The sequence below is a fragment of the Filicampus tigris genome, chromosome 9 (assembly GCF_054856515.1).
Source record: "Filicampus tigris isolate MCC_2025a chromosome 9, RoL_Ftig_1.0, whole genome shotgun sequence".
NCBI classification, from domain to species: domain Eukaryota; kingdom Metazoa; phylum Chordata; class Actinopteri; order Syngnathiformes; family Syngnathidae; genus Filicampus; species Filicampus tigris.
The window spans coordinates 25524420-25590372 of NC_141225.1; the positions used below are offsets into that span (position 1 = coordinate 25524420).

Sequence of the window (65953 nt, forward strand, 5' to 3'; positions counted from 1 at the left end):
GTCGGCTCGCCCCCCAAAATGCAGAATTTATATTCATGATTCTCACAAGGATGCACTTTACAAAACCGCGGACAGAGTCAGAAAGTTGTATGGCAGCGCTATGCCAATGCATTTGTCAACTGCTAATCACAGAATTTTTTTGCAAAAACACAAAGGTCAAGCGTTCAACTTCAAAAGACGAATTCGACGATGGCCTGCCTCGACGCTTGCCATCTGAACGTCGCCATTACAAGGACTGCCGAGGCGTGTATAACAAAGTCACGTTTAATCGAACAAGCTGAAGGGAAGAACATGTACACGTATTTACAGGTTGCTAGCTTTTCCTTTATACATCCTTTTTCTCCCCATCGCCTCAGAACTGCTGCACGATGAGCTTCTTCTTGCCGTCGTAAGTGAACCTGTTGGCGCGGAACGGCTCGCTGTTGTAGAACGACGACAGGCTGTGGATGTTGATCTGACGAGCCTAAAACACACGTTGGCCAGCGTTAGCTTAGCTGGGGGCAACTAGCACTTGCCACCCAAAAACATTTACTTTTGAGGGAGCTCTTCCCCCCCCCCCTCTCTTTGAAAGTAACAGGGAAAAGGAAAAGAAAAATGTCAAAGTCCCCCCCCCAGTGCTACAAGAACAAACAGAGGAAAAGTTGACTTTCTCCGCTTTTATTCTCCATTTTCTTCAGTGCTACCTGAGGAAAAATAAGGAAAAAACAAAATTGGGAAAAAAAAAACCCTTCTTTCTCTCTGTCAGTGCAACCAGAGAAGAAGGAGAAAATTGGGGGGAAGGGAATAAGATTTTAAAAACTTCTTAAGGTTCCTTATACTTTCAGTTAGCCTCTTAGCAATTAGTATGGGGCTTCTTCTGTTGCCGTAGCATCCGTGCTGAACATGTTAATGGTCACATGATCATGTTTCAGCACTTAGCAGCTGTTGATGTTAGCTTTTAGCACACATTCGACCACATTTAGAGCTAACATTTCACGACTGACTCAAGTATTTAGGTTTACCATTCCAAAGGTGAAACCAGCAATTGTCTGCGGACACTAGCATTTGGCGACTGTTAGCTTTTAGCCCGCAAGCGCGGTTACCTTATCGTGCAGATCCTTCTCGGGTATCTCAATGGTGTCGTCACGCACTCCGTACCGGCTCCTCTGGTAGGAGACGCGCTCGGCTGCTAGCTGCTTGAGGATGAACAGCAGCAGCTCGTTGTTGTCCTTGCGGTACGCCAGGTAGCGAGAGAATGTCTGCGAGGAAGGATGAGCGCAACGCGTCAACGCTGGTCTATTGAGTTGTTTTTTTCACTTTTTTCCAGCCGGCGCCGCCGCCGCGATGTACCTTGCGCATGCTGCGCATGACGCTGAACTTTTGCGTGTCGATGAAGCTCTCGAGCATGATGCGCACGGCCATGTTGACGTCGTCCTCCATCACGTAGTCGCGCAGGTGCATCTTGGCGTGCGCCTCCGCCATGCGGATCATCGACTCGATGTGGCGCACCGTGATCGGGATGCTGCCCGTCGCCTGCGGGACCGCGCGCACGTTAACTCGTTTGCACTTGTGAGAGTGTGTATGGTCTACCTGTGCGATTGTGTCATCTGTGAGAGTGTGCGCGTGTGTCAGCTTTGAGTGCGTAGCTACCGCGGTTATAATAGTTTGGGATTCTTTATTTTAGTTACTTTATAATTCGTTTTGACATTTTTTTTTTTTAATTCAGTTTTTAGTTGTTAATTTTTGAGGAAAATGCTTTAGTTTTTCTAATATGGAGTGTTTGTCGAGTGCAAGATAAAAAAAAAAAATTAAAACTTATTCGCAAATGACTGTTCAGAACTTCCTTCTGTACAGCCAACAGTAATGTCGTTGTTGATATACTTAAAATGAACTCCAAAAGCTTATGTATGATATTGACAAAAACAAAGGACATTTGCACTCTGATTATAGGTAGTTTTATACATGTAAAATTTAGCTTGTTAGTTTCCGTACTTTTTAAGCACTCTCTTTTATTTCATTACCTTAACAAAAATGGTGTTTTTCCCCCCAATTGTATTTTTTTTTTCCTCGCCAACTACAATAACTAGACATTCATTATGAAGTTATTTTATGTATTTTAATTAATATTTTTAAATGGGGAATTAGTCATTTCTTTCTGCCAAAAATCAGCATAAAAAAAAATCCATATCAGTGGAGCCCCAATAATAACGTTGGTAGCGTAACACCTCTGCCATTTGTAAACTGCCACTGTAAGAGCTTGTGTCTGAGCTAGTGTCTGAGCGTGCGTGTGTAATTCCCATGCGTCTCACCATGGACTCTTTTCGCAGGTCACTGTAGATACGCGCCACCTTGTCCTGGTCCATCTGGTTGAGTTTGGGATGAACCTGCAAACAAACGCGGGCGCGGCCGTCAATCGGCCGGCTTTCGGAGCGACACGTGACCGACGGGCCGAGGCTCCGCCTACCCTGTCCTTGGCGTAGATGATGTACTTCCTGAGGAGCTCCTGAGGGATGGGCGCCACGTTGGACGAGTTGGGCAGGAGCACCTCCTCCAAGGCCACGCCCCCTTCCTTGTTGCCGGGGTGGTGCTTGACGTGGGAGCCCACCACGAAGCGAGCCAGCATCTCGTCCTGCGCATGCGCCAGGATTATAGTCAACCACAAATAACCGCACAAGAAAAACTGAAAAAGCACTTGTTTGTTTGTTTTGTCAACTAATACACAAGCTCTCAGGTTAATTCTAACTGATTGATTTTTATTTTGGTGTTGCTGTCGAAATGGAATAAAAATGAACTATAATTGCAAATAAATAAATGAAAACCCCAAACTACTGGAACCCCGGCACGCCGATGCAAGGGCACGCGTCACACACTGAATGAGGTGTGCCTCCACAAACTTCAGCCCATGCCAATAATTGAGCCTATTGCTTTTTGTCTGCAAGCGTGCGCGCACGTAAAGAGCAGCCGCTCGCGCACGCGTACCTGCACGGGGTCCACGGTGTCTCGGACCACACACAGGACATCGAAACGTGATACTATGGGCTCGGTCAGGTCCACATTCTCAGCGAAGGTCAGCGAGGGGTCGTACCTGCCGCCTGGAAGGACACGCCCGCCGCTCGTTAGCGCCGCTCGTTAGCGCCGCTCGTTAGCGGCATGTGCGCGTGTGTGCGTGCATGAGCGAGCCGCTACCGATGGGGTTGGAAGCGGCGATGACGGTGCATCGGGCCTGCAGCGAGGTGACGATGCCCGCCTTGGAGATAGAGATGCTTTGCTGCTCCATAGCCTCGTGGATGCTCGTGCGGTCGGCGTCGTTCATCTGCACCAAGGCGCCACATGTGCGTTAGCTTTGCATCGGCAACGCGCCGGTCACTTGCGTTTGTCGGTCGGCGGCGCGTACCTTGTCAAACTCGTCAATGAGGCAGACGCCGCGGTCGGCCAGCACGAGCGCCCCGGCCTCCAGCGTCCACTCGCGGCTGACGGGGTGCCTCTGCACGTAGGCGGTCAGGCCCACGGCGGACGCGCCCTGGCCCGTGGTGAACACGGCCCTGCTCGCCACCTTCTCCACGTACCTGCGCGCAGGAAATCACATCATGGCAGCCGACAGCTGCCGCGCGCGCGCGCACACTCCGGCGGGTCCTACTTGAGGAACTGCGACTTGGCCGTCCCCGGGTCTCCGCACAGGAGCACGTTGATGTCGCCTCGCACCTTGTGTTTCCCACCTAAGGAAGGCGGCGAACGAGAGCGAGCGTGAGACGGCCGAGCGCTCCCGAGACGGGCGGCCGGGGGGCGCGAAGGTTACCGGGATTCTTGGGCTCGCCGCCGAACATGGCCACGGCGAGCGCTCTTTTGATGTCCTCGTGGCCGTAGATGGACGGCGCGATGCTGGCGAAGATCTGGACGTGCGAGAAGGATTTGCAAAGCAAAGTATTCAAGGACGTACACGGGAGGTGTCAACATGAATCCATGATCAAATCAATCAACGACTACTTGGGCCAGTACCGATAGCGGCTAAGGCCAACGGCGACGATACCCGGCCCTCGGCCGCCCTCTAGCGGCCGTTTGCCAAATCGGGAAGGCCTACAGATGGCCACGAAGAATTGATTCACTTGAATTTTATCGGGTGTTCAATACAAAATGAAAAGCCATTAGCAATGAGCCAATCATTCCGAGAAATCGGAAGAAAAGTGCTGATATGCGGGTCGTTCTTTCAACGGATCAGCCATGTTTTTGGTTTGTTTCACTTTATCCTCCGTCTCAAAAGTAGTCGCAGTATTTGAACTTGATAACGCCGAGCACTCGTACTGGTGTCGGTCCGGGGGGAAAAAAAATGGTCTTGAACATAAATAATTGGGAATGGAGTCATCCATCGTTTAGAGGCAGTAACTTCAAATTGTCCGCATCCTCATATTGCCGAAGCCCTTCATGAAAGCAGACTGATGATCTTTGACGTTCGACACTGGCAAACAGCAGCTTTTACTTTGGGAAGCGGCAGTTGTTGAATCCCATTTAAAAAGGTTGGCGAGCCCTCTCGTGTGGCGTCGTGCAATTGTTGTCGTCTTTTTTTTTGTTTTTTTAAGTACAAAAGCATAGCAAATGACAACAATTGGTCAATAAACAGTATCTGGGGACATTTGCGCTTTTTCATGCCCAATCCAAAGGCATCCGACGGATGGATGCCAAAGGCCCGCCCCGCCCCGCCCCGCCGTGCGTCGGCCATGTTCTCTCCCTCACCCTTTCTCCGATGCACTCGTCCTTGGACAGAGCCACGATGGCCTTGACGTCCTCGTCCGTCAGCTCGGCCACGGCCACGCCCTCGTCGCGCCGCGCCACGTGGTTGGCCAGGATGACGGTGGCGAAGACCGGGAAGCCGTTGGCCATGTTCAGGGAGCCGTCGTAGTTGTTGTGGTAGATGCCCGTCAGCTCCTGCGAGCGCAAAAGCCGCCTTGAGCGTCGGCGCGGCCGAGCGACCCGGCCGGCGCACTCACGATCTCGTCTCCCGGCTTGCAGCTGTCCACCAGGTCGGCCAGCAGGATGGCGTCTTTGGAGCGCGGCAGACGTCCGGCGGCCACCTTGCCGGGACTTTCCTGGATGGTGATCCTCTGGTAGTTCTGGTACACGGTCTGAAGGGAGTCCAAGAAGGGTGATTCCAAGAAGGGTGAGTCCAGGAAGGGTGAGAGACCAGGCGGCGGCGAAGGAGCTGGCGGCGGCGCTCACCTCCTCCATGTTGATCTCAAAGGGTCCCTGCGACTGACACTCGGGACACGAGCCCGGTTTGACCTCCTGGTTCTGGGACTGGAAGAAGGGCCCCAGTACAAAGTTGCACTTGTTGCAGTTGTACTTGACCATGCCCAGCTGCGGCAGCACGCCGGTGCAGCCGCTCACCACGCCGCTGGTCCGGATCAGCTGGTTCAGGTGGAGCTGCCTGCCGAGCAGAGCGCACCACAAGTGACCAAAAGCGGCCGCTCCCGTGCGATTACGCTGGCCGTCGCCGCCGGCTGCTGCTGCTGCTGAAAAGCTTGACAGCGAGCTTCGCCATTTCAGCTACTGGTTCCGTTTTGATTGCAAATGGGCTTGCCATAAAATCTCGTGAATAACACGCAGCCCCGGATAAGCAAGTCAAAACATGTTTTGTTTCCTACGAAGCCCCCGCCCCCACCCCCCGAAGTTACTCACGGGATTTTACAATCAGTACTGTTGTAACAGACAGCACATGTGGGCTGTGGATTCACTCGCCTAAATCAAGAAAACTTGATTCGGCTGCAAAAAAGGCCCACGTCCGCCAGCCAATCAGATGGCAGCCACGCCACGGCCCCCGCTCGGCCCGCCTTTTACAGGCACCTCGGAGGAGCCGCTCCCTCGTACCCGCACGGCCCCCGAAAAAGGGCGGACCACCAACCGGGACGCTTCGGGTGCAACTGGTAGGACGGAAAGGCGGCTTTACAGACTGACAGCCCCGCCCCGCCCCGCCCCGCCGCCCCCTCACCTGAGCGAGCGAATCTCCTCCACCAGCGGCAGGTTGCAGATGCGCACGTGGATCTCGTGGGCGATGCGCTCGTATTTGGGGTACATGGCCAGCACCACCTCTTTGGCTGCCTCGTCAAACACCTGACAGCAAGCAGGGAAGGAAGCGAGGAAGCGAGGCAGGGAGGAAGGGAGGAAGCGAGGAACGGAGGAAGCGAGGAAGGATATGCGCGTTAGCTTTGAGTGGTGAGCGGAAGGCGCCTCTTTTTTCTTTTCTTTTGGTTGACCTTCAACATCTCCATGGGGGCTTCGGGCAGGAAGTAAGCCAACACGTGCTCCCTGGCCGCGAGGTCTTCATAGTTGACCCCCAAACTCTCTTTGTTCTCTGCGCACACACAAACATTCCTGACATTAAACTGAAACACACACACACACACACACACGCGCATGAACAGACGATTCTACTCAACAGAATCTCTGGAAAGAACTCGACTTTTTTAATGCAAAACGGCTGACCGGTTATAAAACCATAACTGGCTGATCCATCATTGACGTCAGTGATTGGGTTGGGTGGGGGGTATGGTGGGTTTGTTAGTTAAACTCCACAGTAAATAAATTTTAAAAATCTTCTGATGAGATCAGTAATAAGTTAGTTTTGGGTTGTTGTTGGGTTTTTTTAAACTCAGCTCCAAAACCCTCAAGGCCTATAAAGAACTACAGTAGAAACAAACAAAACAAAATGTTCCTTGACAAAATGAAATAAAAATGCTTTGAGGAAAAAAGAAAATTGACTGCAACTACATCTTGCATTGATAAAACTAACAACAATTCCAGCAAAAAAAAAAAAAAAACGTTTTAAATGAAAAAATAAAACAAAAACAAAGCATCTATGAAAAAATATATAAAGTAACAAATCAGCTCCAAAAAAAGCCCAAAGCCCAAAATGTCACGAATGAAAAAATCAAAAGCGTAAATGCGCCCTGCCACGCCCGCCGACCTTTGCACATGTCGCTGATCTTCTCCTTGAAGACATTGTGGCCGCTCTCATCCACGTGCGTGCGCAGAAAGTTCTTGAAGCGGTTGTAGATCTCCAGGCGGGGGGCGGCCATGGACACCCACTCTCTGACCGTGTGACCCTGGCGAGGAGGAGGAGGGTGAGCGGGCCGAAGGTGAGCAGGCCGAAGGTGAGCGGCGAAGGGCGGCAGCAACCCACCTTCATGTCCTCCAGGTTCTCGATGCTCTCGATCATCTCCTCCTCGTCGCCTTCGGCCGCTCCCTCGGCCGCCCGCTCGGCCAGCCGCCGCCGCCGCGCCGCCGGACGCTCGTCGTCCTCGTCGTCGCTGTCTGAGGAGCCACATGAATGTGACAACAAAAGGAAGGAAAAGGAGAATGAAAAGTCGGCGTGACAGAGTCAGAAGGAGCGAAGAGGCAAGCGAAAAGGCAAGCGGCGTCTGACCGTAGAGCAGGCCTCTGCGCAGGCGCCCGCTCAGGCCCCGCTGGCGATCGCGCCTCCTCATGGCCTCCTCGGCGGCCGCCCGGGCTCCCGGCGACAGCTCGGCCAGCTCCTCCTCGTCCAGGTCCAGGCCCTCGGCCTCGTAGCGGTCCAGCGCCGGGATGGCCCGGTAGTCCCTGCGGCGGCACAAAGGCACGAGTGACCGCCGCCATCAACGCACGCTTCCAAAGCAACGGGAGTAAAGCATTGTCAAGTCGGGGGTGGGGGGTGTGGGGGGGGGGACGGCAAGCTGGCCCCTAAAGCGTTGACCGGCAGCCATTTTCAAAACAGACTTTGTGCCGCTAATATTTTTTGCTTTTTTGTGACACCTCCAACATGACTGCAAAAGGGATTTTGGAGGCTACGTTTAGACAAGAGTAGTGCTTTGCCACCATCTTGGTGCCCAAACAAATGTGATGAGCAGCGTTCTTTAGACAAAAGTAGTGCTTTGCCGCCATTTTTGGGACGCTCCAGGCAAGTGCTAGCCTTTGAGCAGGGTGTCAATGAGAAGCCGATTTTGGCATTTTGCAGCAGCAGCAGCAGGCAGGCGGGCGGCCATCAAGTCCCGCTGGACTTGGCGAGCGGCGGCGCTCCTCACCGCTCCATGCCATCCCCGATCAGCTCCTCGCCATCGCCATCCTCCTCCTCCTCCTCTCCGGGCAGGGTGACGTCCCCCAGCAGGCCCTCGGACTCGTCCTCAAAGGGGGGCAGGTCTCTGCCTGGGCTGGAGGTCAGGTCCCCCCTCCTGGAAAGCGGCTCGGGGCTGCCGGCGGCCACGTGCTGCGACTCGGATGAATCCTGCCCACGTACGGCACACGCACACGCACACGCACACGCACAGGCATCAGCCTTTTTTGGGCGGTGTTATTTGCCTCAGTCTTGGACACAGATTGAGTGGAACAACCATGCACCCACCCCCCACACACACAATTTCACAGCAAGAAGACATTGGACACGCCGCATTGAAGTTTGACTCTATTCTCGTTAAAGACAAATATGTTGCATGTAATTTATTTTTGTTTACAGCATTGACATTCGGGACAATTTTGGATTTCAGCCGTTTTATTCCATCTGGAGTCATATAAACCTCGAGATGTAGATTTTTTCCCCCTCTCTTCTCATGTAACATGATGCAAGTCCCCTCATCGTGCGACCAATTCAAAAGTGTAACTTTGCGTTTTTACTGTTAATATTACAACTTGAGGAATACATCCTCGCTCTCATTTGCTCCGTAGGCTGGTGGTCGTTGGAAAGGTTTTTTGTTGTTGTTGTTTTGCCAAACTGAAGTGAAGCAACGGAGTGCCTTTGTTGAAGACAATTCGGGCATCAGACCGAGCTTGTTTCCGTCGCCACGCCGGACGGAAGAACAAAGGGCCTTACAGGGAAACGTCACTGAACGACTCTCCGAAAATAATCGGAGACATTTCCTGCTCTACGAATCGGCGCATTTGAACGAAGCCGCATCTCGTCGGACCAACTTTACGCCCCTCGGCGACACATCGAACGTCGCCGTCGTCCACTCGTGCGCGTTGACAACAAACAACCGAGACACTGACAAGCGCGTTTGTGCGAGCAAAACAAGACACGTGACAAGAGAAGAGAAGACGGAAAGCGCCTCACCGCCATTGTGCGTGTGCTCCTCGCGTCCTGCTCAGCTTCTATTCGCGAGCTCTTCACTTTCCCGCCAAACCTCGTCACGCGGTACAGAAAGCCCGCGAAATCTCATGAATATTCAGTTAGAGTGTGACGTCGCGGCCTCCGATTGGTTGTCGCGTGGGATAAGGAGTCGCCCGGAATTCCGTTGAATCAGACACTGCGCATGCGCAAGATGTCGACCGCCCAACGCCGGCAACTTCGCAGGAGAAAACAATGTCAACTTGGCGATTGTGAAACAAATATTTTTAACAATTTATTTTTTAGCAAACACAAGAGGAAAACTATCGTATATTTGTGTTGTAAAAAACTGCCAACAACAAATTCATTTGCGATGGAAGAAATTGAATATGGGTGCTGAATTAACTGTAACCGCCTTAACTTATTCCCGTTAATACAGATTCCATTTGATGCCTAAGTGACAATAAACTCACCACCGGAGGAGGGTATTGCAACTGCACAAACAGAAACCCTACTATAGACACAAAATCATTTGCTTATTTACAATATCCACTGAGTCCTTACACAGGACGTTTACATGGTCACTTGTAAACGCGCTCAAGTCAAATGTTTCCCCAAAACGTCTTCAGTTATGCAAAGTGTGTTCCTCGCACTTCATTTGCAGACCGTCAGGGACATTTTCTAACAACACCGCAAGACTGCCGTCGCGTGACCTCAACGGCGTGAAGAGCGGATGAGATAAGATGAAGGCAACAAATGTGACGCCGTCTTCGGGGGTCCCCGTGTTCACACGCAAAAGGAGCTGGCTTTGCTCATCAAAAAATACATTCAAATCTTGTGAAAAACAAACGAGTGTTTGTGTGTGTCTGGAAGACGCTGAAGTGGCGCTGTAGCGCAACCACAGCAAGTCATCGTAAGCACACCGATTCAGCGCTTTGGTTTAACGTATGCCAACGCACGGGGCCTCTCGACCTTTGCTGGATGACGTCAATTTGGGGGAGGGGACAAAAAAAACCCAACATTTTTCTTCCAACTTTTATTTCAAAACAAGACGAGCGTGAACACAAAAGACAGCAGAGACAAGCGAACACCATTTGGGAACCGGCTCACTTCCTCTTGAACCTGGTTGACACACAAGAACGGCCACAAACATCAAACACGTGAAACAAAAAAAGCCAAAGAAAAAGCAGAAAATGAAGCAGAGCAAGAAAAGAAGCAGACAAAGCTAGAAAAGAGACGACGAAAAGCACCTGGAGCCTCCCGAGCGCTTCCTCTCCATACCCAGACGTTTCCTGTCCGTGAAAGACGGCCTGAAAAAAACAAAAACATGAGTTGTTTCATTCAAGCATTATGATTTTCAGCTGAATTCCCCCCCCCCCCCCCCCCCCCCCACTTACAGCAAGTGTCTCGAGCTGTCAAATGAATCGATTACCAAATCATTCAACAACTATTTTCATAATGGAATCGTTTCTAGCCATTTTGTCGTAGCTGGAATTGTCCAAATGCTCTCAACAGTAATTATTTTTGAAGGCATTGATGTAAACAGACCGCTTATCGTGTGTGTTGAATCAAAACAGCAAAAACGTCGGCTTTTACTTTGGGAAAACAATAACCGCGCCGCTAACTGAACAAGGTTGGCGAGTACAACGTGAATCCCTCTCGTGTGATAAGGTTTAATTGTTGTTGTTTTTTTCATCACGTAACAATACCAAATGAACATCAAGAACTGGTTAGGAAACAGTAAATCGCAAAAAAAAAAGAAAAATGAATTCAAAAAGTATTTGCTAGCGACACCCCAACAAGCGACTTCATCCTTCACCTCCCCGGAACTTTCATTTTCTACTCGAGGGCATCAACGGAAACGCTCACCCGGCTCTGTAGTGCTTGAGGGCTTTGTTGCTGACGTTGGTCAACTCCTTGTCGAAGGCAGACTTGCGTCCTGCTTTGCCTCCTTTTCCCGCCTTCTGATTGGCTGTACACGCACACACAGACGCACACACCCCCACACCAGGTGAGTCGGGCGCACACGGCGCGTTGGGGAGCGTTCGTTGGCTTGCTGACCTTTCGGGGGCGCCTGGTCCTCGTCCTCGGCCATGGCTCGTGCTCTCTTGGGCCGGCGCTCGCGCTTGGCGGCTCGCTCGGCGAACATTTGAGCCTTCAGGATCTCAAACTGAGCGCGCTCTTCCGCCTGCCGGGAGCAAACACCTGTCAGCGCGCACCTTCAATGTGCAATGGATCGAAATTCAATGACAATTACGATTATTACACTCCACGATTACAAAATTGCCGGTAATTGTAAAAAAACGATTCTCAATATGCATTTATATCCAACGCACTTTTTTGACGTGAATTTATACATTTGCGTCCTTTTTTTTCTCCATAACTAATTTGATCAATTTTGTTTGGTCCAAAAGGAACTTGCAGAACTCTAGTGTTTCAAGGAAATGTCTTTTATGTTGAAACATTTTCTTGTTTGTTACCCAAAAAGAAATGATTGTTTGAATAATTATGATTTCAATGATTACCAAAATGCCCCCCATAATCGAGCAGCCCAAGCAAGCACATGGCGTGCTGCAAAAAATCCAAAGGCACCGACCGTCATGTTTTTCTTCTTCTTGCCGTCCTTCACAAACTTGTCGCGCTTCTTCTTCCCTCGCAGAGCCAAGTCGAAGTCCTGCAGCGCCTTGTTGACTGCATGCGCGCGCACACACAAACACACGCACAGCAGTTACATATGCACGAGGCCTGTTGCATGCACGCCACGTGCGCGGTCCAGCCGGGCGACGTGTCCTCCATGTACCGCGGGCCCGCACAGTCACTGTAGTCGGCACTAACCCGTTTGCTGCCGCTTTTTTTTTGGGGGGGGGGGGGGGGAGCTTCTGACGGACTAAATGACGGTTCCAATTGAGTTTGTCCCGAAAAACGACGGCGAGACGAATGACGGGCAGGTACCCTGGCTGCTGACATCCCGATGACGGGCCAGCAAAATGGAGTCAAATGGTTCATAGAAATTGTTTTCCAAAAACTGAAAAGTGCCTTTGGGGATTGGCATGTCGCCTGCGTGCGTGTGTGCGTGCGTGTGCGTGTGTTTCTGCAGCATTCCTGTGTGCATGTTCCTTATTTGAAGGCGCATCATTCCAAAGTGCATGCTAGTTAGCCGTTAGCATGTCAATGACACTTCACATTGACTTTCGCATTAGCACGCTCGTTGTATTTCAACGTACAAGGTGTGTTGTGTCTTCAGCTTGACAGTCAAGTGGAAGTGAAGCGACACAGGCGATCGCATTGGCATTTGGATGGATGGGCGTGTCCACTTGTACTCACTGCGGCTCTGCTTCCTTTCTTGTTGCGTCTGGAACCAAACTCGCTGAGTGTCGTTGGAGGCGGAGCTGTCCAAACGCTTCTGGGCCACACTCAACTACACACAGACGCACACACAATAGAGAAAAGTCTCTGGCGGGAGTCCACCTGGACTCGGAGCGCACGCGGGCACGCAACAAGCTGCTGCGGCTGCGGCTGCGGCTGGGCAACATTCCGGACAAGACTTGACATTTTTGACAGCAGGCGGGGGAAAAAGAAAAATCCATCGCCTGCGGGCCGTCGCACGAATACAAAAGGCCGACGGCGACGTGGCCAACGTTGCCTTTGTGGCAGATGAGTTCAGCTGAGCCGCGATCGGTCGTGTGCGCGCGTGCGAGCGCGTACCTTGGCCTCCGTGGCAGCCATCTCTCGCTCTTCCCTCTCCAGCCTCAGGACGGCCTCCACGTCTTTCTCCAGTTTGGAAATGAGGTCTCGGAATTTGAGGATGACGTCTGCAACGGCCGCAGCGCACTTGAGAACGTGCGAGCCAGCACGTGCGTGCGTGCGCGCGCACGCGCGCGCTTACCTGGAGGGAGCACGCGGGCCTTGACGGTGCTCTTGGCCGCCTTGACGACTTCTTTCAGCGTTTTCCTCTCCGACTCGCCGACCAGCGAGACGGAGCGGCCCGAGCGGCCCGCTCTGGCCGTGCGGCCCACGCGGTGGACGTAGTGCTTGACGGTGGACGGCATGGTGAAGTTGATGACCTGGTGAGGACGGCCAGAGGCGCGGTGAGCGAGCGAGCGAGCGAGCGAGCGTGCGCGGCCCGCTGCGTCGGTCCGCCCCCGGAGGCCCGCGGGCAGCTTCTGACCGTTTTGACGCCGTCTATGTCCAGGCCTCTGGCCGCCACGTCCGTCGCCACCAGGATGTCGATCTGGTCGTCCTTGAAGCGCCTGCGCAAAGTCGACATGACGACCAGCATGCGGTGGCAATTTGACATTTGCGCATTGCCGCATCCGGCGGAGGTACCTGAGGTTCTCCAGTCTCTGGTTCTGGCTGAGCTCTCCGTGCAGCTCGCCCACCTTCAGGCCCAGGAGGCCCAGCAGGATGTGCAGTCTGTGCGCTTGCTTCCTGGTCTGCGTGAAGACCATCACGTGGTCCTGGAAGGTTCTGGTGAGCAGAGCTAAGACGCAAGCGCCACAAGTCAGGAAGGTGGCGCATCTGGCGCAACGCCAACGACCAAACCCACCGGCCACGACCGCCTCGCGGTCACCCTCGCGGTTGGCTCGGATCCGCACAAACTCCTGCCGCAGGTACGGCGCCACGTCCGTGTTGCTGTTGACGAAGATCCTGACGGGCTCCTTGAGCGAGACGGCCGCCAGGTCCTTCACCTGAGGACGCCAACGTGGCATTAGTTGCCGCGCGGCACAAACCGACGCCACGCTCGCTACAAGGTGACGTCAACGCAGGCCGGAGACCCAAAATGGCCGAAATCCAGTCGGGGGGGGCCGGACGGTACCTCCTCGGTCATGGTGGCGGAGAACAACATGGTTTGTCTGTTGTACGAGCACAGCCTGATGATCTCCTTCATCTGCTCCTCAAAGTACTCGTCCAGCATCCTGCCGACCAAACAAAGACATTTGAGGCGGGGCGGGCCGGCTCCAAGGTGACTAGCGTACTTTCAAAAAAGGCCCGCTTTCAATAAGCGCTAATGCCGGCAATCAGCTCTTCTCTTTTTGGAGTGGACTGCTGAGCAGGCCACAACACGATTGGCGGCTCGCGGCGTTAAGTCAATCAGCCGCCTCTTTCGCGTTCATTGCCTCCCATTTTTCTCCTTCTCAGACAGCAGTTACGCTGGCGGGGTAGGAGGTTACATCAAAGACATTTACGCGAATGTATTGAACTTAGAAAAAACAAACAAAAACAAAAAAACAGGTGTACTTGTGTTCGGTGCCAGCGTGTACTAGTTAGCCCCAAGGACAACAACAGTAGCCTTCGGGTCTGGTCGAAAAATTGCTCACGGTGACGATGTTCGATGTGAAGATGTAAAGCACAAGAATACTGTTAACATTCATTCACTTAAATTAGCGCTGTCAACGTTAAAGAGTTCACTATGGACATTCATTTCAATTACATAACGCATTAAAAAAAAAAAAGAACTCCGTTAACGCCGTTTTATTGACTTGCTGCGGCAGCCGAGCTGACCTCTGCTCACTTTGCAGCCAAACTTGGAGGAGAGTCAAAGACGGACTTTTAGGTGGTTTCACTTTCAAAAGTTGCTCGACGGCTCATTGGAGATCTCCAAAATCATTTGCGCGCTTTGCAAAGCCACATTCAGACACCATCTGGGTTGTACGCCTTTGGTGCATCGTTCAACAACTCAGGAAAAAGAATCTGATTCAAGGATCAAAGAAAGAACATATTAGAATAGTCTTTGAATAGAAAAATACTTTGAGCTTGTTTTTTTTCCACATTCATTCCAAGATTTTATTCAAGTAAATATCGGCGCAGCCTTCGTAAAAAAACCGGGGTTGAAAAATACGATTAATCGCGATCTATTATGGAATATGAATTAGTGAAAAAATGTTCAGCGCTTGACAGCACTAATTGAAATTGAATAAGCACCAGATATTAAATACCCCTAGATTGTGTTCAATGGGAAAAAAATGCTGCTTGGTTTCCCACATATTCCAGGAAAGGACATTTTCATGTTGTGACAATTTTGCTCACAAAGACAAACAAAGTGACCAAAACTCAAGTTGAATTGACATTTGAACTAAAAATGCTCTCAAACAAACATTCTAGCGAGAATGTCCTTTGTTTTTCGCCGTTGTCGGCTTTTGGGGTTCATTTGAAATCACGCGACAGACAGTCATTGGAATTATTTCGGTGTGGCTCCACCTGTCGGCTTCGTCCAGGATGAGGATCTCGATGCGCGTGAGCTCAAAGCTGGGCGTGTTGTGGAGATGGTCGATGAGTCGGCCCGGGGTGGCGATGAGCACGTCCGGACCGGCCCTCAACGCCGCCTCCTGAGACTTCAGGTCCAGACCGCCTGAGGACAAGCCCAGAGGGGAGATCAGGCCCGCGCCAATCGCCCCAGCCAGCTGCTGAGCGCATGCGCACTGTACACGCGCACGCACACGCTCCAAGCCCCGACCGGCACGATCACTGAAATGCAATTTACAAAGCGCTAAAAGTCTTTCAAAGAAACGCCGGAGAAAATTCCACATGCAGACGGTCCTCGTGTTACGAACGCTCGTAGGGACGGACAAACGCTCACCCGTATCCGGAAATGTTCGCAATCTGCCGCACCGCGCTCACAACTTTGGATTTTCATGAAACGTTTCATTTCTGTGTATATGGTGACATTTTATTTATTTTTTTGAATGTAATTCTGGAACGAAAGTGAATGCGCCCGTACTTACAAACCTTGCGCACGCACCCTGTTTGTATCCTGTTCGGGGGTGGAAGCCAAAATCGAACCGTCTCAAGTGGCACTGCTTAATTGTTTTGTTTTGGTTTGTTTTAAATCACTAAAAAATGCAAAGTAAACAATAATTGGTTAATCATCAGTAATTGTGAATTTTTATAGACTTGAATGCAAAATAAACATTTGAGCCAAATATTCGATGAAGAATCAATTGTGAAGTGATTCGATAGGACGCATGCAAGCGTGTCCACGCGATAGTGCGCTTGACCTCGCGCGCGCGCGCGCACACGGCTAGCCGGCAGAGTCGTACCGACAGCCAGGCACGTGGTGATGGAGGTGAACTGGGCCAGCTGCCGCGCCACCGAGTGAACTTGGATGCCCAGCTCTCGGGTCGGGACCAGAACCAGCACCCGGGTCACCTGGGAGGTCCTGGGCTTGTACACCAAGCGCTCCAACACCGGTAACATGAAGGCGGCCGTCTTCCCTGCGGGCAGCAAAAAGACACAAACGGCCAAAAATGCGCCGGGGGCGTCTCCTGCGTCCGGGAGCCGGCGTGGCGTACCTGTGCCCGTAGCGGCGCAGGCGCAGAGGTCTCGGCCCAGGAGCCCCACGGGGACGCACGCCTTCTGGATGGGGGTGGGCTGCTTGAAGCCCAACGCCGTGATGGCCTGCGGGAAACGGTGAGGAAGCGCAAGTGGTCGCTCAACCCCCCAAAATAACATGGGCGGCCGCGGACCCACGCAGTTAGTGACCATTACACTGACGGAGGAAAACCCACGTGGGTCGTTCGCCAGTCCGCCATTTTTGAAAGGCGTGCCGATAGCAAAACGGGCTGGCGACCCAGTCAGACGGAATGGCCACCTCTGGATTTATCTGGACATGAATTCAACTTGATTTCCAATACGCTCCCAAAATAAAAACTTGCCAACCGACGCGATACTGCACTTGACCCACCTTTCAGGATGACAGTCTCAATTTGTTTGAATCTACGAGCGATTGTACTCCCAGGACGCATGTGAACATTTGCTTTTCATCTGTGACAGCTCTTTGTTCCAATGCAATTATGACAAAGTTTTGGCTTCTCATACATGTCGAGGTAATCGTTTGCCATGTAATATTATGACTTTGCTTCATTTGGACTTTTCTTTCTCCGGGCGTAATTTGCACTTCAAGTTTCTTGTTGTATTGCGACTTTGTGACTTTGTGACTTTGTGACTCTGATCGCCCCCCCTCCCTCCCTGGCCGTCGCCCATCGAGGTTACCTTCAGGATGGGTCTGGACAGGTTCATGTCGTCAAAGGTGAGTCCGTCGTCAAAGTGCGACGCGTCTTCGTGGAACGACTGCACCTGAACACGCACACGTATACAAAGGCACGCATCAGATGACCTCGTATGGAAGCAGCGGACCCGAGAACGGGAGCAAAGCTGGCGCCGCAATTTGCCAGCGGGAAAACTGGCTGCGAGCGCAGCAGAAAACAAGCAAGCACACAAGGACGCGGCTGTCGCCCTTGCGGCGGGCAACACATCAACCTATCCCGAGGAAGAGAACTTTTGTTTCCCTTCGAGATAGTCCAATTACCCGAGGACTTGCGTGGCCCCAAATACACGTGCGCACGCAATGCAAGCGCTGACCGACACGGATACGCATTTTCAAGCCGATGCTGGTGTCTGGCAGATTCTATTCCGATAACCTATTATTCAGCCGATCAATTTCACAAATGGATACAAAAGGTTCTGGTCCCTTAACACGTACAACAAGAAAGATCCGAATGACAGCCTGACAGCACTTTGTCCTTTAGTATTTGAGTATTTCAACTTTGCCAATGAGAGAAAAATTGGCAGAATTTTTGGGAGTGGATTTTTACCTACTTTCAAAAAACCTTACTTTGAATGTCTTTTTATCTTAGTTCTGAAGTTGTAACGCGTCCGGCCGATGAAGGGGACGGGCCCGACGCGTTGCCACGGTGACAAGATTAAGCCCCCTCCTCCTCCTTTCTGCCTACCTCTCCCTCCTCGTCCGCCTTCCTCTTCCTCCCGCGGCGTTGCTTCTCCCTCAGCGTGTCTGCCAGCAGACAACAGGAAGTCAGCCGCAAAGAGAAGAGACACCTTCAAAATAAAATTCTTACCTGCTTGGGTGAGAACCTGCTCGTCGTCAGAGTTGAACTCGTCCTCGTCGGCGTCCTCGTCGGCGTCCTCGTCGCCAGGCTTCACATCCTCCTCCTCTGCCGTTTCTTTCTTCCCCGCCGAATCTTCTTCAGCCGCAGACACTTTCTCCTGCGCGGCAGACAGGGAGTAGAAAGTCAGTTGGCAGGAAGCAGAAGCTCAGCAGACAGGAAGTAGATTCGTGACGTACCTCTGCCTTCCTCTTCTTGCGGACCTTGTCAATCTTCTGGTCCAGAGTGGTGAGAATTCTCTGCACACGTTACACCAGCAGGAAAAATCCATTGGGGAGAAAACAAACAACAACAACAAAATCAACAAATACATTCAATCGATGAGTACAACCGCAGTTGTGAATTTGAAGGAACTTCCCAAAATTGTTGAAGGGAACATGAAATGCAACTGTGTGAAGGGCTGCAAATGATTTGCCAATGCAATGACCACACGTGTAACAAAGGAAAAGTCGTTTAAACCATTTCAGGGCTGCAACCAACGATTATTTTGGCGATACTCTTGGTGATGGCTTTCTCCATTCATCGGTGAATGGGATCCAGAGAACCTTTTTCATTTGCGTCCCGTTCTTCGAAAACAGGACACGTCTTCAAATTGTCCGTGCAGAAAGCGTTCCTTCAAATTGCTGTCAAGGAAACGCAGCCAAAGTGCGTCACCCAACTGTGCGTCCGACGGCCAAGCAAATTATTTTTCAAATCGTGCTTTCCAAAAATCTTGCTCTTGCACTGTACGCTCTTTGAGTCGTTTTTCTATTTCATGACTTTGCTTTTAAATCTCTTGAACTCTGTTTATAATCGCCTTTCAATGTTGTACTTTGAGGTGCAGTATGTGAAGCTTATTGAGTTACCTTGTGTATGAAATGCCCTATAACTCACAGATTCTATGTTTAATTGGGTTTTTTTTACAACCCCTAGGTACTGGTGAACAACGTGAACATTTTGAACCGCTCTATAATACCTGCTCTCCATTTGGGATATTTTGTTCTCTCAAAAAATTCAGTGTTAATCACGGGATTTTACAGTAAATACTTACCTGAAGTTAACACACTTTTAAATTCCTGTACCGGCCATTGGGGGGGAAAAAAAAAAAAAAAAAAAAAAGAAAATGTCAGGTTATTGTTTTTTTTGGTTTGTTTTTTTCATTCACTTGATGGAGAAGTACTCCTTAATTTTTGGTGACATGTTCACAATGACACTAAAGACGTTCTGATTCCGATTAAGATGCCAACATTCATCAAAACACCAAATGTCGGTCCGGCCGATGAACGGTCGCTCTCTACCTAAAAATGTTCAAAACACATTTTCTATTGCAGTGATTCTCAACCAGTGTGCCGTGAGAGATCATCACGTGTGCCGTGGGAAATGATCCAATGTCAATTATGTTGACAAAAAAAAAAAGATGTATTTTCTCATTTATAAAGAACGACTTTGTTAATTTATGTATGCCAACCAAGTACAAGAATAAAATGTTCTTCCACTCGATGACAGAAGGTACATAATGACCCTGTTTAGCCACTTTTTGTGAATTGTTTTGTTAAGTGGTGTGCCGTGAGATTTTTTAAATAAAAGGTTGAGAAACCTTATCCTTATACTAACTTTTATTTGTATTTAGCTAACCAGGAATATCCAACCGAGATTCTCTTTTATAAGGGAGTCCTGGCCAAAAAGCAGCAAAAAGTTAGTTTCAACATAGTTGCAATTTCAACACAATTTAAGATGACATTAATGTGATCAAAAACAATTACATGGATCTCCTGAATTCAAGTAAAGAGAATCGAAAGTCGCTTGGCTGTCAGCTATTCTTCGACTGCTTTTAACGGATGTTTGACATTTTTGCCGTGGTATATGGTTTCGGTACCCGGCATGGAGGTACTTCGTTCGGGTCAGGAAGCCAAGTCAAGTTTTTGTTTTTTGCGACAAGGGCGAGCGGCGCAGCGTCCGAGGTCTACCTTCTTTTTGAGCTGCTTCATGACGTCAGCCATGACCCAGTCGTCTCCGGGGTCCAACGCATCTCGTTCTCCAAACACAAAGTCGCGGTTGAAGTCTCTGGCGGCGGCGCTCTGCATGCCAAACTTCTTCTTCCGGTTCAGGACGATCGGTTCTTCCTGGGATGCACAACCATCACAACATCAACAACACAATCAAACTTCAAGCAACAAATGTCATGAATTGACATGCATCCCCGGATGAGAGCTGAAATCTTTTATGTCTCCTGTTGCAATTGGAGTCAAACCGTTTCAACATTGACTCAGATATTGTGTCTGATACTCATTTAAAAACGAACTGAAATCTCAAAATATTTCCTTTTGGAAGGCTGAAATGAAACAAGGGCTCCAAATGATTCATCATTGACCACAATCATTCTAAATGAATTTGATAACCGATGCGTTGTCGAATAATCGTTGTACCTGTTATTCCTTTCATGCATTGTTGTTTAATCGGTAAATTAGAGTAAACTCAAGATTGCCACATTTTTGATGACTAAACATAGCGGGGTCACATTAACCCAAGGACAACTTGAAACGCAATAGGACAGGTGGTCAAAAGTCAAGAACAAATACCTGGGGAATGTGAAAAAACATATACATGTGAATAGACAAACATAACGTAAGTAACACTAAATGCCGTTTTGGGATGGTGATTTATTCTGGCCCTGTGTGACTTTGTAGTAGTAACTTGTGAGTCGTTTTCAAACGTTGTCGTTGCCGCTTGGTTAGAGTTATTTTGTCATGCGAAAAACATGCGTGATGAAACACATTTAACAGAGGTGTTAACTGAGCATTTGATAAATCAACAACTGTGTTCTATTCTCCATCCCGTGCATAAAACTGAACACAAAGTTCATGACAAAGCACGTCCACCTCAGCGAAATTACAACACTTGCTGGGCATTTAGCATTTCATTTCATTTCATGTAAACGTATCAAAAGTTGGGGTCAAAGACGGGTCTATAGATTGAAGCAAGATTTTTGTTCCAAAAGTTGCCCTCTTCCTTGGAGCACTGCTTCCACGCGCTCTGCCGTGATCCGACCGGAAGTTCACCTTCCCTGGGCAAGCAAAGCTCCTGGAGCCGGCTTCCCTCACCTCCTGCTCGGACTCGCTGTCAGCTTCTTCGGGACTCTGCTCGTCGTCCCGGATGGTCCCGATCAGGCCCAGTTGCTCCAACATGGCGAATTAACAGGCTGTCAGGGGTCCTTCTAGTTTTCTCCGTGGCTCAATAAAATACAAGTCTCGCGCACACACACACACACACACGTGTCGCAAAGAAACAGGAAGTTGCTTCAGTCTGCTTCCGGGACACGGGCTTGGGGAACCTGGACGGATGCTGCATTCGAGGAAGGTGGGAAGTCGGACTTTTCCGTCCTCCGACTAGGAAAAGTGCACTAGATCGCCCCTTAGAACTGGAAGCTCCGAGTTGCGAAGTCGAAAAAAAGGACCCCGAATTTGAAGGCAAGATATTCCTTTATTTAAATTAAATTACTTTATTTTTATGAATTGAGGAAAATGTTTGCTGCAGGTAAAAATGTGTTGTGATGAACCAGATCGGAACTCCAAGTGTTATAAGACCAACTTCCCACCTTCCATGAATACAGCATTAGACCCGTTTGTTATTTTTCCCCTCTACGAAATAATTCAACCTAATCAGTGTATATTAACGGTGTTGATTAAAAACGTATTTTTGAAGAGTATGCATGTTATGTATAACGAACGATGGAACAAATGAAGGGCGTACCCAACCTGCCAACCCACCGACCCCGACGATCGGACACATGTAGCGTCAGCCCCCATCTTGTCAGAAGGAAGCAATACCACCTAAATCCGTAAGATGGAGCCATGCATAAATGAATCGAATTTGAGGGTGGGCACTTCAGCAACCTGTTGTTGGGGGACTCAAACCTGAAGCCTTGCGCAATCAAGAGGAGGCGACGAAGGAAGGAGATTGATGTGAAACTTTCCGTCATTTCTTGTGGAACGTGTCCACAAAACTGCATTCATTTCTTTTTAAAAAGGAGAACTTCGCGAATGTCATCACATTCTATTTGTAGGACTTTTTTTAATGATTGAAATTGAATCCCTGAATATACAGAGAGAGACAGGGGGACAAGCGTACAGGTTAAGAGGGAATGATGATTTGGAACAGAAGACCATCCAACAGTGGCCGAGGCAGAACGTGGCTAATGGGTGGGCCTGGAAAAATCAGGGTGGGCCTGAAGATTTCTCTCACTGAGCACAACCCTCCTGCCAGGAAATGAATATATAGGTATGCAATTTATAGGTCTACATAATGAGTACTACACATGACTAAACCACAGCCATTCCCGCGTATCCCATGAGATGACTGAGATAAGCCTAAAAGTGAGTTAAAGAGCAGGGCCGGCCTATAGCTAGTTTGACGCCCCCCGCCACTGAAGATTTACATACGCTTCTGAAAGAAATCCAAATGGCCTTTAATTCAGAAGACAACGCAGCACACAATTAAACATAGAAAACGGAGCATTTTCTTCATTTCCTGACTGTTGGGCGAGAGTCCCCCAAAAAATCACGCGAGTGGTTTGCTGTCGCTCGGGCCGGCACTGCGGCCGTCACGCGGTCCGTATGCCGAGTCAAGGGCTTGCCAGGAGTGGTGGTTTTTCGTGCGCTTAGTTAGTTCCTCGGCGTTCTCGCCCTCGGTCTTTGTTATTGCCCCCGGCGTTTGTGTTGTTGCTCTTGCTTGTTATTTCTGGCGAGTCAGCGGCGCTGTTGCAGAGCAGGTAGCGTTTGAGGTACTTCCTGAAGCACTTGTCCCTCACGCCGTAGATGATGGGGCTGATGGCGCGGGGCAGGATCTGGACGATGAGGTAGCAGGCGAACAGCGTGTCCGGGTAGCTCTCGGGGAACCAGCGGCGCAGAGCCTCCTTGAGCGCCGGCGCCACGTACGTGCTCATGCACAGCAGGACCTGGACGCCGTGCAGGACGACGGTCCTGCGAGCCTTCTTGGCGTCCTTGCTGGCAGACTGGGCCGCGAAGAGGATCTTGAAGTAGGTGAAGAAGATGACCGACCACACCAGCAGCTGGTACGCGATGTACAAGAGCTCCTGCTTCCGAACCAGCAGCGGATCGGGGAAGACGTTGTGTCGGAGGCAGAAGATTTTGGAGGAGAAGAAGTCGGGAGGCTCGCGGGCCAGCGTGACAAAGAGGTCCGGCAGGGTGGAGATGAGGCTGGCGGCCCAGATCAAGGCGATGAGGACCAGAGTCCTCCTGACCGTGCAGATGCGGGCGCGGTGGAGCGGCAGACACACGGCCACGTAGCACTCGGCCGCCATGCACGCCAGGTTGAGGGGCGTGTTCTCGGTGGGGATGACGGCCATCAGGATGAAGGGGGCGCACACCGACACGCTGATCCTGTACAGGGTGTAGCTGACCACAAACAGGATGATGCTCATGCTCATCTGGATCATGTCGTTCACAACCAGGTGGAAGAACAGGATGTAGCGAGGGCTGCAGTAGAAGATCTGGACAGAGAAAGGTGGGTGCAGTAATTGTCAACAGCAGAAAATTCAAAGGCCTTCAAACAAGCGGAAGGCAAAGGCGGGCGCGGCAAACCTGTGCCGAGGCTCGGACGTTATTGCGTTTCACTGAAAGGGTCTTAAAAATGCCGCCCCTTTCAGACCGCGGGAACTCATGAGGGAACTTCCAAACTTGCTACCCTGGTAGCAGTCATCTCCCGAGCTGGAGGGTTCCACCGGGACTGGCGTGGATTCGGGTTTCCCGCTTTCTTTGTTGGTTTATTTTGCGTTTGCGTCGGCTGTGTGGCTTTTGCCGCCTATTTGAATCTTGTCCTTTTGGACTTTTCTTCAAGTGGGAATCTTTGCGATTCCACACTCCTTCTTTTCCCTTTTGGAAAATCATTCCTTGTTTGAGTGCTCTCCTCCTCATGTTTGTTTTTCTTTGAACCATTGGAGTGACCGATAAGTGGCCATCATTGCAGTACTCCTCCAAGTCAAATGAGCCCCAGTGTGAGCTTTCAAGAAAACACTCTTTCGTACACTCCTGAAACCGCACTTGTTTTTGTTCAGACATTTCCGATGGCTCATGCGATTTGCGGCAAGGTCATACATGTGAAAACGTTCTGTAGGTACTTGTCATTATTGACACCAAAACGGCGGGAAAGGTTCGGAGTGGTTGTTCTTCACAGCTTGAATATGGCGGCGAATATGGAAAGTCAACCGGATGAAATTGGGCGGGGTTCCCCGCCCGTGGCCCCTGAACTCCAATGACTTTGACAGCCCCGTTCGGGGTCAAAGGGCCCCCAAAGTCCAGGACGGCGCCCTACCTGGTGCTTGCAGAAGGTGGCCATGAGGCCCACGTTGATGTAGTTGACACACAGGCCCATGGCCAGCACCAGCACGTTCTTGGCCACCGCTTTGCCCAGCGAGTCTCGGTATTGGAGGACGCCGCTGACGTTGCCCAACGCACCTGCGCTCATGTCGCCGCCGCCGCCGCCGCCGCCGCCGCCCACACGCTAGCGATACAAATCACAAGTCAGGTGGGATTTTCTTGAACAATATTCTACGCTCAGTCTCAGAATTCTCACATTGGCTTTCTTTCCCAAGTCAAGACAAGGCAACCCTTTGAAAGCGTTTGAAGAGTAGTGGTGGATTTTCAATATTAGGAATGTCCTGTCAGACAAATATTACAATGCTTCTGTTTGGTCACAACTAGGGCAAATGTAGTTGCACATTTCCAAGACCAGGTGGATCAGAAGCTCCCCAAAAGCGATGAATGGGACGCTCCGGGTCACGTGTGTCGATTGGGCCAAGTCAATCCTTTTCTGCCCGTACTCATCGCATTAAACGGGTTTCGTTTGGGTTGTTTGGAAAAGTCTTGAACTGGGTTAGGGCCTTGTCGGATATTGACACAAAGTTTATTCATGGACGGGAATGCGGACTTGACAGCGTTGGTGTTAAGGCAATGCGAGACAAGGCAGTTTTATTTGGAGAGCACATTTCCGACACAAGGCAACGCAATGTGCGTCAGTCACGCAAGCAAAGACACGACACCAAAAGCAGCTCCGAAAAATGACTCAAATGTACGTTGGCAACATTTCAACACGTGAACAGAAAACATTTAAACGTAAAAGAAATCAAAGTGACTTTGTGGAATATATCAAAGAAAAAATGATTTGGAAATTGTTCAAAGGTATGACGCGGGACGTTGAGCGGGCAAAGGAAAAGTGGCGGGACGGAGGCTTCCTCATCAGCCAACCTCCGAAGCAAGTGCCGCAAAGAGCAGCTCGGAAGCAAAGGCCGCCCGGCCCCGCCCCCGCCCAGCCCCGCTTCCGCCAAACGGGCCCCGTCCGACACTGACGCCGGCTAATGATTGCTTCCAGCGTTGGGGGAACTCAACGCTTTGCTTTTGTGCCGACACGAGCTCTTTCAATCGACTCGAAAACAATGTCTGCATTTGAATGAAAGGCTTTCTTGAAGCAACGCTCTGGTCTCTGGTCTCTGGTCTCTGGTCTCTGGTCTCTGGTCTCTGGTCTCTGGTCTCTGGTCTCTGGTCTCTGGTCTCTGGTCTCTGGACTCGCTCAGTGTACACTACTTACGGTTCGTTTAGCGGGTGCGACTTCACTCACTGCGGTTGACTAAAGTTTGTTTCTGCAGTGCGGAACGCTTGATCCAGCGACTATTGGTCATTGAAAACAAAACCGAGTGAAGCAAACGATCCAAAGTCCAGCCACGCGTTTTGGAACGCCGACAAAACCAAGCCGCAATCTGCCAAGCTTCCGACAGCCCTTTAACTGGAGGAAGGAAAAAACACCCTCAAAGAGGAATACGCAAGTCACCACAGAGGATCTCATGTCCTCGCCGTGAAAGGAATGTCAGCCAGTTTGTTCAGTGGCGCCAAAAAGGGTTGCGGCTGAGCCCGACCCGACGTCAAGCACGTCACTGACATCGCTGGAGCTGCGGAGCATGAAGATCTTCGTCTTCGTCATCGTCAGAGAATACAATGGCAACGCTGGTAAAGCTGTATCGTGTGTGCGTGCGCAGTGGCAGTGGCAAAGATGGAGGCAGGACTCACCCGTGTCAGGTGGATTCACCTGACAGCCCGCGCCCGCCCTTCAGCCATCTTTTATAGCCCAAACCGGATGATCCTGCGCATGCGCAGGACACACAAAGACGGAAGCTCAGTCAGCATCTTCCAGCTGACTGCTTACTTTGTCAAACTTGAATGTGAACTTTACAAGACCAAGCCGTCAGCTCATCAGAACAGACTCCAACTGGAAATAGTTGACATTGACATCCATATTTTCTTACGCTTTGGTAACCACCCGCAAAAGTGCATTTGAAAATATGTGCAAAGAATCATAAATTGACGGCAAACTGTCTCATCCGTGATTGAAAACATATTTCAGACTTGGGTTTGAGCCTTCCGATTGTGGCATGTAGCTTGACTTTTGTACTTTTCGGGGTTCCGTTTTTCCCATTTCTTACATAAGAAATTGAAATTGGAAGCAAGCGATGAGCGTCGTTTGATGTTGCCAAGCGCTGAAGATCTTCATCCGCCGCCGCCGCCGCCACGTGGACCCGCTTCCAGTCCCTCGCCGCCTTTGGCAAGGCACCCCGAGCCCGAACCCAAAGCGCTCCTCGGGCATTGAAGCAGCAGCAGCACGTTCATGCTCATTCCTTCCGTAGAAAAGGGACACTTCACTTAGCGCCCGAAACTCTGGTTTCTACTGTCAACTCTTCTATCAGACATACAAGGGACGATTCTCATGTCTTTCTTTGGGGAAATATATGGCAGATTAGAATTTCTTTCCTCAAGTGCATCCATCCATCCAGCCATCGCGCGGCTGTAGGGCTTGTCCTACCGACGGCTCGCAACTTTTTAGGGGCGGACATCTTGCGGGCAAGAATGCCATCTGACAAATGCTCACACCGCTCTTTGGTTGATCTGCTCCACTGTGAGCTTGAGCTCGCGTGCTTTCTCAACGTTTGCGCCGGACTTCTTGCATTGTCTGTCCGTTGTCCAGGCAGTCTGGATCGATTGACTGATTGATTGATTGATTGATTGATTGATTGATTGATTGATTGATTGACTGCTGAAGTCAAGCAATTCAAAGTGAAAGTGGATTCGGCCACATCGGCACTTCCGAGCTGTCTGTTTGATTGACAGTCCACATGGAGAAAAGAAAACAAAGTTTTGTTGTGCCACCGGCAGGCCCGAAGGGAGACAGAAATGCTCATCATCGTCATCATCATCATCATCTTCTTCCTCGGTTCATGATGCAACGGCAACGGACCGAGTCCTCAGATGCCGCGCGACCTTTCTGCTTGTTTCCCCTCGGAGGATTGTCAATCGCGTGCGGAAATTCTCGCAGGAACGTCGACTGGATGACTTGATGAAGCCACGGAGGACAAATGAAAGATCAAGCGGCTCGTTAGCACAGATGGCAACACGTCACAAGTGCAAATACTTTTCTAGTGTACTTGAGAAGTTTTTTTCCCAGTACTCTGTACTTTGTACTGTGTATGCAACAGTCTACTTTGTACTTTTACTCGTTCCGTTTGAACACAACTCTTTACAATACTTGGTATGTTTTCAAAACAGAGTCGTGACTTCAGTGTTGTTTTTTGGAATGCATCCATGCATCCATCCATCCATCCATGCATCCATCCATCCATCCATCCATCCATCCATCCATCCATCCATCCATCCGTCCATCCATCCATCCATCCATCCGTGCCTTGTCTGAAGCGCAGGTCGCAAGCATGCCGGAGCCCATCCCGGCTGTCTCTGGGCCAGAGGCGCGCTACGCCCTCAACTGGTTGCCAGCCAATCGCAGCGAATGAAGATCAAGCGATCAATATTTCCAAATGAAAATGCAGCAAAAGGCAAAACTCGGACGAGGTGGCGCAGTGGTCACCAGGAGCATTTGTCAAGTAGTGCCATTTGTTTTGGGAGGAGGGCTGGGACTATTTGCTGTACTAGATTTCAATTTGTAGGGGTCGTATTTGCATGTTAGGAGTCCTTATTTCTAATCCTACGGAGTAGTGGTGCTCAGTGTTAGCAGTGGCAGTGGTAGGAGGATGGAGTCGTAGCAATGGCACGTTGTGTTTGAGCTGATTAGTTGTCGGAGGCCGCCGCCGCCGCTGCGACTTTCAGCCCTTCACCGGGCCATCACATGGCCACGACAATCCGATTGCACAACAATCCTTCATCACGAAAAGACCCGTGGCAGATAAGCTCATCCATCCGCAGACAAGCCGGCGCCCAGCCGAAGCAAAGCAGCCGGCATGGAAAACACGCCAGGATCTCATGAGGGAACACGTCATTCTTCATGTCAGCACGGAGGTGACAACACGCACGCGTGTGTGTCGTTTCAGGCTATAAAAGATGGCTGGCGCAGGCCTGGGGTCAGAGGTGCGTCCAACTGACACGGGTGAGTATGCTCTTCATCTTTCAGTCAACACGCACTCACATCCCGACACATCATACACACGGATACACGTCATGGAAATATACTGTGCATCGAGACGCACCGAAAAAAAAAAAATCACCTCAAGCTTTTGGTTTTTTTAGGGTTGCACTTTTCATTTTCTGCAAATCAATTCTGTATCTTTGGAGTTTGGGACCGATGTTGTTGTGCGAAATCGGAGAAACTGAGCATTTTGGACCGCTGCCTTCATCGTGCCCCCAGAGCTGTGGATTTTACATACATGACATGTTCATGATCATGATCTTATTATGATTCTTATTATTGTCTTTCCCTCGTGCTTGAAACATGTTGTGGTCCACACGCGTGATCCATATAGTCATGCCGTGTTTAGTTGTTGGCAACTTAACACTGACAATAATCAAAATGATATAATGATGACAAAATAAGAATGATAACTTTCACTAATACGGAGGCGAGTGAGTGAGTCTGCGTGTTTTTTCTTGCCTGCCAGTTTTCATTTTCTTTCTGTGTTATTTCTCACTCTGCCGTTTGTGTTGTTATTGTTTTGGTCATTTCTTTTTCTTTTTTTTATGCTTTACAGCTTATTTCATTTCATATGTTGATTTTCTGGGGTGATGTCAAATGGCATGTTGATTTTATTGTTACGATTCATGATAGGATCATTTGTCTCAACATGTCTAACATTCAATTTCATTTTGTCACGTAGACATCGCCACAATATGCTTTTTTGATGCGATGTGTTTTTCTTTGAGCATTCGATGTTTTTCATTTTTCTTCCCAGAAGTTGTTCAGCATTGGCACATGCTTTGCTAAGACTGAAGCAGTAAACATGTTCAATGTGTGAATTTGTTCCGGGAAATAGTGAGGACGTTCATGAAATTTGTTTTGTTTTGATTTTTGTCACAAATGGATCGTAGATTGCGACACCGTCAAAGTCTATCAGTTGATTGACAAGATTTTGCTCGTCTGAATCGGAACATTTCGTCATGACTTGAACATTCATTCAAGTCCATTTTTTCTCAATTTCCCGCTGTTGTCAGCGTGCGTGCGTGCGTCAAGATGGGCGACGCCGCCTTGGCCAACGCGAGCGTCGTCATCCAATACCGAGACTCGCTCAGCAAAGCGGTGGTCAAGAATGTGCTGGTGCTGGCCATCGGCCTGTCAATCAACTACATCAACGTCAGCCTCATGTACACCTTCTGCAAGCACCAGGTAGGAAACCGCAGCACAGCACAGCACAGCACACAGCAAGTCCACAGCAAGTGTCGAGGTTCCGTTTGGAGTCCATTTGAGTGCGCATTTGAGTTTTACGTTGGATTTTAGTGCTGTTTAACCGGGCGCGGAGCAGCTTGTGATTTCCACGAGGCAGTCGGAGAGACGCTTTAGGGCAGGGGTGTCGAACTCCGGTCCTCGAGGGCCGCTGGAGTTTGACAGCCCTGCTTTAGGGTTTGGGTGGGTGTCGCCTGCGCGCAGTGGACCTAATAGCAGCGAGACCGAGAACAGAGCCTTGAGGAACACTCCTTTTGGTGATGGTCTGTGGCGTTAGACTGTTTGCCCTTTCTTTGCCCTTTGTTTGCCCTTTGCGCCGTGAGGTTGAAAAGCGTCAACTTGTTTCGACTGGCTGTCTTCCAGATCTTCTACTCCAACCCACGCTACATCCTGTTCTTCACCCTGGTCGTGAACGACATGATCCAGATGAGCGTGGGCATCACCCTGTTTGTCATCAGCTACGCGCTGTACAGGATCAGCGCGTTATCGTGCGCCCCCTTCATCCTGATGGCCATCATCACCACCGAGAACACGCCCCTCATCCTGGCGTGCATGGCGGGCGAGTGCTACGTGGCCGTGCGTCTGCCTCTTCACCACGCCCGCATCTGCACGGTCAGGAGGACTCTGCTCCTCATCGCCGCCATTTTCGCCATCAGCGTCATCTCCGCCTTCCCGGACCTCTTCGTCACCTTGGCCACCGAGCGGCTCAACTTCTTCCGGTCCCAAATTTTCTGCCTCCGAGAGACGGCCTTCCCCAGCCCGGCGCTGGCCCAAAAGCGGGACATCACCTACATCGTCTACCTGGTCCTGGTGTGGTCGGTCATCTTCTTCACGTACTTCAAGATCCTGTTCACGGCCCAAACGGCCAGCAAGGACGCCAAGAAGGCTCGCAGGACCATCGTCCTGCACGGCGTGCAGGTCCTGCTGTGCATGACCACCTACGCCGTGCCCCTGGTCAAGGACGCGCTGCTGCGCGTCTTCCCCAAGAACTACTCGGACTCGCTGTTCGCCTGCTACATCATTGTTCAAGTGTGGCCCCGCTCCATCAGCCCCATCATATACGGGGTGAGGGACAAGTGCTTCAGGAAGTACCTCAAACACTACCTCGTCTGCAGGACGGCGCCGCACGGTGACTCCTCCTGATTTGGCCAAAAAAAAACAACAACAAAAAACACATGCAGGCTTGTAAAACAAACAAAAGGACTTCCGGGCGAAGCAAGGCCAAAACAACAAACGGAACATTTGCAGCTGGGAAAGGTACAATTCTAACCTAAGGCTTTTTGAAACCGAAAAAAAGAGAGAAAACGCAACGACACCAACGGCAGTTGACCCCTACTGGCTTCCAAACATTTCTCCTCGGTGTGGTCGGTTGGAAGGTCGGGAGAGTTCCCTCCCGCCATCATCATGGGCCTGCTTTCGAGGGGGCTGAACAAAATAACCAAAATCGATGAATCAGCCAATGTACAATATTTACAACCCAAAAGTGTGTGAAGTAAGACAACATCGGAGTCATTTGGTTCCGTGGACAGTGATGTGTCTTGAATTGCTTCTGTTCATTGTACTCCATTTTGCACATACTCACTATATATATATATCTATATATCTATATATATATAGATATATATATATATGTATCGGCAGAGCAATACCTTTATTGGTAAGATTGTAATATTATTAAAGAAAAGCATTTTGAAAACCACTTTGAAAATGAAGTGCGAAAATGAAATGAATAATAATGCAATAAAGATGGCCACACGTATGTTTGTGGCGCGTATCCACCGAGCCCTCTGCCAGAAGGCCCCTGACGCCGTGCTGTGTTCTTGGCGTTGAAGTGTTAATCGAGGCGGATGTCCAACACAAGGCGCTAGTGGGCCAACCCACCCACCACGCACGGTACGGTGCTCACCGAACGAGTTGTCTTTTGTACATGTCGATATTACAATGGAACTATTTCCAAACATATGAACGTCTAGTTACTAGAATAAATAGTAACTGTCATGTGTTTCGTTCTTCCGTCGTCTGTTTTGGTGACCTCATTGGGGTGCAAATCCGCGGCTCAATGTTTTGACACGCCCGGCCACGGCCCAGCTTGCCGACACGGACCGCGGCAGCTCGCTGGGACGGCGCCGCTTCCTTTGGAACACTTTCGTGCGCAATACCACTTACGCCACAGTTCTATTTCTTCTCCTTTGAAGGCAACAATTTTCTCTTGACTTTCCTTCCCCACGCATGTGCACTGGAGAAGGAGCCGCGGTTGATCATGACGGGTGGGGGCTCTTTTCGGAGCTGGTACTCGGGGCCATATGAACGGTCTTTGAAGAGTGATCCAACGTGTTGACAAAGGCACGCTGGATTTCATCATCAATAAGTGAAAAGGCATCGGACTTGCTTTTCTGGCGGTAAAGGTCTCTTGGGATCGGCATTAGCTGCTGCCATTTCCGCTCGATTCAAAGTCATTGTACAATCGATCGAAACCTTTATCCCACCAGAATCAAAGTCAAGGTCTCGTTTTCGAGGCTGATTTGGCCAACGAGGCGGAGCAGAATCGAAAAGAAAAAAAGGGATTTCCTTCACAAAAGTGCTCTTGGCGCACCGAGGCGGCCCGGTCCGGTCCGCTCCGGTCGGCTGCCGCGATGAGCGAGCCTGACTTTTGGACGTCAGCAAACTGAGCCCTTGGGCATTTTGCACTCGAAGCTAGCGAACGTCAATGTTCTTCAAATTGTTCTTGTGAGATTGCAGCCGTTTGCTGCCGCTGCTGCTGAGAAGGAAGCCGCGCCCGCCCCACGCCTGACGTCACAGCAGCTCCAGTTTAGCCACTTTTCCCCCATATAAACGTGCGCACAGGCACAAATGTTTCTTTGCCGTTCACCTTGTTGATGGTGACGGTGACGATGGTGATGACGACGACGACGACGATGATGATGATGATGACGACGACGTCTCCGGATGGCTGCTAAACGGACGGCAAGCTTGCTAACGATGGCGTGTTGTTGACTCGCACTCGATCTTTGATTGCAGATGTAACCTTTGTCCTCTTGCGGCCACATGAACGCTTCACACAATGCAACTTTACCACAGCAGGTACCCTCACACTCACAACTGACAGGAAAAAAATACACACCCTCACTTCAGATATACTTGAAGCGCACGTCGTGTGTTTTGTAAAGGGTAGCGAAATATGCTGTTGTCGAGGTGCGTATGATGTGAATCGGCTCGTGTGATGCGCTCCATTTCAGGTGGGTAAACAGCAGGAAGCGTGGAAATACGCCACATTAGGATTGTAAGATAATATGCGTGAGGTGTATGCGACACCCGTTCACATGAAAGATGACCCCGAAAAAAGTGGAACGATTTTTTTTTCTTCATTGAAATGCACGCTTGTCCGCATGAGTATGTTGCACATGTCCAGTTGAAAGACTTGAAAGTCTTTGGCTCATTTCACAGATGCAAGTTGTTCAGCAAGTCACCATTTCTAAACTGTTTTATAGACATCAAATGTAGTATTTTGATGGAAAAGTGAAAGCTACACGTAAACGTGCTCTGCTTTGTCAAGACAAATACTATACACATGTAGCTGCTGTACAGATGTGTGTAGCCCTTTTTTTTCCTTCTCATGTCTTGTCTGTGTATGCGGTGTGTTGTCGTGTCTTGCAATGAGCTCCCCGAGTCAGCCACTTGCATCTTGTCCAGGCGCTCGTCGTTGTCTCGTCAGTTCGCTCGTCGTTACTTCCCTGCTTTCCGTACGATCGTTGTTTCTCTTGTTGCTTCTCATTCTGTCTTGTGCGAGCGAGTGAGTGAGTGAGTGAATTTCAGTTTTTGTTTGGTACTTGGCATTCCGTTTGTGGGGGCTGACTGTGGTTCATTGAGTATTTCTGATTCCACATGTCTTGCTTGCATTTTTGTTGTTGTTGTTTCTTGCGCTCTTGCCTTGGCTCGCAGCTTGGCTGGGGGCTCTTTTGCCACTATCTGAATCTGCAATCCACAAACGACGTCTTCGCTTCCTACAGCGGAAAGCAGCGTGGAAGAACGCATGCGAAAAAAAGTCAACTTACTGTTTATTGTCGTTATTATTACTCAGCGTCTGCGCGTGCGTGTGCGTGCGTGCGTGCGTGCGTGTGTGTGTGTGTGTGTGGCTTAGGTGGTTCTGAGGGACAGTTTTGTCACTGCAGTGGTGAAAAACATCCTGGTGGTTCTTCTGTGGTTCTCACTCACGTACATCAATGCCGCCATGCTCGCCACCTTCTTCAAGCACCAGGTAAGCACGTACGCACGCACGCACGCACGCACGCACACACAACCCTACCCCAAAAAATCCTCGTCCATATCTGGTCTTGACGCCACCCGGACAAGCAAAAGCTCGGAGAAACGGATTTATGTGCGAAAAAGGAAGACCGCTCGAGAAAGGAGCGGGTACGGGCCTCGGGGTTGGCCAGGCTGCAACCGATGCCCAATGAGACTCACAAGATCATGCTGTAGCGTGTTGTACTCCCAGTACACGCCCCTTTTCCATTGCCCAAAAGCGTCCGCTTCTGCCCCCTGTTGCGGCTTTTCCATTCCAGGTTTTCAAGGTCACAAGGTACTCGAGCAAGCTGGACGAGGGCCGACCAGGGCCGACGTCACGGCCGTCTGACCATTGCGGCGGAATCGGAACCGGCCCCTCGTCACGTCCAGCGTGCGGCGGCAATCCTGACGACAAAATGTCTTCGATATTTCCAAGCGCAAGTCTTCGCGCGCGTGGGGAAAGCCGAGGTCCGCTCCGCTCGATCCGTCAAGTGTGACATGAAGGCGACGTAGCCCAAGAAGCGCCCTGACTGATCAACAAGGAAGCGGCCGTCAATCAAATGGGACATGTCCTCCCCGATGAAAATATGAGCTCCCCGGATGGCAAGTCCATTTTCAAGGCCAGCCGTTTCTTCAGCACTTTCTTGCCACTCCCGCCTCCGCTCCTTTTCGGACACGCATCTCGCGTGATCGCGTCCGATTTCTGCCGCGGGGGACCGGTTTTGAGAAGAGGAGCCTGATGTGGCGTACGGTGCTCGGTCGGTATGGAGATGATCGGAGCGCAGCGTGCGCAGTACGAGCAAAAGTAGTCAAGTTCTCTGTGCGGGCTCTCTCACGGGTAAACAATCTCTTACGAGTTGACGAATCCCCATGCGTGTAGCAAGCCCAAGACACTTAAGGCCGAGGTTGAAGGTTTGGAGGAAAGCCACGGCATACTTGGCACTACCGCCAGCGGTCGGACCCGTACGGCGGGCACCGCCGATCGGAGCGTTGCTGGGCGGTGCGGCAGGAAGACGTCGAGGATTGAAAAATGGTGTGTTTGGGGGCGGCCCGGCCATTTAGTGCCATTTGGACGTAACGGCGTGAGGACAAGGGCCGATGAATGCGCCGGCCGCCTCCGTTTCCCGAGCGACGCGCGTGCGAAGGGCTCGGGGCCCCGAGGACGGCTGTCTCAACAGAGGAGACGGATGATTGCTCATGTTCAGGATCGAAGGTCCCGGGCTGCACGACGGTCCAGTAAGCGCGTTTGCGTAGGTCGTCTTCATTTTGTGCCGGTGCTGTTGTTGATGCGGATGCTGTGGGTGTGTTTTTGGGGCGGCGGCGGCGGCGGCGGCGGCGGCGGCGGCGGCGGCGGCGCAGACGTTTCACGAGGAGCCCCGCTACATCCTGTTCATCCACATGGTGATGAACGACAGCGCTCAGCTGAGCTTCAGCGTCACCCTCTTCCTGCTCAGCTACATCGTGTTCCGCATCCGCGTGGCCCTGTGCTGCGTGTTCATCCTGCTGACCGTCTTCAGCACCAGGAACACGCCGCTCAACCTGGCCGCCATGGCGCTGGAGCGCTACGTGGCCATCTGCCGTCCTCTCAGCCACCACCGGATATGCACGGCCCGGAAGACCTACCTGGGCGTGCTGCTCATCTGGGCGGTCACCGTGGGCCCCGACATCAGCGACCTCTTCGTCACGCTGGCCGGCGAGCCGCCGGGCTACTTCCTGGGCTACGTCTTCTGCCTGCGCGCCAACGTCTTCCCCAATCCCGTCACCCTGCACAAGCGCATCGCCTTCGATTGCTTCTACTTCCTGTGCGTCTTCCTCACGCTGGCGTTCACCTACGTCAAAATCCTGACGGCGGCGCGCTCGGCCTCGGCCCGCAAGGGCCTGGCCGAGAGGGCCCGCAACACGGTGCTGCTGCACGGCGCGCAGCTGGCCATGTGCCTGCTGGCCTACGTGTCGCCCGGCGTGGAGCTGCTGCTGCTGCTGCTCTTCCCGGGCCACGGGCGGGAGATCCGCTACGTGGGCTACCTGCTGGTCAACATCCTGCCCCGCTTCCTCAGCCCCGTGGTCTACGGCCTTCGCGACGACAAGTTCCGCAGGTACCTTCGCCGGACGCTGAGGTCCTGCTGGGTGCCGCGCGAGCCCGGGAGCGCTAACGCTAACGCTAACGCTAACGCTAACGCTAACGCTAACGCTAACCCTAACGCTAACGCTAACGCTAACGCTAACGCTAACGCTGCCTGACTTGGATTCCATTCCGCCGCTTGCAGTCTTGTCAACCCAATCCACTTTTGTTTGTATTTCCATTTCTTTCCATATTTCTGGTTTTCGGGTTGCCACACCCATGTACAGTACGCTGAAAAGCTTTTGTTGAACTGACTCATTTGCATTTTTCTAAGTAGGCGCTACATCTGCTACTAACTCGATCCAGATGAATTTATTTTGTGCAGTCAATTGATCAAATAAAATGGCGTCAATCCAACACAGCATTTGACTTGTTTTTTTATTGAGAAACAATCATTGTTTAGCGGCGCATTTTTGGAATGAAATTGTAGTTAACAAATGTTCATTATTAGCCATTTAAGCATTTATTAAATATATTTAGAACCCTTTTTTTTTTCTTCCCCTTAATGTCTCGCTGCCGCCGCCGCCGCCGCCGCCACGTTGGATGACGTGCATCCAACGCAGCGGCGGGGGCGCAGGTCGATGACGTGACACGCACGCTCGCACTCCGGCGCCGCTTGGGCAACGTGCGCTCTCCGGAGCCTCTTCGGGGGCCGCCGTCCGTCCTGCCGGTTTGCCAAGTTCGCCTCTTCCAACACACCCGATTCAAATTCAAACGATGGGCTCGTCCGTGGAAACGCTCTTTGCACAAGTGGAGTCACGCTCGATCTTTGGCACGTGCCAAACGACGCTTGGCAAATGGGTTTTGGTGGCCTGCCGCTTCGTAGCGTCGCCTTCCGGTGCCGCTGTCAAATAAGGACGCAAAAGTATTTGTCAGTCGTTTATTGGTGTCTGGTGCGTACGTCGCAAACATGGAAAAGCCAAATGTTTTTTCATACAAAAGTTACACGGATCCAGGCACATGCACGCAAACTTCATTCCCAAGTTTCTTTTTCGCCATGGCAGCAAAAGTCACGTTGGAGGTTTGAATGGTCGAGTGGTCGTCGCGACAACCGTCAACGGCAAAGGCGCCGCAAGAAAATGGTAGAAACCGCAACGGGACTTCCTGTCCTTCCAGAATTAGGCACGCGACAAAAAGGAGCAATGCCAGCAGGAACTTCACGAGACTTCTTGTTGGTTGTTTTTTTTTGCCCATGTTGCCGCCCTCGTGGATATCGTTGTTGCCCTTGATGATTTGTCGTCCCCGTTCCCGTCGTTGACCTTGCTGCGTTGCTCTCGTCGTCGCCGCCGCCGCCGCCGCCGCCGCCGCCGCCGCCGCCGCCGCCGCCGCCGTTCGTTTTCGGTTATTGTTGTGCTGCCGGTGGCGCTCGTACTTGTATTGGTTGAGTTGCTGCTGTCCCCGCCGCCGTTGTCGTCGCGGTCGTCCATCCCGCGGCGTGCCTCTTGCCACGTCCCAAGCGTCTTCCCGCTTCCTGCGCATCACTTCCTGAGAAGCAGCTGCCGCTCCAGCCGCTCCAGTCGGGCGCTAGCGGCCGTCAGTGGACGCCGAGGCGTTAAGGAGCAGAAGCGACCCGGGCGGGCGGCAATGCCGTCGCCCCGCTAGCCGATAGCAGATACTCTGCGTCAAAGGGCAATGCGGTGCCTGCCGCTGGCCTGCGTCAAAAGGATATGCGACTGCGTGATGCGCTCCAGCTTGCTCATGGTGGCCCGTTGGAAGTCCACCAGGTTTTCGCAGGCACACGGGTCCTTCACCTCGATCTCACCTTGACTTTCCTCTGCCGACGCCAACGCCAATCAGGCAGGAAAAGCAAAGACAACCTTCTTTTTCCTTTTTTTTTTTTGGTGTACCTGGACACACGTTGAGTTTGAGGTTGAGCGCGATGGTGCCGATGGCGCTGAAGTCGGAGGCGTAGAAGAAATGCTTCTCCGCAGGCTCCGAGGCGATCTCGCGAAGCTCCTCCTCCAAGGCTTTGCCCACGCCCACCGCGTACATGGTGATGCCTGCCGGCCGGCCCGCGTCGCGGTCGGCGTTGCGGGGAGCAAATGGCAAGGAAAAAAAACAAAAAAACACGGGGACGCAAACGGGATAAAAAAGTGGAAGTAGGTGGCGAGCAAACAGGAAGGAAGCACACAGAAACAACAGCAGGTCGCCTGAAGCACATGCGAGGAAAACGGGAACCAAACACACAAGTGGCAAACTGGAAGCAAATGGGAAGAAAAAAGCCGGAAAAACGGCAGCAAACGGGAGGCGGAAGCGGCCGCGAGGTGAGCGGGAAGCCAAAATGGGGCCAAAAGCAAAAGGAGACGCCAATCGGAAGGCAACCCCAGAAGACGACCGGCGGCCCAGCCCAGAGGAAGCGCACGTGAAACCCACGGCAAGCGACAGGAAATCAAACACGAAGGGAGGGAAGAGGGAAGAGGAAGCAGACGCAAAGGAAACGGCCAGCCAACGGGAAGGAGTCCGCCGGCGTACGGCGAGAAGAAAAAGCAAAGAGGCGGCGCGCGGCTCGGACCGACCGGCTGCTTTGGCCTTCTTGGCGAACTCGCCGATGTCGTCCTGCGAGCGCCCGTCGGTGAAGACCAGGCCGACCTTGGGAACGGCGCGGGCCGGCGCCCTGGCGCCCTCCGCCTCCGAGAAGCTGCTCTCCACCATGTGCTGCAGCGCCAGGCCCGTCATGGTGCCCTTCTCCATGTACGCCATCTGAAGCAAAAACAAAAGTATCCTTTGCTCGCCGTCCTCGCCGTCCTCTGTGTCATCGCCATCAAAGCCACGCCCCAGCCAAAGAACGCTTTTCCTCTTTGAAAGCGCACACTCTCAGTCCGCATCCACACGACAGAATCGACGGCTTCTTTCGACGGCTTCTTTCTTCACAGTCAAGTCAAACGCTTCCTGACGCATTTCAAGATAGAGCTCCGACTCGGACATTAGAAAGGGAAAAAAAAGTGGACTCAATTTCTTTCCAAAGAAAGGAATTGCTCTCCCGCTGAACATTTCATTTCGCAATCAAAGGCCGGAGGAGGAAGCGGACCTTCGTGACGGCGGCTTTGATGTCGTCGGCGCTGTGGAAGCGGTCCAGCGTGAACTCGGTCCTGACCCGGCTGGAGTACTGGACCAGGCCCACCCGGGTGCCGTGCTCCGACACGTCCAGCGTGTCCACCACCTGACGGAGGGACGGAGAAAAATCGGCCGTCGGGGCTTTCGCGCGCAAAGCGTTGAAGCCTTCCCGCTACCTTGATATTTCAAGTTGAGGGACCAACGCGCAAGGAGCCAGCGCGCCATCGGGAAGGCTCACCTCGTTGACGAACTTCTTGACCAGCTCGAAGTTGTGAGGGCGGACGCTCTTGGAGCCGTCGATCAACAGCACCAGGTCGATGATGGACGACTCGCACGCTAAAACGCCGCAACGGCAATTAGCCGAGTGCCCGTATACATAGATACCGATTTTCTTTTTTTTTTTTTTCCTTTTGACGCCCTTACTTCCACAGCGCTTGCCGTCCTCCTGCAGCAGTTGTCCATCGGGACACGTGCAGTAATACGAACCCGCCGTACTCACGCAGCGATGCCGGCATCCGTGATCCAGCGAGTTACACATGTCCAATTCTGCACACGCACGCATGCACGCACACCAACCGGATGCGTCAGCTGACATTCGCGTTCAACAGAAAAGTAAATATGCAAGTAGACGAGTAAAGACATCGATTTGGGCCAGGCAAATTCAAATTGATCACATGAATGTGGAAGAAACAAAAATGACATTGAAAAAATGAAAACAAACAAGCAAAGCAACAATCCAAAGTGCCCAAACGTGTCCGTCAGTCAACCAAATGTCTACGTACGCGTGCACGTCTTCTTGTCGGGCTTGAGCGCGAAGCCCCGGTCGCAGTCGCACGTGAAGGCGCCGGGCGAGCTCACGCAGATCTGCTCGCAGTCGTGTTTGCCTTGGGCGCACAGGTCGATGGCTGCAACGCACGCGTCGATTAATCGATCAATTGTTGCACCTCTCGGGCTTTCAATCTGGTCCTGGCGAGCGACGGAAAGGAGCTGACCAGCGCTTCCGACACACACTGCGAAGGTATGCGGCTGCCTTTGGGTCTCCCAACCGCTGCGGCCGTCTTGCGGCGGGCGCCTACAGCGCCGCCTTCAGATACGGCTTGAATTCGTTCTGCCACCGCAAATCGTCTTTGCCGGCGACCGGAACGAAACCAGATGCCATTTGTCTGTTCCGTTCCAGCTGCCGCCACCACCACCAAAGGCCCCGAAGGAGATTTGTGGGGTTTTCAATGACTTTTCTTCACTTGACAATATTGTAAAAAACAGCAACTTCATTCACTAGAACGCAGAGAATTTGACCGTCCCCGCCCTCAGGATTTACTGCTTCATTGCGTTGCGACTTCTTATGTGCCTGCCTTGACCACCGGGGGGCAGCATAATACAGTCAGGTAGAAGAATTTGACTTCTTCTACAGTTTAAGTCTCAGTCAGTTGCTGGAAAAGTATTCATTTTTTTGCAGAGGATAAAGAATACACATATACATATATATATATATATATATATATATATATATATATATATATCCGTGAAGATTGCGATATGATCTGTCTCCGTGTTGCTCTGCTATTCCAATTCCCATCGCTTCCAGGGTTGTAAAACCATCTATGCTAACGCTAATGTCAATAGCATTTTCCACTCATGTTAGCATGAAGCTGGCAGGCTGGGATGGGCGCGCGTGTGCGTGTGTGTGCGCCTACACGTGCATGTCTTGTTGTCCTGGTTGAGCGCGAAGCCCCGGTTGCAGTCGCACGTGAAGACGCCAGGAGAGCTCACGCAGATCTGCGCGCAATCGTCTTTGCCTTCGGCGCACAAGTCGATGGCTGCCACACACGCGCACAAAAACGCCGTGCGTTTTTTAACCGAGCATTTGAGAAAGGGCAACTGACAGTCGGCCGGTCAAGCAGCCCAAAAGTCCAGTGCAGTCACCCTGGCAGGCGGCGCCGTCGTCCATCAGCCGGTAGCCGTCTTTGCAGCCGCACCGGAATCCGTTGAGGGCGCTCACACACTCGTGCTCGCACGTGTGATTACCAAGGGAGCAAAAGTCCAACACTGAGCAACGCAAAGGCACAGGAAAAGAGCACAACAACATTTCATGACGCGACGGATGCCAGTTTTGGGCAAAAGTATATCGGGACACGGCAAAGGAATCAAGACGGGCGACGTACGCGTGCACGTCTTGTTGTCCTGGTTGAGCGCGAAGCCCGGGTCGCAGTCGCACGTGAAGGCGCCGGGAGAGCTCACGCAGATCTGCTCGCAGTCGTGTTTGCCTTCGGCGCAAAAGTCGATGGCTGCCACACACGCACACGCACGCGCACGCAGGCGCGTTGCTTTCGAAGAACATTTCCCACATTTGGTTCATCGTAAAAGGATCACATTATTATAGCTACGAGCAGATTTTTCTTGAAGGTCCGAGTCATCTTTGACTCGCGTCTCCCGAGAGCCAAGACGGAGGAGACCGATGACGAGGTGGTCGACGCGCCGATTGCTCTCCGACCCCCCCCCTCTCTTCATCGCGGCGCGGCTCACCCGTGCAAGTCTTGCCGTCGTCATTGAGCGTGGAACCGGGCATGCAGAGGCAGTGGAAGGAACCGGGAGAACTTTCACAAATGTGCTCGCAGCCGTGCTGGGACTCGGCGCACAGGTCCACGCCTGCAACGGCAACGTTACCATCATCAACAGCGACACAACAATGCCGCCGTTGTCAGAGCATCACGATGTCGCACTCGGAGCATCTGCGGTATCACGATACCGCCGACGAATGCGCTGCCATCTTGTTGTCCACGTTATAGCCGCCTCAACGATTCAGAATACGATCATCGCGATCATATCGCAGCTGGAGTATTGCCAAAATTTTGTTTGTCTAAGTGGAGCGATGATTGTTCTCAAGGGTTCGTAATAACGTCATAATGTCAAGTGTCCAAGTATACGTTGTCAAAGTATCGAGACGCTGCTTTCGGAGTTTAGTCAGCATTTCGGCTTAAGTATCACGACATCACTGTTGAAAGATTATATATCGGATGATTATGTTGTCAAAATATCGCCAGAGCATCGAACTTTGCGACTTGACAGTGAAAGTACCGTCAGACCGTTGTCATAATATCGATCATGATGTCGTTGTCATCAGAGTATTGGGATATGGTTGGATGTCAAAGTAGCGCGATATCGGTCAACTTTTGTGATATTTTCACTCTCGTGATATTGTTATGACAGTCAATGTGATATTCTGGTAGTATCGTGATATCGTTGTCAACATATGCAAATATTTGTCTTTCCAAAATATCGCAATAGTGTTGTCAAAGACGGCAACGGAACGTTTCCTTGTCGGATATGACGGTACGGCGTGGAGCCGTGCACACGTCTCACCGCAGAGTTTATCCTGGAACTGAAGTCCAAACTGGTGGATGAGGTCGAAGGTCTCCACGAGGAAGACGTGACTCTCGAAGGGCGGGGACGCCATGGCCCTGAGGGACGCCATGTCGGCCCGGGCCACGCCCACGGCGAAGATCTCGATGCCTTTCTGGCGAGCCTCGGCCGCCACCTCCGCCACGCGGTCCTGCGGACGTCCGTCCGTCACGATCACCGCCACGTTGGGCACCTGGCGGACGGCAGAGAAACGTCATCCAAGAGGAGGCGCCCCACGCGCGCCTGCGTTCGCGCCTCACCTGGGGCCTGTCACCCTGCTGCAGGGTGAAGGCGTTGCCGATGATGTAGCGGATGGCCAGGCCCGTCATGGTGCCCTGCGCCAGCGGGACGATGCGGTGGATGGCGTCCGCCATGCTGGACGCCGTGCCGTAAGAGTTCAACGAAAACTCGCTGCGGACCTGAAAAGACCCGCGAGGTGTTGGGAAGCCAAACTTTCGAGTCAAACTTTGAAGAGGTCACGCGGCAGCAGGCTCCCGCTTCAACGTTCAATCGCTCGGCCAGCCTGTATGCGAGCGCAACGCCGTTCGAGCAGCAAAATGACACGTGACGATGTACGTGGTGCACTCCATTTACTATTTTCATCAAATCGCTTCAGATGGTGGATGGATTTTTCTTCTGTTGGACCTTTGTTTTCCGCACCGACGATGGACCGACTGGCGGAGCTTTGAAGTTGAAGCGGGGTTAAAATAACAGGACGGACGGACGGAAACCAATGAAACCCCTAACCCTATCTAAACGGAGAAATGATTTGAAATGTCATTCCCCATTTGTCTGATGGGTTACTTTCGGGATGGGAGACAGCGCTGCTTTTGGATTTCAATGCCAGTCGCTGATGCCACATTGCAGTCGCATCAACTACCAAATGGACAAGTAGTCAACACCGCAAACTCACTCGATTAAAGTCGCTCATCTTCCTTTTGCGTAAGCGCCTCGTGACTATTCCAAAGTGAATTGAATCGCTTTTGTTGCGAGCATCCAAAGTGAAGGAGAATCCGCAAGCGCCCACCTGACTGGAGTATTGGACCACGCCCACTCGGGTGGCGTTGAGTCCGATATCCAGCGTGTCCAGGATGTCGATCATGAACTTGCGCATGCTCTCGAACTCGTGAGGCCGGACGCTGCGCGAGCTGTCGATCAGGAAGACCAGGTCCACGGGGCCCGACCGGCACTTGGCCTCGGAACCTGCGGCAGGGCACAAAGGTCACGAGCGTTGCGACCGCGAAGCTTTGCCGCCTTGCGGCGCCCCCTGTTGGCGCAAATTTTGCTATTGCCGGACAAAGAGAACGTTTTGATATGGTAATATTGTAGACCGTTTTGATTGTTGTGACATTATCATTGTAATCAAAGTGCGTCAAAGTATCATCACAGTATCCTGATAGTGTTGTCACCTGATATGATCGTGGCCTAAGTGTTGTGATGTGGAAGGCGAAGGTATCGCGATGACATTGTAATGTCCGGGCGCCCCCTGTTGGCTCACATGGGAAAATTCCAGACCAGCAGGAAGTAACTTAGCGCGGAGGAATGTGCTGACATTGAACTGGACGCTGATCACAGAGCAGATTGCTTTTTCCCAGAGGCAACAAATCCTTCTGTGCTGGGGAAAGGTTGTTTTTTTTTTTCCGGGCGGTGGTTGCGGTGGGGGCGGAGACGATGTCGCATCGCATGCTCATCTCAACAGCTCACTTGGATCACGTCAACGGCAAAAAGTCGCAGTCACACTTAAGTGACCGTTTCATATTTCACACAGGTATACGTATGTTTGCATTTGTATATCTAAAAGTATTTATGTATACTGCATGATAAATGGTCCCGCGCATCCAATGGCGTCCTCGCAGCCGTCTTTGCCAGCCAATTGCAGATAATAAGTAAACGTGTAATCGTAAATGTCTCACCGTCTACGTCATTCAAATGTGAATCTACAGAAAGCGCTCTGACCTGCTTTGGGCCGGGCGGCGGCGACGGCGGCCATGTTGAGCAGCACCAAGGCGACGCCGGCGGCCACGCGCTTCGTCGTCATGGCGACAGCTGACTGCAACACAAAACCTCATCGGAGTTATATGCAAAGTATTACGACGCCCATATTTGGACAAAAGTAGGTGGAAAGTGGCGTTCGGGCACAAATTTGGGCTTATACGGACATTTGGATAAAGCCATTGCGAGACCTTTGTGTGGACATGAGTATTGGGACACCTGTCAGTCAAAGGTAAAAGGGAAGAAAATGTGTCAAATGTTGCGGTTGCGCAAGCAATGGGACAAAAGTATTACATGTAGTATAGAAAGGTATTCTTCCCCGATGGCCTCTTTGTACCAGTAGTCAAGGTCCAAGAACGTTTTCTGCCGACGATGAGAGGCTGCCGGCGAATTCCCGACGAGGACGGCCAACATTCCGGTCTCGCCCCCTCGTAAAGACAAAGCTGAAAACAGCTGGCGCAGGAACGCGTGGGAGCTCCTGAGCCGACCTTCATAGCGGCAGACGACTAACGTGGCCGCCTGCTCCCAACCAACAAAGAGCGCTTGTGCGGCCGCACGTCCGCCCGCCGCCTCGCATCTGCTCTCGCTTCCTGCCGGCCCCAAAGTTGAGCTCCAAGCGGACTCACCCCCCCCCCCCCCCCCAAAAAAAGTGCAGCAAAGACCGACTTTCGTCTTTCGTCGCGCGTCATGGCAATTTGTTGTTTTGTTTCCTCGGAACAACGCTGAGCCGATTTTGAGCCGATACCTAACCCTTATGTCAAAGCGTCTCTTGTTTGGGCTCCTCCCAACTGGCGGCAACCACGCACGGAGATGCTAACCCTTGGACCCTTGGAGGGTGTCGATTTCTTCACGGCGTTTTCATGTCATTTTCGGTCTCTACGGCAAACATGCCGGAGGGCGTGGCCAACCCACAAGTCTGGGAAAACCACATTTCATGGGTGCGAATGACATTGTCAGAGCTGGGCCTTCGACGGACCGATGGCGAGAGGCGCGAAATGGTGGACGGGAAACGGCCCCAAAAAAGCGGGGCGGGGGAGTGGCTAAGGGCTCGGAAAGGGTTGTCGATTGGGTCTTTGTCAATCGGTCCCTTGTGGTCTGTCCAAAATGAAAGAATACTGCGTATGAGGCATGCTTGAAAAGTCGCATTCAGCCTCAGCAAAGTCGCAGCATAAAGAGAATGCCCATTTGCACTGCTGATTTGAAATTCAATTATGGAACGTGTCAAAAACTAGAGCCGATCGGGAAAGCCGGTAAGCCCCTTTGGGATTGGGCAATACGGAACGAGCGGAAAAGCCTTGAAAGTTTCTCGCCACCGAAATGACGGATTCTTCAAACGATTGTTAGTTGCAGCCCCGTTGCGACGCTTCATTTCACACTTGAATGACAAAATGCATTTGGCCTCATCCTTTTTCAAACACATGCGGGCGGGCGGGCGAGCGGGCGGGCGGGCGGCCGGGCGGGCGGTTGGCCCGGTTGGGCGGGCGAGAGTGCTCGAGGGCGTTCCAATTGCAACACAAACACGTCGCCGTGACTTTCATTCATCATCCAACGCCACACGTGTGTGCGCGTGCGTGTGTGTGCAGAGCACAAAGAGGCCTCAGAAAGCCCCCCCTCCCCTCAATCACCCCTTCCTGTCCGCCCCCCCCGCCCGCCGCCACAGCTACCGTCCTGCTGAGCACACTCACACATTCATTTATCGTCAAAGACAATCTTTCAGGCTCCCAAAAAAAGAATCCGAGGCCAGCGGCTACGGCGGGCACTTGCGAAGGGGGCCCGGGTGGCGGGGCTTTTCCGCGTTTGGCCCGGTCTTGTTTGATTCGGGCACCCTTCGTCATCCGTTCAACTCGAGAGTCAACTATGTGGTCCGCTATATGAAAAAGCCGCTTAAGCTAGCTTCCGCCACGTCGCCGTGACGACGCGGGTCTCGTTCTTTGCGGGAGGGCCCCCTGCGACGCCAGTCCAAACATTCTTCGCCATGGTCACGCGATAGTTGGGAAGCTTCGTAGCTGCGTTTGAGCAGAAGCAACGGCGTGAGAAGCTGACGGCTGACTAACCACTGTATGTTTACCTGCACGCACGCACGCACGCACGCAGGCACGCAGGCACGCAGGCACCGAAACACACGCTGACATGTACACGCACGCACACGCACACACACACACACACACAGTGTAAAATGAGTCGTGTCAAAAAGAAAAGAGTTGTCTGCAAAACCAAGCCCGAAAATGGCTCCTTTGGGACAAAACAAGGCAAGAAGGTGGCTGGAATTGAGCCAAGAAGTGGATGGCTGCATTTCTGACCCCAAATGGGCTTGTTTTGAACCCAACTCGTTTTGGAGTGCAAGAGGCAGCGCAGAAGCATCAACACACAATCGCACTCATCACACACACACGCTCACACACACAGTGCAAACACACACATTGACACACTCACGGGCACACCCAAATACACGCGCACACGCAGTCGTCCGCTTGCAAGTTAATGATCGACGGCGGTGGAGCGAAGTCGCGAGCAAGCCAGACGGCGGACCGTTTAGAAGAAGAGCAAGCCCGAGGTGTTGACGGGCGCCAGGCCAGCACGACTCGGCAACTTGCTCCTGCTCCAAATCCTGCTCCCGCTCCTGCTCCTGCTCCCGCTCCCGCTCCTGCTCCTGCTCCCGCTCCCGCTCCTGCTCCTGCTCAGGGGTGACGTGAGACAGGCAGCGTCGAATGGAGGCGGCGGCGGCGGCGGCCATGATGGACCAGCTGGCGGCCGTCGAGGAGGACGGACGCCGAGGTGAGATCCGTCGCCCTCGCCAAATGTCTGGATGACTGTCTCGCTGCATGCGTCCCTCCCTGTCTCACTCTTTGCCTTCTCTGTGTCTCACTGCATGTCCGTCTCAGCGCCCTCACTGTCTGCCGTCTCACCAGCTCATGCCACATCCTTCCGTCTGACTGCGCTTCTTCTCACCGTCTTCCTTGTGACCGTCTCGCCGCACGACTACGACGGCGGTCTCGCTCGGTCTCGCACCGTACACCTCGTGCCTCTCCCTCTGTCTCCCAGTCTCGCCGCACGCCCGTCTGTCTGTTTGACTGCGGCCGCTTTGTCACCCTCTACCAGAGGTGTCGCGTCCTTCCGCCGTCGCGTCCTTCCGCCGGCCCGTCCGTCCCTCCGTCCGTCCGTCTCGGCGCACGTGCTCGAGTCAGTAATAAGAGGCGACGGAGGTGGGCACCTCCGGGTCACCTTGTGAACCCGACACTGGAAAAAGGTTTGGGGACGTCTCGCTCAATGACCGCCGACTAGCAACGCTTTCAGTAATCGGGTCATCCGTCCGCCCTGTTGGGCATGGTTTCATGAATCGGTTCAAAACAAAAAATGCCAAGTACACGTGTGTTTACTCAACAACAGCGCATGATATCGAATTGAGAGTGCAGAAAATGCGCAACCGGTGATTCAATTCGGGAAATCGGCAAAAATGGTTGCAGGTGAGGGGCTGAGATTTGGAGGCTTTGGATTGATTATCCAAACGGTCGTTGATTTGTTTGAAGTTGTCGATGAGCGTTGACCGCAGCTCGGATCTTTTTGACTCACTCTCTCAAATTGGCCCCATTTCTTCTTTTTTTTTTTCACAAATGCAGCCCCACCGTGCCTCTGCTATCTTTTCAAATTGTCGAGCGAGACAAATATATTGAAATGAGCTTGCTCTCTGTCACAATGATGCGATGTAAAAAGGCGTTGGTTTTGGGGGACGGGGGCATTCTTGAAAAGTGATTTTAGAGATGTGAGAATTCCGGCCAGCGCAGCCAAAGGTTTCCCTTCCGAAATGTGTTGCAGAAGTTTCCCCGCATCAATTCGCTCGCTTCCAAGCCGAGGCGGACACTCACCTGCTGGACGGATACGAGGGCTGGGACAGGTGGGACGCGCAAAAAAGGTCCTGTTCCACACACACTCACTCACACACAGACAAGGACAAAGACGAGGTCCGGCTCGGCTCGCAGGAAGGTGGCGAGGATTTACCCCAGCGTGCTGCGCGAGGAGGCCCGAGTGCGTGCGCTGGAATGTTGCGGCCGGCGGGGGCGACGCGCCGTTATAAGAGCGGCCCACCCTCGTGCGCGCGCGCACGCATGCGCAAGCCCCACCTTGAAAAAAGACCTGACCTTTTGCTTTGTCCATGGAACTTTTTCTCCGTCCAACATACTAGTCTCTCTCCACATTTTGCAAGAAAGAGCACTTTTGAAAATGCCGAGGAAAAAAAAAAAAGTGCAGTAAAGCTGAATCTCACGGTGCTCACTTTAGCCGGGGGGTCCCAACAGGAGCGATTGATGCGGCGCCTCCAAATCTTGAAGATTTGGCTCATAAATAAAAGATTTACATTGAAAAGCAACCAAGTGTGCACGCTGCACCGGAGAACGAGTTGAGTTCAAAATCCTCCCCCCCCCCTCCCCCCCCCCCTTTTTTGAGCCACCTTCTTGCCTCGTTTTGTACAAAACGAGCCATTTGGGGGGCTTGTTTTCTGCCAAAACAACTCCGAAGTCATGGACGGCTCCATTTTGGACGGGGTGTCCGAAGACGTTTTTCTTGGGCGGTGTGTAATATTTGATGCATGCTGGCAAACTGTCAAAGATGATTGGAGTGGCACGAGGGCAGCTTTAGCGGGCGGCCAATTCCTGTGAAAAGATGCTCCGAATGGAATTTGAGCGTTCCAAAACAAAAATTTGGCCAACTTTTGTTTTGAAGGTGACTCCTTGTCAGCACCAAACGCGGAGCAGCAAAGCCTTTCCCGGGATTGCGGCCGTCCGCTCCCGTGCCCCGTCTTTGCCGAGTTTCCCGCTGGGAAATAGTTGACCTTTCACCCCTCAGGAGGGGGAGGTCTCATTTGGACAACACTCATTTGGCACCCGAGTGAGTGACCCCGCAGGCACGCACGGACTGCGACAATGTCCAGCGTGCCAGCGGGCCTTGCTCCTGTTAAGAATGCAAAGGTCACGCGGGAGCTCAATCCCAGCGCCCGAGCGCAGGAATGTTCTCAGCATTGGAAAGCGGCCCGTCAACTCCAGTTGACAAAACCTTCTTGTTTGGGTGACTTTGCTGTGGCCAGGCTCTGACCTGGACTAAAAATCAAGTCAAACATTTGACCGCCCAATATTTGTCTGTCAAATTAGGGCCGCTTGTAAAGTCCCTTCACCACAAACGGGCGTCCGTCTCTCTCTCTCTCTCTCTCTCTCTCTCTCATTTCATGGTTGTCCGTTCTTTGTCTTTGTCTTGTCGTGTGTGTGACTGACGAGGCTTTCGTCCAATCAGACGAGCGGAGCCAGCCTGCCAATCATTTGCAGCTGGAGGCGGAGCCCTGGACGACCGGAACGTCGTCATCTTGCACGCCAAAGTCGCTCAGAAGTCCTACGGCAACGAGAAGAGGTGCGCCCGCCCGCCCGCCCGCCCGCCCACCCGCGCCCCCGCGCATGCCTTCAAAGCCTTGCCCGTTCGAGTCGTCGTGATGTGCATCGTCTCGATTCATCTTGATTCCTATCGGCAATCATGTCCGTTCAAGTGTCCGTTGTTTGCATTCTGTGTACGTCCTGACCATTCATGTATTCACCCTGTGCATTCATGGGTGCGCCATGTCCATTCGTGTCTATCCGTGTTGCCGTACATGCGGGAGACACTCGTCCATTCATGCTCATCACGCCGTTCTGATGATGTCCAGTGTCAAGTTGGGTTTGTGTGCGTTCATGCCGCCGCTGTTGTTGCGTCTTCAGGTTCTTCTGCCCCCCTCCCTGCGTTTACATGGGCGCCAATATTTGGAGGCTGCTGCAGGAGCTCCTCAGAGGTGACCGCGGTTGTTTGTGCCGCCCCGTGGCGACCCCCCGCCTGACTTCCTGTGTCGTGTCCAGCGGGCGTGCGCGCTGGCGGCGGCAGCGTGCGTGGCTACATGTGCGTGGACAGTGCCGCGCTGACACACAGCGACGCCCACAAGCTCAACTTTGAAACGCTCCCCAACACGGTCAGACGCTTCATGTCCATTTATGTCTTCATGTCCATTCACGTCTTCATGTCCATTCACGTCTCCGTGTCCATTCATGTGTCCGTCGAGGTGGACCACGTCAATTGATCTGAAAGCAATAGCCTTCCGAATATGCTGAACATTGGCAAGTGGCCGCGTCACAACAAAACAAGTCGCAACAAAACACAACTTGTTTTGTTGTGACGCGCCGACCGGACCGGCCGGCCTGCGAGCAAGCTGTTCAACTTTAGCCCGTGCTGACTGCGGCCTCTACAGCGTCTGGCTGGTGAAACACAAAAACAACCGTGCTAAAATGTTAGCGTCTTTGTAACATTAGCCACCGTGACCGATGGACACATCATATGGACGCTTGTGCACAAAGTGTGAGCAACATAAGCGAGGTTTTCTTTGTAATTGAATGAAAACACATCCCTTATGTCAGCCGCGTGTCACTAATGTCAGTGATGTTAGCGACGTGTGGCTAACATGTTTACTTATATTGCTTAGCAATTTTAGCAACGTGAGCAACATTAGCTATATTGGCATCGTTAGAGACTGGCCACTTATGTTTGCAATGTCAAAATTGTGAAGATATGAGTGATCTTAGCAACACTGGCGACTTTGATCAGCGATATTGGAAATGTCAACAATGTTTGCAACATTGGCGATATCGCGAGCCTTTTTCAAATCGAATGAAATCACATCACTGGTCTTATCCGCATGTGGCTAACGTCCATGATGTCAGATGTTGGTCACACGTGGCTAATCGTCATCACTTTTTTTAGCGATACTAGCGACGTCAACAATGTTAGCAACATTAGCCAGGTTAGCCACTTCCGGCCACTCCCTTTACATGTCCATCTATTAGCAATGTCAACTATGTGAGATGTCTCAGCCATGATGTTAGCGATGAGTGACGATAGCATCGTTAGCATAGCACAGTTACGCTAATTGACATTGTTGTTGTGGTTTTGTGTCACGGGACTTTTCCAGACTGGGATGTTGGCGTGTGCCAAATCTTTGTTCATCTCGGACCAGGACAAGAGGAAACACTTCCGTCTCCTACTGAGACTCTTCCTGGAAGTGGGCTCCGGTAGACAGGAAGTGGGTTCAATCAGACAGGAAGTGGGCTCCTTCCACAGCCGCCTGATCAAAGTGATCTCCAAACCGTCACAGAAGAGACAAAGCATGAAGAATGCAGACCGTCAGTACACGCGACATTCAACCATTTCCGTTGTGCGCATGTGTCACATGCTACGTGTCTTTCTGTGCTTGTGTTTGTGGGTGTCTCTGTTTGTGCATTTGTGTGTGCGTGTATATGATGCCTGCGTGTGCGTGCGTGTTTCAGTGTGTATCTCGGCGCGTTCCCGCGTCGCGTTGTTCAACCGCCTGCGCTCTCAGACAGTCAGCACTCGTTACCTGGCCGTGGAAGGCGGGGCCTTTGTTGCCAGCGCCCGACAATGGACCGCCTTCACCATCACGCTTGGTGCGTTCGCCGCAGTCGTGACGTTAGCCACAGTAGCGAGGTTTGCCGCATTCGCAACGTGTGGCAAATATTGCGAAGTCCGCATCACATTTTTTTCCATTTCCTTATTCATCCACATCAGGCAATTGAGAAGACATTCTGTTTTAGTCAGTCAACGAATTAGGATGTGACAATGCAGCCCAAAAACGACATTTGACTTGAGTAGCTAGCTAGCATCAATGGTGGTATTAGCAACATAAGTCATTTGGGTCAGCAATGTTAGCAACGTGAAATAGGTTAGCAACCTTTCCGAAGTGCTCGCTAACAACGTTTTAGTCCACCCCAGCAATCTCAAGCAAGTTCACGACAACAGCTGGGTTAGCCACGCTGCTGACGTTAGCAACATTAGCAACAAATGGTTGCACCTTTCACTTTGGTCATGTTGGCGAGCTCGGTGACGTTGGCGACGTCGGCCGTATTAGCAACCCGGGGAATAAGGAAGCAAAGCCAAGAGTGAGGGAGCAAGGAAAGAAGCAAATGAAGACGAGCAAAGAAGAGTGCAAGGGAAGGAGCCGAAGGAGGACGTGAAGAAGTCGCCGACCACCCAGCTTCCATGTGTCTGTTGTGCGTGCGTGCGTGCGTGCGTGCGTGCGTTGAAGCATGTGCGAGTGCACGTGTGTTTGTTTAACTCCCGCCTCGGACCACCCGGCAGCGCCGCCCCTCACTCGGCTCGGCTCGGCTCGTCCGTCCGTCCGTCCGTCCGTCCGTCACTTCCTTCGCCGGCACGCTTCGCTTCCACGCAAACATACGTGTGCCAGGTGGCTGTGCGTGTTCGACTTACAAACGTGCGTGTGTGCATGGGTGGTTGTGTGAGTGTGTGTGTGCGTGTCCCTGTGAGTGCTTCTGCATCTGTTTCGGTGTTTGTGCGCGTGCGCGTGTGTGTGTGCGTGTGCGCGCGCGCGTGCGCGTGTGTGTGTGCGTGCGTGCGTGCGTGTAGTGGAGGAGCAACGCGCTGAGCATCAAGGTGACTTTGTGCTGAGTGAAGGATTCGTCTGTTACGGTTCCGTGGTCCAACTTGTGTGCACCGAGTCTGGACTCACTCTGCCCCCCATGGTAACACACACACACACACACACACGTACACGCGCGCACACGTACACGCGCGCACGCACACGCACACACCCACACATGTCCAAGATGGCGTTCCAAGTTGGTTTGCGGTGTGACATGATGATGTCATGCTTTGCTATGACATCATCGTAATCATTTCGGATTTTTCACTATCGTTACTCTGGATTTTGTGTGGAGTTATCTTTTTTAATTCAGTTAGTTGGAAAGAGTTTTCAAGTGCAGGTTTGTTGCTTTTTTATTACTAATTGTTGCTTCAAAAATGTGTCATTTGAGTTTAGTTTTAGTACTTGGTTTCAGTTTGTTTTCATATCTGGCGTATATTTGTCGAGTGCAAGGTAAAAAAAGAAAAAAAGGTCACCGTGTGTTGTGTCATAAAGTAAAGTCAAATGAAAACTGTTTCAAATGAAGCCCGAAAGTTCCTGCATGATCTTAGTTGACAAAGACAACAAACAAAAACCACCAAAGAGCAAGGACGTGTGTACTTTGAATTTGTTAGTTTGTAAACGCAAGATGACATTTCGGTTTTTGTTTTTTGAAAAGCGTCTTTGTTTTAATTTGATCTGGTGAGCAAAAATGTTCTGTCGATTTCAGCAGCCACAGCCGTTCGGAGGCCTTTTTCTTCCTGCTCTGATGATGCCGGCCGGGATTTGCTGTCAGGTGTTTTGGGGTTTGGGGAATTTTGGGAACCCAGCTAGTTTGGACTTTGCGCCCGGAAGCAGACGTCCGTCGCGCCGACGAGTCAGCGGGGAAGCGGCCGGGCCTGGCAAAGCAAAAGACAAACGCGCGGGCGCCGAACCCGCCGGCGTCGGGTTGCTACGACAACACCGGAATACGCACGGGCTGCCGTTTTGAGCGGCAGAAAGAGCGAGGACAGCGCTTTAAGTAGGTCCAGCTGCGCCGCGAGTTGAAGCCGCTCGGTCATCTCCAAACGAAGGCTCGTCTCTCAAATCGTCTTTCCCCATTGGAAGCAATGCCATTGAAATGAAGCCCTTGCAGCCCCTCCTAAATGACGCGGGACTGTCTGATGCGCGGCGTGCGTCCGAGAGGAAACCTTTGCGTCCGCTCTATAAAAATGTGCGTGTTGATGAAAGGGAGGCTGGCAAATGACCGAATGGTTCCAAACGCAGTTATTGCATTCCCCACTGGTTATTGCCACAATGGACTCGAGGACTAGAACCGTTAGTCGACTTCTATTTGGGAGACATTTTTGTTTCGGGGGGGGGTGCATTGTATATTATTGAATGTGTATCACGTATTGCAAATAAGCCTTTTAGCCAAAACATCGTGGGCTGCGCACACAAGCCATCCCCGTGCACGGCGAGCGGGCCGGTGAGCAAATGCGACCTTGTTTTTCTCCAGGTGATCCGCAAGGTGAACAAGCAGCACGCCGTCTTGTCCAAGGACGAGCCCGTGTCGCAGCTGCACAAGTGCGCCCTGGAGATGCGAGACGCGCCGCGAGCCTTCCTGGCCGTCGCCAACGACGCCGTGGTGCTGCACCAGGTGGCCCTCGCGCTCGCCGCCCTCGCCGCACCCGCCGCCCTCGATGGCCCCCGCCGCCCCCGATGGCCCCCGCCGCCGCCCTCCACTTTTCCCCGGGCCTCCTGGGCGTTAAGCGGTTCACATTTGTCAAGTGCGGGCATGTTTCCGTGATGTAAGTCTGACTGGCCCGGCCTGGCCTCGCCTCACAGGCCGCGGCCGGCGCGAGGGAGGCCGGCCGAGTGCCGCTGAACGACAGCTCGTGCTGGACCGTCATCGGCGTGGAGGTGGTGGAATTCGGCTTCTGCCAGCCGGACGCCGCCCGCGTCCGGACCCCCGTCACGCCTTTTCCCGACGTCAGCGGCCTGGAAGTCAGTCACAATATGCATGTTTTCACCCGTTCCACTTTCAGTGCTTCGCGTGCATTCATTTCCTCACATTTGTTCATTCAGTCATCCGCTGGGGACATATCGGTGCAAGACACGCACTCGTTCGTGCATTGACAAGACACCAATACTCCACTCGCTTACTTCATTGGCTCGCCGGACATTCAATCCTTTCTTTGTCGTTGGCACAGGTCAGCGGCGGCGGTCACGCAGCCACGTTGGAAGTGCACGGGGAAAACCTGGGGCCTCACCTCAAGGTCTGCTTTGGCGGCAGCGAGGCCGACACCATCTTCAAGTAAGCAAATGAATGAGCAGATAGAGATCGATTGAGCGAGAGCAAACAAACCGAAACGACATCTTGTGTTGATAAAGTAATGGTTTTGGCTTTGGTCTTTATCAAAACATATCACCCATGAGCTTGAATTTGAAAGCTCGACCCCGGCTTGAAACCCGACCTTGACAAATCTCCTCTTGAAAGATGTGCTTTGAAATTGCCAAGCCTCCCTGCAATGCGGACCCGCCCCTGTTTGGCGCCGCCGACGGGCCGCGTGCAGGACGCGCGGCGAGCGGGCACAATCCAAAGACTCTCCTGTTTCCTCCGCGGGAGGCCCGCGTGACGTGGCTCCGGACCGCCCGCCCTGGGGGGCGGGGGGTTAGGGGGGGGTGTCGGTTCGACGGACGGACACCACAATGCGGACCTTGTGGCTCAGCTGCAGCCAATTAGGAACCCGAGAGCGGCTGAGGTGGGAACGGGGGCCCGAAAACCCGATCGATCCCCCGGCCCCCGAGTCGGGCGCTCAACCGCACGCAGCACACAACGCTGCTTTGAAAGCCTTCTTTGGAACCTTAATTCCGGTTTCCAAGCCTCATTTGGGAGCGAGAGCCGTTCTGAAACCTGGCTTGAAACCCGAATTTGAGTCAAAGCAAAGTATGAAACCCCAACTCTGGCTCGCGACTCTGATTTGAAACCCGAGCGCAGGCCTGAAAGCCTGACGTTGGGGAGATGTTTTCCTCGAAGATCGGGGGCCGTCAAGTGTGGGCATGTGAAACCCTTTGAGACTTTCTTGTGATGTAGAAAGACGTTTGACTTGACTTGACCTGACCAGGAAGCCAAATCCTGAGCGGAAAGCCTACTTTCCAAAATGTGCCTTGTGTTTGCCACTCCAACCGTCCGCGGCATGAACCGTGGCCTCGTTTGACAAGCTCAAGCTGCCTTCGAAGGTGAAGCCGTAAGCCTTGCTTGAAACCGAACTTTGAAACGCTCACTCTGGCTGGAGTGTCCCATTCGAAGTCTTATTTGCGCACCCGACCACAAGCGTCAAGCGCTCACGTTGGATGTAATCCTTGACATGAAGCACCGACTTTGAAGCCTTCTCCCCCAGACCTCGGGCCAAATTCTGAAAGCCAACCCGACTTTGAAATATGTTGGGGAAGCCCGCCCCCTGGCGTGACACCCTCATATGAAGCTCTCTTCTTCTTCATCTGGTGTCTAGGTCCAACAAGTGCCTGGTTTGCGTGGTTCCCGACGTGTGCGCCTTGCAGCGGGCCTTGCGCTGCGCCTTGCGCTGCGGTTGTCGCGGCCACGGCCGATGCGGCGGCGGCCGATGCGGCGGCGGCCGATGCGGCGGCGGCGCGCTGACGGTGCCCATCTCCCTGCGGCGCCCGTGCGACGGCCTCGTCTACCGCACGGCCTTCAGCTTCACGTACACGCCGGAGCCGGAGCGGCCGCGCCGCCCGACGCCACCCGCGGCCGGCGCCCTTGCCGGCGGCCCGGCCCGCGACGTCCGCGGGGCGGCGGCCCCGCGCCAAGATGACGCCCTGCTGGACAGCATCCACCACGAGTTCACCAGGACCAACTTCCACCTCTTCATGCAGCCTTGAGAGCCTCCGACCTGAAGCCTTAAGTCGGGCTTTCTGCAGCCCGACCCGACCTTTTTTTGACAGCCCGTTTTGCCAGCCCCAAACTGGCATGACGCCCCATTTCTGTGGTTTGCAACCCCACCCCTAGCTTGAAACCCTGCTTTTTCGTCCTCACCTTTGTTTGAAAGCTCATCCCCAGCTTGAACCCCCGAAATTTGCAACCACCAACTCAAATAAAAACAGCAAATACCAAGACATGTCATCATTGCGCGTGTGTGCGCGTTCGTGTTTAGTGTGTGTGCGCGTGTATGTATGTGTGTGTGTGGGGGGGGAGTGCGTGTGTGCGTGCGTGCGGGTGTGCGCGTGTGTGTGTGTGGGCGTGTATGGGGGTGCGTGTGAGTGCGTGTGCGTGTGTGTGTGTGTGTGTGTGCGCGTGTGTGGTAGCCCCCCCTCCTCGTCCTCCTGGGGTCCGAGTATGTCAACATGTGCGTGTGCGCGCGTAAACTGGCAGCTGTCAGTCATCCCCTCCAAAGCTGAACAAGTAGCAGCGACGATTGATGGTTTTGAACAAGTTTGCAAATAGCAGCATTTGGCCGTCTTGGGCCGATGATGAAGAGAAAGGACAAGAGTGTGAAATGCCCAAAACTGCGATGACGTCATGATGACGTCGGATATTTTCCAGCTCCTCATTTGAAACCTCGAAGTGAAACCATAATCCTGCTTCGCATGCCTCATTCCAAATGGCAATTAATTCATTTGAAGCCCCAATTTAAGTACTGTATTCCAAACGTGAACCCCGAATGGAAAGGAAATTGAAGGCAAAGACGCCCCCTGGTGGTCAAGCGGATAACGGCACTCGCTCCGCATGCAATGACAAACGTGGAGTGTTTTTATTTTTCTATTTGATTTATTCTTTTCCCGTGGAAATAATTTGTGGGCCAGCAGCAAGGACACGTTGGCTCTACTTTGAGAGGAAAGAAGACAAGTTTCCGGGGACAAGCAAACAGGAAGCGCTCAAAGCCGACTCAGCTGGACTCCGAACACCAAACTCCAAGCCTTTCCTTTCAAAGCCTAACCTCCAGGTGCCCGTGACGTCACGTTGTCTTGCTTGAAGGGCGCCAGCCACGTGTTGACAGTCAACAGCGGCCCGTCACGTGACTGCCGCAGGGGGCGCGGCCTTTCCCAGCAGACCCCGAAGGCACCGCAAGCAGCAGGTGAGTTCAAGGTCCCGCTTTTGACTTTTGATTCAAAGACGCAAACGTGTGTGAATTAACTTTCACAATATGTAAGTTGCGATGAAAGTGTTTTTCCACGCTAGGAAATGACTGGCGGCAATTGCAAATGTCATAAGCTTGAAACCTTAACAATGACGTCTTCAAGCCCTGCTTTGAAACGCTACCCTTGACTTGAAACTCGAACCCATGCAGACTGACTTTGACTTGACTTGACGCCCTAAGAATTGCTCGAACCCCTAATTGGAAGCTCTGACCCTGCATGCATGAAACCCACATTTTGACATTTAAACCCTAACCTTGACTTGAAAGCGCATGTCTGTTTTGAAAGTGTCGCCTTGTCTTCGAACCTATACTTTGACTCCCCATCCCTTGTTTGATACACTTCAACCTTACTTTGACACATGATCTCGTCTGTCGTTTGAAAGCCGAATCCACACTTGAAACCTGAATTGACACCATCCCTCCACCAATCGTGAAGGAGCTAGCTGATGACGTCGCGACGTGAATGTGTTACCTGTTAACTTTTGAGTAGGCAAAAGAAAACAAAGTTGTGAACTTTTGTCATCTTAGCAAATGATTTGTATTCAGTCGGGCGCTCATGGACCAATCAGCTCGCAGTGGGCGGAGCCACGTCAGTGCGCTCGCTTGTTTCCCCAACAGCGTGGCGAGGGAGGTGGCCGTTGCCGTGGTAACGCCCCTCGCCGACGGCCTAGGAAACCCCTCCAGCAGGAGCCTGCTACGCACGGAAGCGCAGGTGAGCCCGCGCAGGCGCGCGCTTGCCTGCGTGTGTGCGCGTGACTGTTAGCGTGCGCGTGTGCGTGCACGCGTGAGAGAGTGTTCGTGACCACGCGTGTACAAGCTCGTGTGTCTGTGTGCGTGTTTTAGTGTAATATTGTGAAAACACTCGTGTGTTTGAACACGCCCCGGCCCCGCCCCGCCCCGCCCGTAATTGAAACGGTTCCCTTCCTCAGGTGAAGTGGACGATGGAGGTTTTGTGCTTCAGTCTGAGCCTCCCGCTGGACTGCGACACGGTGCGCGCGTGCGTGGACATCTACGCGCACTGGATGACGGTGCTGGTGTCCCCACGAGACTCCATCCCTCCGCCGCTCGTCAAGCAGCCCAACGTGTACGTGCAGAAGATCCTCAGACACATGCGCGCCTTATTCCTGCCCAGGTAAGCCACCACGCAACGCAAAATCCACAGACTGATCCACCTCGGCTCACAAATGCCCCAACTTGACAGTTTTTCAAGCTACGACCTCTCGCTCGGTCCGTTTTTTTAACTTTACGTTGCGAGCATTCGTTTCACTATCAGGAATTGCTGTACTGTCCAACTAATTTGGGTTTCAAGATTGGTTACGTATTGAATTGAAGTCGTAAATCAAGGTGCCGCCGTTCGGTACCTTCGAGCAACGCGGACTGATGCGCGGCTCCCGTTCAGGTCGGACCGATTCAGTCCTGGGCACGCGTCTGTCTGCCGACGCGTGCTGACTGCAGTTCAGCTGCTGGCCCGAGAGGGCGCCGGCATGAGCGAGGACACCTGGGAGATGCTGCTTCACTTCCTGATTTGCATCAACCAGTCAGTGCTGGACACACCCACCTCTGCACGTAAGCGACAGACCCTCGTGGCGTTCATCCATTCGTCCGTACAATCGTCCATCTATCCAGCCACCATCCATTTCTTCACCCATCATCCATCCATCCATTGTGACATTCATACCATTCATACATTCGACCATGCAGGTCCCCATCAGTTGATTTATTTGTTCAACCGTCCATCCATCCATCCGTCCGTCCGTCCATACACTCAGCATTAGCCTTTGGCCCTTCCTCTCCCCATTCAGCCACAAGTCAGCCGCTGTCCCTGCCATCCACGGAGGTCCTGTTCCAGGTTAGTCTGGTGTCCTGTTCCCGTTGTTTCCCACCTCGGTCCTTGTGGCTGTCGTGGAGACAGATGATGACCACGTGGAGGTTTCAGCCTGCCGTACTGGACCAGTGGACACGGGTCGTGTCTGCTCTAACGTCCAGGTGGGCATCTAAAACGCCTCGTCCATCCTCCCGATCAGGATAGAGGACCGTCATCAGCACCTTTGCCAATGCAGGTTACTGCGTCTGAGTTTCGGTCCTGCCTTCCCTCGGTTTAATGTCCCAGATGAGGATGCCGCTCTGATTCCTGAAGACATGGACCGTCGGGTCACCCTCAAGACCTGGTCCAGCTTTCTGCATTTGCTTAGGTAATGCATAATGATCATCATCTCCGTCCTGCGGTCCTCAAATCCGATTCTCGGGTCGAATACTCGTCCGTCTCCCTCAGCAATCCTGCAGACCTGAAGCGACCACCGGTTGAGGGCCCAGCTCCGCCAGCCCAGGAGGACGTCTTCCTCACCGCCATGACAACCATCAGTAGACTGGTGGATGCATTTCTGGGTATTCGACACAACCCAAACAGCTGAGACCAAGAAGCAGCAATTTTGTGGATCAGATCCAGACCTTGTGATGGTTGACTTGCGTTCCTGCAGGTGTCTCTGTGGTCTGCGGAGAACCAGGGGAGAACATGCTGATAAACATGGGTACTAATCCGACCATGAGCCATGTCTTTTCATGTCCTCCCATATCCACCTCCTGGGTCTGCTCTTCTTCGCTTCTCTGCTTCTTTTTCTTGTTTTGTCCCGCCAGGACTTTCAAGCAGAATCCATTTTAGAGACCGCCTGCCTTCTCTTGGTAAAGCCCGTTGATCGCAAGCGATCTTTTCCAATCAATCGATTCATTAACGATAAGCCCTTTTGTCTTCATTTGGTTGCCCTGATCCAAGTTCAGGTTTTTCTTCTTCAGGTGTCGCCGTCACCCGAAGTCCTTTCAAAGACAGACTGCCCTCTTACAGTAGGCAAAAAGTCTCAGCTCTGAGCCTCCCGATTGGTCAAACAAGTCAACATTTGCGGAATTTTTTTTTGGGGTCCACTCAGGTGTCTCACGTCCTCGTTCTGGAAGTGCTCCTCCGACCCCCGTCAACATACTGAGCATGCCCAGCAAATCACCGCCTCCGCCGCACACTCGACAGAAGACATCAAACATTCCCAAGGCCACCGGGAAACCTCAGACAGTATAATCACAAGTGAACAGACACGACACGTCCTTCCACGTCCACGTGACCACGTCACGTGTCTTTTGTTGGCATCTCCTCCCCTCAGACATCCCCATCTTTCCACCCGTGGAAGTCTTCGTCTGGTCATCCTGCATTCTCATGGGTGTTGTACTCATCTCCCCGGGGTCCCCCATCCCCTCTGAGGGGCAGCGTGGACGCCCTGCTTCACGTCTTCGGCTTCTGCCTGTTTGACGCTGCCCACGTTGACAAAGGGTCTGCCCGGAGCGGTTTGTATCAAGTACTAAAGCTCTCCCAGTAGCTCGTTGCGCGTACATGTAGCAACAGAAAGTGTGCGTGTGATGTCAGAGCGCTGGGAAGACGGGCGAGCTGAGGCCTGCGGGGCACTTTGTCGGATCTTCTCTTGTAAGAAAACCTCAGAAGACGTCCTTCCCGTGTACCTGTCCAGGTGTGTTACTGTCTGTCTTTTGGAGGGTGGCGGCACTACGTAGTCATCTGAATGTTCCATCAACCGAGAGCCTGAAATGTGTGTGGTCTGAACAAAGCACTGGTGAAGACTTGCTGAAGACATGTGGAAAACCTGTTGAGGATTAGAGGACTCATTTGATTAAGACTTGTTGAAGAATTGTCAGAGTTGCAAAAGACTTGATAAGCACTTGTAAGGATTTGATAAAGATTTGATTCAGAACTTGTCTAAGACCTGCTGAAAACTTCAAGACTTGTCAAAGCGTTGTTAAAGATGTGATGAAGGTTTAATGACAATTTGTTAAAGGTTTCAATGAATATGATGGAGGATTGGATGAAGACTCATTGAAGACCTGATTCAAAGATTCAACATTCAAAGTTTGACAGAATCAAATTTTCCAAGATTTAATATTCTCAAGGTTCATCAAGATTTGAGAGTCTTTGGAATGATCAACTTGACAATTTGTCATTGCAATCGCGTGATGTCCTCAATTGTGTGGGCTCCCTCCTGCATCCACCTGTCCAGGTTCTATGCAGTCCTCCTCCAGGCTCTGCGGGTGTGTGAAAACATGAGCCTTCCTGTTGTGGCCTCCATCCTGCTCCACTCATCCTCGTTGTTCTGCTGTGACCTAGCTGGAGTCAACTTGTTGCTGCCTTCCTTCATCTCTGTCTTGGAGAAGGTTCTGTTGGAAAGGTGACACCGCCACAAAACACTCAACATCATGAACCCCATACACCAGCCCCGATGCAACATGTAACAAGTTAAAAAAAAACAAAAAACGATAAAGTTGCGCTATTGGCTGGAGTTATAAGCTTGCTCGTGGAACAAATTCAACTCCTACTGTGAGTCGAGGTACCAGTGTACCTCCTTGAGAGCAATTACTACTTTCCTCCATAGTGTCCATACACTTGTCTGTGTCCTAGGGAGATGCTGAGCTTCCAGGCCTTCGTGAGCCTGGCAGACTTGCGCCGGGCGTCCATTTTGGTGCTGATGTCACTCTTGCCCCTGCCCCAACAGTTTGGACCAATCCGGCTGGCGGTACAGGACCTTTCAGTTCTTATCACTTCATGTCTTTTCGTGTGCACATTCCATGTCTTTTGCTGTCTACATCACGTGTCTTGTCAAGTTTGTTCGTTTGTCTCTACATGTTCTCACGTGTCCACGTCATGCCTTGTCATGTCCGTGTGTACGGCTGGAGGTGTGTGCCCAATTCTCTGCCCAGACAAAATGGTTGTCTTCCGCCAATGTCAGGTTAGCAGTGGCTAACGCTGAGCTACTCTTGCATCCTCAGCCGCTCCGAGACACCAGCGAGGATGAAGTCCCCACACAAAGCTTCCAGTCCCTGAAGCCGCGCCTGTTCGGTCTGCTGATGGGTTCTCTGCAGACGGAGACTGACAGCACCAACACGCAGATGCTCCTAGGTTGGGTGGTTGTACATTTCTATTTTGTCGAATGGTGTCTGCCCACGTTTACTGATGTTTCTGCAGCGGCCATCCTGACTCTGGCTCAGGACTGCGCTCTGATGGAGGCTGAGGGACAAACTCACCAGGCGAGAAAAACTCCCTTTGCTGGACACGGCACAACCAAACGCACCGACGGATCCAGTGAGTTACAGCGTTATATAGTTTACAGTTTACCCATCTCTCAGATCACCCAGTGCCTACTGTGTATGTTTCCATGCCAACCAGCCGACCAATCAGCCACCGCGGCCAACCTGTGGCTGGATATTGTGCATCTGCTGACTCAATATCTGACAGCCCAGTGGAGGAACGACTCGGCAGTTTGCCTGGTGGCCATGGAGGTTTTGGTGGGACTGGCCAGGGTGAAGGTGGCCGTGGCCGAGCGGGAAAAGAAGCGAGTGGTCAGCTCGATCGGTCGCTACATCGAGTTCCAGTGCGCTCGTCCTCCTCCGCTTCACTCCAGAGATCTTCATTCCATCATTGTAGCGGCCTTTCACTGCCTCAACACCTGGATTACATTGCACCACGACATCTTGGAGGACCAGGTCTCCACTGAGAACTCGGTGTCATGCCTACCTACCTAGCCTAGTAGTTAATTAGCATTTGTGCGTGTTTCCTTGTCCATGTCCAGGAGTGCTTGCTGGAGCTTTTGGAGATTGTGGAGCTCGGCGTGTCAGGTTGCAAGTCCAGACAGGAAGAGGAAGTACGGTGTCGAGAGGAGAAAGAACTGAATCCCGTCTCTCTGAGAGTGAAGGAGGCAGCTGAGGCCACGCTAAATTGGTGAGGAAAACAAACATACCCATCTTTGCGACATTCATTTTTGCCTCTATTGAAGTCTTGTAAAAGACTTGAAGATTTGCTAAAGACTTTCTGAGGACTTGTTAAAGACCGTCAAAGACAATTGTTCAGGACTTGTGAGACTCGATGATTTTTTGGGAAACTCGTTAAAGACCTTCATGTATGCCTCTGTTGAATACTTAATGAATTTTGTGGAGGACTTGGTGATGATTTGTGGAAATTTGCAGTAGACCTTAATCTTCATTTTGTCTCCATTAACGACTTTTTGAAAACTTGAAGACTCGTGCAATACTGGTTGGAGACTTAGTGAAGACTTGTGGAAGCTTCTTGAAGACCTCAACCCTCATCCAGACTTGTTGAGGATGTGTAGAATACTTTTTGAAGAATTGCTGAAGATTTCTACAAGACTTGATGAAAACGTGTTGCTAACTAGTGGGAACTTCTTGAACAACTTGACCTTCAGCTTTGTCTCCATGTGAGACTTGATAAAGACCTTCTTCTCAAACGTTGACCTGATAAGGACCTGTAGAATACATGTTGGAACCTGTTGAAGACTTCAGCTTTCATCGTTGCCTCCAGTGAAGACTCATTGAGGACTTGTGAAAGACTTGTCAAAGATGTGTTGAAGAATATCAAGTCTACTTCTCCTCCCAAGGGAACTTGATATTTTACAAGTTCTGAAAAGGTTCTCATCACAGAACTTGAGGAAGGTTCCTGGTGTCACATGTCTCATCTTGTCTACATGTCAGCATCATGCAGGTGTCCGGAGCATCCCCATCCTTTGGAAGTTGTTTAAATGAGGACGCACTCATCGGCTGCTCTGGTCTGAGTGACAGAACCCTGAAAAAGTTCCGATATTTTGCTTTGGATGCTTCCGTGATCCTGGGAATTCTCGAACAAGATCAGGGACCTGAACTAGGTGTGTTGTCAGGGTCCACGAGGTGCACCAGCCATTTGTTCCAGATTAAAAAAAATAATAATAATAATAATTGATATGATCTGACTGTTATTTCTTCCGGAATTATTGATATGTGCAGCTTCTGCGTCATGCCCATCACTCATGGTGCTGATCCGAGGACAGTTTTCACATCACTCCTGGACTCTTCAGCACCGCCTTCAGCCCAGAGAGGCAAAAATGAGCCCAAAGGTGTCTGAGGACCTAACACATCGCCCTGCACTGAATATCTGACCAATTCATCTTCATTTTTCCATGCAGAAAGCACACAGCCTTCAGGAACGTGGTGGCGGTGAAGCTCAGGTGCTTGCTGGGATATCACACTGTAGGTCTGGTGTCAAAAATCCGATGCCTGTGGAAAACATCAACACAGTTCCTTTGGTTGAAGCAGACATGAGTATTCCCGACATGTGGGAAGGCCTGTCTGAGGAGGTGAGACCCTGGGGGTTTAGTGAGGAAGGAGGTAATGCTTCAGGTATACAAGATGGATGCCACTAGTCAAGTGCTTTCCTGACCTGCTAGGAGGTCAGGTACAGAAGATGCCGAGGGTTCATATGCCTTCAGAACCCGCTGGATTGTCATGAGCAGAAGCTGCTCGAAATTCAAGTGCAAAAAGTTCGGGGGTAAAAGAGCTAGAGCCTGCCAGGCGATCAGGTGCCTGCAAAACCTGCTGGAAGATCAGGTGAAGAAGAAGCTAGTGCGTTAGGTGGAGAAGATGCTTACTGGGGATTCAAGGGCAGAAATTGCAGAGGTGTCAGGAGTAGAGCCTTCTGGAGGCTCAGGGTGGGGTCTGGGGGTCAGGTGCCTTCAGAACTTGCACAGCGACTGTGGGGCCAAGTACTTTTTGAACCTGCTAGGAGGTCAGGTGGAGAATTCGTGTGCCATTGGAACTCGCTAGGGCAGGGATGTCAAAGTCATTTTGTCACGGGCCACATAATAGCTTTGGTGTCCCTCGGAGGGCCGTTACGACTGCACACGCATATAAATGTGTGACGTCTTATATTAACACATGTACATGTTTTGAAATGAGAAGCCAGTAAATAGTTTGTTCAACTATTTTTCACTTTATTCTAAAGGAGGGATTGGTAACAAATGCGTGCAATATCTCATATGTAGTGTAAAAAGTGAAGTCAGGTTGAAAGAAACA

At 51.9% G+C, this 65953-nt stretch overlaps 8 protein-coding genes across 16 annotated transcripts in view; 4 read left to right on the forward strand and 4 right to left on the reverse strand.

Moving 5' to 3' along the window:
- Positions 1 to 246: 246 nt before the first annotated feature.
- On the reverse strand, positions 247 to 9133 carry mcm2 (minichromosome maintenance complex component 2). The gene is made up of 20 exons (XM_086041406.1): positions 9050 to 9133; positions 8028 to 8227; positions 7394 to 7566; positions 7151 to 7281; positions 6935 to 7073; positions 6225 to 6322; positions 5960 to 6081; positions 5191 to 5398; positions 4962 to 5096; positions 4708 to 4899; positions 3776 to 3869; positions 3617 to 3695; positions 3374 to 3545; positions 3166 to 3292; positions 2959 to 3071; positions 2444 to 2608; positions 2289 to 2363; positions 1330 to 1512; positions 1083 to 1238; positions 247 to 463 (listed from the first exon to the last, which is right to left on the reverse strand). The coding sequence occupies exons 1-20, from the start codon at positions 9053 to 9055 to the stop codon at positions 353 to 355; spliced, it is 2679 nt and encodes an 892-aa protein (XP_085897532.1). The 5' UTR covers positions 9056 to 9133; the 3' UTR covers positions 247 to 352.
- Positions 9134 to 10064: 931 nt separating this feature from the next.
- ddx27 (DEAD (Asp-Glu-Ala-Asp) box polypeptide 27) lies at positions 10065 to 21288 on the reverse strand. The gene is made up of 21 exons (XM_086040919.1): positions 21024 to 21288; positions 19890 to 20045; positions 18123 to 18182; positions 17896 to 18043; positions 17773 to 17831; positions 17033 to 17116; positions 16333 to 16438; positions 16081 to 16254; positions 15242 to 15392; positions 13860 to 13959; positions 13590 to 13731; positions 13370 to 13523; positions 13212 to 13293; positions 12930 to 13107; positions 12749 to 12855; positions 12368 to 12461; positions 11640 to 11734; positions 11105 to 11231; positions 10913 to 11015; positions 10294 to 10353; positions 10065 to 10165 (listed from the first exon to the last, which is right to left on the reverse strand). Exons 1-21 carry the CDS (start codon positions 21105 to 21107, stop codon positions 10150 to 10152), a joined length of 2280 nt encoding a protein of 759 aa, XP_085897045.1. The 5' UTR covers positions 21108 to 21288; the 3' UTR covers positions 10065 to 10149.
- LOC147142780 (odorant receptor 131-2-like) lies at positions 21215 to 31429 on the forward strand. Of its 3 annotated transcripts, XM_086040922.1 has the most exons (4): positions 21215 to 22200; positions 28182 to 28362; positions 29421 to 29592; positions 30013 to 31429. In XM_086040922.1, the coding sequence occupies exons 3-4, from the start codon at positions 29440 to 29442 to the stop codon at positions 30790 to 30792; spliced, it is 933 nt and encodes a 310-aa protein (XP_085897048.1). In that variant the 5' UTR covers positions 21215 to 22200; positions 28182 to 28362; positions 29421 to 29439; the 3' UTR covers positions 30793 to 31429. The 3 variants fall into 3 exon arrangements, with proteins under 3 accessions (XP_085897048.1, XP_085897047.1, XP_085897049.1); XM_086040921.1 differs by lacking the exon at positions 21215 to 22200 and having other exon boundaries at positions 24397 to 28362; XM_086040923.1 differs by lacking the exons at positions 21215 to 22200; positions 28182 to 28362 and having other exon boundaries at positions 28548 to 29592.
- Positions 22557 to 24405, reverse strand: LOC147142781 (odorant receptor 131-2-like). The gene is made up of 2 exons (XM_086040920.1): positions 24253 to 24405; positions 22557 to 23431 (listed from the first exon to the last, which is right to left on the reverse strand). Exons 1-2 carry the CDS (start codon positions 24403 to 24405, stop codon positions 22580 to 22582), a joined length of 1005 nt encoding a protein of 334 aa, XP_085897046.1. The 3' UTR covers positions 22557 to 22579.
- A 1104-nt stretch (positions 31430 to 32533) lies between the features above and the next one.
- Positions 32534 to 36168, forward strand: LOC147142782 (odorant receptor 131-2-like). The gene is made up of 3 exons (XM_086040352.1): positions 32534 to 32730; positions 33788 to 33904; positions 35290 to 36168. Exons 1-3 carry the CDS (start codon positions 32695 to 32697, stop codon positions 36166 to 36168), a joined length of 1032 nt encoding a protein of 343 aa, XP_085896478.1. The 5' UTR covers positions 32534 to 32694.
- A 535-nt stretch (positions 36169 to 36703) lies between these two features.
- matn4 (matrilin 4) lies at positions 36704 to 48543 on the reverse strand. Of its 4 annotated transcripts, XM_086041282.1 has the most exons (17): positions 48358 to 48542; positions 44459 to 44552; positions 43530 to 43705; positions 42763 to 42921; positions 42464 to 42695; positions 41627 to 41749; positions 41266 to 41388; positions 41027 to 41149; positions 40798 to 40920; positions 39886 to 40008; positions 39527 to 39649; positions 39342 to 39439; positions 39078 to 39209; positions 38566 to 38749; positions 37897 to 38049; positions 37719 to 37823; positions 36709 to 37586 (listed from the first exon to the last, which is right to left on the reverse strand). In XM_086041282.1, the coding sequence occupies exons 2-17, from the start codon at positions 44538 to 44540 to the stop codon at positions 37528 to 37530; spliced, it is 2118 nt and encodes a 705-aa protein (XP_085897408.1). In that variant the 5' UTR covers positions 44541 to 44552; positions 48358 to 48542; the 3' UTR covers positions 36709 to 37527. The 4 variants fall into 4 exon arrangements, with proteins under 4 accessions (XP_085897406.1, XP_085897407.1, XP_085897408.1 ...); XM_086041280.1 differs by having other exon boundaries at positions 36704 to 37586; positions 37897 to 38749; positions 48358 to 48543; XM_086041281.1 differs by lacking the exon at positions 48358 to 48542 and adding an exon at positions 47024 to 47639 and having other exon boundaries at positions 36704 to 37586; positions 37897 to 38749.
- Positions 46434 to 57045, forward strand: LOC147142784 (recombining binding protein suppressor of hairless-like protein). Of its 4 annotated transcripts, XM_086041285.1 has the most exons (12): positions 46434 to 47269; positions 48308 to 48386; positions 49775 to 49888; positions 50230 to 50300; positions 50365 to 50474; positions 51468 to 51678; positions 51823 to 51960; positions 52937 to 53052; positions 54430 to 54570; positions 54759 to 54917; positions 55124 to 55227; positions 56426 to 57045. In XM_086041285.1, the coding sequence occupies exons 1-12, from the start codon at positions 47203 to 47205 to the stop codon at positions 56811 to 56813; spliced, it is 1698 nt and encodes a 565-aa protein (XP_085897411.1). In that variant the 5' UTR covers positions 46434 to 47202; the 3' UTR covers positions 56814 to 57045. The 4 variants fall into 4 exon arrangements, with proteins under 4 accessions (XP_085897411.1, XP_085897413.1, XP_085897414.1 ...); XM_086041287.1 differs by lacking the exon at positions 54759 to 54917; XM_086041288.1 differs by lacking the exon at positions 52937 to 53052.
- A 792-nt stretch (positions 57046 to 57837) lies between these two features.
- ralgapb (Ral GTPase activating protein non-catalytic subunit beta) overlaps positions 57838 to 65953 on the forward strand; it is a 12036-nt gene continuing 3920 nt past the window's right edge. The window contains exons 1-21 of the mRNA XM_086041278.1: positions 57838 to 58006; positions 58616 to 58781; positions 58999 to 59201; positions 59469 to 59635; positions 59872 to 60055; positions 60130 to 60261; positions 60342 to 60454; positions 60547 to 60597; positions 60704 to 60748; positions 60860 to 60907; positions 60991 to 61127; positions 61216 to 61396; positions 61476 to 61567; positions 62111 to 62286; positions 62517 to 62631; positions 62885 to 63014; positions 63081 to 63598; positions 63685 to 63833; positions 64601 to 64770; positions 64889 to 64998; positions 65068 to 65238. Coding sequence (XP_085897404.1) covers positions 58626 to 58781; positions 58999 to 59201; positions 59469 to 59635; positions 59872 to 60055; positions 60130 to 60261; positions 60342 to 60454; positions 60547 to 60597; positions 60704 to 60748; positions 60860 to 60907; positions 60991 to 61127; positions 61216 to 61396; positions 61476 to 61567; positions 62111 to 62286; positions 62517 to 62631; positions 62885 to 63014; positions 63081 to 63598; positions 63685 to 63833; positions 64601 to 64770; positions 64889 to 64998; positions 65068 to 65238 — 3048 coding nt within the window. The 5' untranslated portion in view covers positions 57838 to 58006; positions 58616 to 58625. The remainder of the gene's footprint in view (positions 58007 to 58615; positions 58782 to 58998; positions 59202 to 59468; positions 59636 to 59871; positions 60056 to 60129; positions 60262 to 60341; positions 60455 to 60546; positions 60598 to 60703; positions 60749 to 60859; positions 60908 to 60990; positions 61128 to 61215; positions 61397 to 61475; positions 61568 to 62110; positions 62287 to 62516; positions 62632 to 62884; positions 63015 to 63080; positions 63599 to 63684; positions 63834 to 64600; positions 64771 to 64888; positions 64999 to 65067; positions 65239 to 65953) is intronic.

Excerpts from the sequence above, each read along its gene's own strand:
- mcm2 (XM_086041406.1), bottom strand. Across the intron at positions 3,870-4,707 it reads ACGAGTGCATCGGAGAAAGG|ATCTTCGCCAGCATCGCGCC; the intron begins GTGAGGGAGAGA and ends TCGCACGTCCAG. Across the intron at positions 464-1,082 it reads AGAAGGATCTGCACGATAAG|GCTCGTCAGATCAACATCCA; the intron begins GTAACCGCGCTT and ends CGTGTGTTTTAG.
- ddx27 (XM_086040919.1), bottom strand. The coding sequence starts at position 21,107 with ATGTTGGAGCAACTGGGCCTGATCGGGACCATCCGGGACGACGAGCAG. Across the intron at positions 15,393-16,080 it reads CACCACGTGCCTGGCTGTCG|GCGGTCTGGACCTGAAGTCT; the intron begins GTACGACTCTGC and ends GCTTGTCCTCAG. Across the intron at positions 13,524-13,589 it reads CCGCGAGGCGGTCGTGGCCG|CTCTGCTCACCAGAACCTTC; the intron begins GTGGGTTTGGTC and ends CTTGCGTCTTAG.
- LOC147142781 (XM_086040920.1), bottom strand. The coding sequence starts at position 24,405 with ATGAGCGCAGGTGCGTTGGGCAACGTCAGCGGCGTCCTCCAATACCGA. Across the intron at positions 23,432-24,252 it reads CCACCTTCTGCAAGCACCAG|ATCTTCTACTGCAGCCCTCG; the intron begins GTAGGGCGCCGT and ends TTCTCTGTCCAG.
- LOC147142780 (XM_086040922.1), top strand. The coding sequence starts at position 29,440 with ATGGGCGACGCCGCCTTGGCCAACGCGAGCGTCGTCATCCAATACCGA. Across the intron at positions 29,593-30,012 it reads ACACCTTCTGCAAGCACCAG|ATCTTCTACTCCAACCCACG; the intron begins GTAGGAAACCGC and ends GCTGTCTTCCAG.
- LOC147142782 (XM_086040352.1), top strand. The coding sequence starts at position 32,695 with ATGAACGCTTCACACAATGCAACTTTACCACAGCAG. Across the intron at positions 32,731-33,787 it reads ATGCAACTTTACCACAGCAG|GTGGTTCTGAGGGACAGTTT; the intron begins GTACCCTCACAC and ends TGTGTGGCTTAG. Across the intron at positions 33,905-35,289 it reads CCACCTTCTTCAAGCACCAG|ACGTTTCACGAGGAGCCCCG; the intron begins GTAAGCACGTAC and ends GCGGCGGCGCAG.
- matn4 (XM_086041280.1), bottom strand. The coding sequence starts at position 44,540 with ATGACGACGAAGCGCGTGGCCGCCGGCGTCGCCTTGGTGCTGCTCAAC. Across the intron at positions 42,922-43,529 it reads TGGTCCAATACTCCAGTCAG|GTCCGCAGCGAGTTTTCGTT; the intron begins GTGGGCGCTTGC and ends GGGTCTTTTCAG. Across the intron at positions 42,696-42,762 it reads AGCAGGGTGACAGGCCCCAG|GTGCCCAACGTGGCGGTGAT; the intron begins GTGAGGCGCGAA and ends GCCGTCCGCCAG.
- LOC147142784 (XM_086041284.1), top strand. The coding sequence starts at position 47,203 with ATGGAGGCGGCGGCGGCGGCGGCCATGATGGACCAGCTGGCGGCCGTC. Across the intron at positions 49,889-50,229 it reads TCCTACGGCAACGAGAAGAG|GTTCTTCTGCCCCCCTCCCT; the intron begins GTGCGCCCGCCC and ends TTGCGTCTTCAG. Across the intron at positions 51,679-51,822 it reads AAGCATGAAGAATGCAGACC|TGTGTATCTCGGCGCGTTCC; the intron begins GTCAGTACACGC and ends TGCGTGTTTCAG.